The sequence below is a fragment of the Diabrotica virgifera genome, chromosome 7, assembly GCF_917563875.1.
Source record: "Diabrotica virgifera virgifera chromosome 7, PGI_DIABVI_V3a".
Lineage (NCBI taxonomy): Eukaryota > Metazoa > Arthropoda > Insecta > Coleoptera > Chrysomelidae > Diabrotica > Diabrotica virgifera.
The window spans coordinates 175,050,472-175,122,560 of NC_065449.1; the positions used below are offsets into that span (position 1 = coordinate 175,050,472).

The 72,089-nt window shown below is 33.7% G+C and overlaps 1 protein-coding gene across 1 annotated transcript; it reads left to right on the forward strand.

Annotated features, from left to right (window-relative positions):
• Positions 1-774: 774 nt before the first annotated feature.
• Positions 775-49,708, forward strand: LOC126887984 (ficolin-2-like). Its single transcript, XM_050655957.1, has 6 exons — positions 775-936; positions 5,535-5,673; positions 12,917-13,114; positions 31,293-31,514; positions 38,558-38,788; positions 49,418-49,708. Exons 1-6 carry the CDS (start codon positions 868-870, stop codon positions 49,585-49,587), a joined length of 1,029 nt encoding a protein of 342 aa, XP_050511914.1. The 5' UTR covers positions 775-867; the 3' UTR covers positions 49,588-49,708.
• The last annotated feature ends 22,381 nt before the right edge of the window (positions 49,709-72,089 follow it).

A 72,089-nucleotide genomic window follows, 5' to 3' on the forward strand; every position in this document is an offset into this window, starting at 1 on the left:
AGAAAGCACGAACAAATTTCAATAAAATGAAAAAAGTACTTTGTGCAAGAGAACTGAAATTAGACTTGAGACTTAGGCTGGCAAGGTGTTATATTTTCTTGACCCTGCTTTACGGGATAGAAGCATGGACACTTAATGCGTCGACTACAAAAAAGTTGGTAGCATTTGTACTGTGGGTGTATAAAAAAATCCTGAAGATATCATAGACCGAGCATGTAACAAACAACAACAAGCAAGTCATGAGAATAGTCAACAAAAGAATGGAAATATTGTAAACCATCAAGACACGAAACCTGAAATACCTGGGGCATGTTATTATACAAGGAAAAATCTATGGCAAGAAAAGTGAAGGAAGGAGAAGGATCTCATGGTTGCGTAACTTGAGGGAATGGTACGGATGAACATCAACCGAACTATTCAGAACAGCAGCATCTAAGATCAGAATAGCCTTGATGATTACCAACCTCCGTCGCGGAGATGACAAGTAAATAAGAAGAAGATCAGAGTACGCCAATCATCGATAAAAGTTACAATAAAAAATAAAATGTGTTTCGTCATTTTTATCAAAAATTCATGGAGTACCCGTTCTTCGTGCCGGTGAGTGTATATGTCGAGATTGATATATACATATATAATAATATGTTTTTTATTCTGAATTCGTATTATTATTATAACGGATGTGAGATAAATATTCGCAGTGATTAACAAAAATTTTAAAAACGACATGCTGTATTTCCACTTTGATAATGAAAACCTAGAAATTTTTGTTTGTGGGTGTTAAAAGAGATAGTGTTAAATTGTGATTTACTTTATACTGCGAAAGATTATAAATAGTTCATCAAATTGATATTTTTTCATTCAAACACAATGATCTCTGTGGCGATCGTTTTGTTAATTTGTGCGACGTTTGCTGAAAATGCTATTTACCTTGGCAGGGTAAGATTTTGTAAGACCTTATAAAATATTTAACTCTGAATAACGAAATAAGCTGTATGCCAGTAAATTTTAATTTTAATAAAGTAATTATTTCTCTTCTTCTCTTCTTTCTCGAACCTCCTTATGCCCCTCAGGGGCGTCGGAGGTTTTATTCATCTTCTATCCATATTTTCCATTTCTTGCGGTCCTTTGCTAACTCTTTCATTTGTTGAAGTGTTTTTCCCTTTTCCTCTCCAATTTCTATAATCTGATCGATACATCTCTTCCTTGGCCTCCCTTTCCTTCTTTTACCATATCTTTTTGATTTCATCACCTGCTTTGGTAGTCTTCCTTGATCCATTCTCTTAATGTGTCCATACCATTTTAATTTTCTTTTTTGGATCTTGGTTATTATTGATTCCTGTTTCAGTCTTTGTCTAATATCTTTATTTCTTATTCTGTCCAATTTCGTTCTTCCTGCCATTTTTCTCAGCTGCTTCATCTCCGCTGCGTTTATTGTACTGTCTATTTTTGCATTGTTTACCCATGTCTCACTTGCATATAATTAAGTTGGTACATATATTGCATTGTATACCTTCAGTTTTATTTATTTATCTATTTCTTGCTTTCAAAATATTGTTTTATTTAGTGCATAGTAGATCTTATTTGCTTTTTTCGCCCTGTAGGAGATTTCTTGATCTAGCTTTCCATCCTCTGATATTATTACTCCCAGGTATTCAAACGTCGAGACTGTTTCTATTATTTCGTTTTTGCACCTAAATATCGTTTGGTTTATTTCTTCCCTTTTCTTTTGGGCTACTATTATGGCCTTCGTTTTCTTTACATTTACCTCCATTTTCAAATTTTCTATTTCTTCCACCCAGATATCGATTTAATTTTTGACAAGCGACATTTTGCTCCTATGCCCTTAAGAAGTTCTAGGTATTGTATAGAGATATTGGTGATAGAAATGTTATTGGCAGTGGAATTTAAACCTGTTAATATTTTTGAATCTTAAATAATTACTTAAAAAAATGTAAGTTATTATTTAAGATTCAAAAATATTAACAGGTTTAAATTCCACTGCCAATAACATTTCTATCACCAATATCTCTATACAATACCTAGAACTTCTTAAGGGCATATGAGCAAAATGTCGCTTGTCAAAATGTTCAATGTGTTTTAAATGTATTCATTTTTTTTCGAATCCTGAGAAAACTGATAAATATTTTTGAAAAATTTAAACACAGAATAAAATATTAAATTATTACTTAGGGCTGAAAGTCTCTGAATACTTCCATATTTTTTATTTTAATAAGTTACAGGGTGAAAATAAAAGATAAAATTTAGTGTAATTTTTAATTGAAAATATTTTATTCGAAATAAACTGTTTATTTATTCTAAGGAACTTTTGGCCCTCGTTAATAACGTAATCTTTCATTCTGCGTTTATATTTTTCAAAAATAATTATTATTTTCTGACGATTCGAAGAAAAAGGATACCTTTAAAACACATTAAAAATTTTCACAGGCGATATTTTGCGCCTTTCGCCTTAAAAGCATTAAACCGAGAATGCTACTACATAAGTTAATTCTACTACATAACTACTGTAGACGATGTATGTGTCTGAATCCTTACATCTATTTTGTTATGACAATATTATGATATAAGGGGGACTTTACAACTTAATTTATGAAAATATGGGTAAAGAAGGATACATTACAATGGGTAAAGAAGATGTTCAAGAGAAGTATATCTAACATTTGCAGGAAAGAAATTCAGCTTTTCTACCTTTCCATTTTACAACAATCTCCCTTTACAAATAGTTGCAACATATCTTCCAAAGTTCCGTACAATGACAAAAGCCTATCTATCTAAAAGACCGTATTATTCAACAGAATAATTTCTTAATGAATAACGAAGAAAATTGGGTTTCATATGCAGCAGCTTAAAATTATTAGTTTCTAATGTTATATTTATTTATTGTATGTTCGATTTGCACGATTTATCCAATTTTAGTAAATTGTATATTTGTTATTTGTTATTGATATTATTCTTTTGACTGTATGTAAGATTTGTCCATAAAATGGTAAAAATTTTCAGTGACAATATAGCATATTTCTATATACTATTTATTTTTATATACTTTCTATTCTATATTGCGTTGAAAATAAATATGTCTTTTTAGCCAATATTCGTGTTTTACCTTCTCGTTCTACTTTGTTGTCATTGCTGATTGTTGCTCTTAGTTATTAAATTTAATATAATTTTAATTTTAGAATTTAAGTTTAAATAAATTGTTTCACCACCTCGAATTCACCACAACGAACATGTGTTTTGTCTATATTAGGGGTAAATTATGGAATAAAGAATTAATTTAATCTAGAATGGGCAATTTTTGAGTTAAATCCCGAAACAGGCCGTTTTTTATATTTAAATTATAATTTTTTAGCATATTTATATATCACGCTAGTGACGTCATCCATCTGGATATAATGACATAATCGACTATTTTTTTAAATGGGAATAGCGGTCGTGTGGTAGCTCATTTGAGATGTTGTTCAATTATCTATTTAGTAATATAAACAATAACACTATTATTAATACAAGGTGACCAAAAAAATATTTTTTTAATTAAATTAATTGAAGCAAAAAGAAGAATGTGTATAATTTATTTAGCTCAAAATACATTTTACTTTTGTCAGAAAATAAAAAAAAAATGTTTATTTAAAAAATAAACATTGATTTTTTTTCAATTAAATGTCAAACAGCCTCTAACCTGCCTCTTGGAAGTTTTAGCGTTTTATTTAAGCGAAAAGCTATAAGCGAAAAGTAATTTTTATTTGCAAAATACAAATTTTTTTCTATTTTCTGACAGCAAAGGTATTTTGAGTTACCTAAATAAATTACATACATTCGTTTTTTTTTGCGTCAATAAATTTCATTCAAAATTAATTTTTGGCCACCCTGTACAAATAATGATGTTAATATTTATTTCCCGAATAGAGAATTGAACAAACTTTTAACTGAGCTACCACACGACCCCTATTGTCATTAAAAAAATCATCGATTACGTCATAAGGCTCAGATGGATCACGTCACTAGTAAGATATACATATTAATATGCCAAAAAATTGTAATAGAAATAAAAATCGACCTGTTTCGAGATTATATTCCTAATCATTCATTTTAGAGAAAATTAATTTATTCAATAATTTTGTATCCCTCTTTGGTTCCCTCTCTGTATTTGGTACATTCCATGTCAAATCACTCAGGTAAAAAATTTTGGATCTCCGATTTGTCTGAAAACTGGTATATAGCTTCTGCGGGACGTAAAAATAAGATATTTAAGGTCAAACAATCTTCTTCTTCTTTTTTTCGAAAAATTTTTTTTATGCGATTTTACAGTGATTTGGCGTTTATTTAAACAAATTTGCATTTTCTGTCGCAAAGTATCAATGAAAAACATATTATTTTAATAGAAGGGACTCCAAAATGTCATTATGTGGCATTATAATAAGTTATTTCGATTCAAAACAAGGTTTTGATCAAACTTTATAGTGTAGAAAACGTTAAAATGCCGTTTTTTATATTTTTCTCCATTCCCAAAATACATCATCATCCATTTGACTGAAAATTTGCCCACCGATAGCCAAAACATAGGACTTTAAGTGGTTAGAAGGATTTGAATTATATTACAATACCAAAAAAGTTACATGAAGTAATATCAGACTCAAAAGTATTATTAGTCCCGCCGGAATAGCATTTGACCTTGCATGCCGAGCTGCCCAAAATTTTATTTTTCTAATATTTAGGGGAGTCAATAGTAGCCTAAATTTAAAATCACGAATGTATTCCCCTGTTACGTTAGCCGCCATCTTGATTTTAAAGGAGAACCTGTTTTGCTCAATATCTCCGCCATTTTTAACTTTTCGGCAAAAATGGTAGAAAGTGAAATTGTTCCAAATAAATCGTATTTACAATTATTACAATTTCTTTTTCACAATTTTTGTCGTGAGGTCGATATTTTCGTGTTAATTTTACTTACAGTAGGTGCCTATATTTTTGACTATGATACTGCATGTAACTTTTTTGGTATTGTAATATAATTCAAAGCCTTCTCCCCACTTAAAGTCCTATACTTTGGCTATCGGTGGGCAACTTTTTAGCCAAATCAATTATGATGTATTTTGGGAATGGAGAAAAATTTAAAAAACGGTACTTTAACGTTTTCTACACTATAAAATTTGGTCAAAAACTTGTTTTGAATCAAAGTAACTTGTTATAATGCCATATAATGACATTTTGAGTCCATTCTATTAAAATATTATGTTTTCCATTGATATTTTACGATAGAAAATGCAAATTTGTTTAAATAAACACCAAATCACTGTAAAATTGCATAAAATAACATTTTGAGAAAAAAAAAGAAGAAGAATATTTTGTGACCTTAAATATCTTATTTTTACGTCCCGCAGAAGCTATATACCAATTTTCAGACAAATCGGCGATCCAAAATTTTTTTTGTTCCAAAATTGAGTGATTTGAAATGGAATCACCCATTTACATTATACAATGATAATGCAATTGACTTTGTTAACTTTTCATGTCTTCAAAAGGGTTATGATGGAGCTGAAGATCCATTAAACCTTAAAATCACAAAACTGTTGGATGTTAATTTGGAAAGCAAACCAAGTTCTTGGAAAAGTGACCTAAGTAGGTACTATCAACCTCATAGAGAAGAAAATAATGATATTGGTAAGTTGTATTTCTATATTTTTCTTTTATTTTGGTAAGCCTTAAGACTACTGGAAATAAATATTGTTATTTCATTAATAGAAAATTATTTGATAAATTATAGTTATGCAACGCATAGAACTTTGAACATAGACTGCTATTACTTTACATACAGTCTGTCAATTTGAAAAGTTGCCACCCCCTATAATTTGGTTCCTATATAAATCTAAAAATATGCAAAAACACGTCAAATTTATTTGTGAGGGGGACATTATGTAGACTAGTTTTCAACTAAATTACATCAACCCTCTAGCGGAGACGAATACTACCCGCAAAATCCATATTGGAGAGGGGGTTGAGTGATACCTCATTTTAGAGTTCATTCAATTACCTTTTCAAAAATACCACACACCTTATATTTCTTTCCAATACTTTTGGAAAAATCTTGGACTCAATACTCTAAAAAAATTTTGTAGTTCTTAACTCGATACTTAATATCTTTACGGTGATATTTGATTTTTCCAAAAATACTCCAAAAAATACTCTAAGTACTCCAATACCCAAAGAAATTCAATTTGGAGTTCAATTCTCCAAAAAAAGTTTTGGAGTTCTGAACTCGATACTTAATATCAGTATGGTTTCACTTGATTTTTCAAAAGTACTGAAAATAAATATAACGTCTGTGGTATTTTTGAAAAGGTAATCGAACGACCTTTAAAATGAGGTATCACCATTTCATTACCGTTACAGGGTTTATGTAATTTAGTTGAAAAGTTGTCTATAGAATGTCCCCCTCACAAATAAATTTGACGTGTTTTTGCATATTTTTAGATTTTCTACAGGGACCAAATTATAGGGGGGGGGGCAACAATTGACACCCTATATACGTGATTTTAAGCGATTACTATTTCTACCAAACAGATATAGATTATTTTTTTTTTCAAAAGTGTTTTAAAATGGTATCCTAAGAGGAATTAACACATATTTTTTTATGTTAGTTCCATCTAACACATTAAAATTTAAGTTCCTAACATAAAAACAATCAAACCAGAATAATTTCATTATACATACACTCATCGGAGCACACACTCACCGACACAAAATCCCACTACTAAAAATTTTTGATTAAGTTTGACAATTTATAAATTTATTATTAAATAATACATTCGTAAATAGTACAATAGTAAATAATACATAAAATAATAAATAATAAATTATTATTAAATAATAATACAATAATTAAACAATAAATTTTGTACTCCGATATTCAAGGTTCTGAGTTTGTAGGTACATTTATTATTGATATCGTTTGTTATTATTCCGATAACAAGAAAATTTGCTTAGATGACATTATACCGGGGTGAATGGAAGCGTTGTATTTTCTCCTAACTTTAAAAAATTCTGTGGAAAAATTGGATGAGCTGATTTTGTTTCATAGTCCTTTCATATTATCTTGGAAGCGTCACTAAGATTTTGTTTCATAGTCCTTTCATATTATCTTGGAAGCATCACTAAGATTTTGTTTTTATAATTATCCGAATATCTCTTTTCTTGTAAGAGCTGCACAATTTTTTGTAAATAAAAACTGGTCGATTTATAGACATAAATATCTTAAATTAGATATTTATAGAGGTTAGATTGTTAGAGTAGTTGAGGAATATCGGTTTATTCCCCAAGCAAGGATAACACATCTTACACATCATTTGATGCCAAACGGATGGCCAGCAGTCGTTGCTGTCAGAGGTGAACATACTCGCTATTGAATTGTTTTGTTTTGTTATTAATTTTGTTTTGTTGTTAAATTTATTGCGTTTGATATTTTGAATGAAATGAACCTTCAAAGCGGTATTTTTATGTACAGCTTTCACAAGAAAAGAGATATTGGGATAATGCAATAAACAAAACCTAGGGATGTCTCTAAGATAATATAAAAGCAGTATGAAACCAAATCAGATCTTCAATTTTTCCACCGATCTTTTTAAATTAAGAGAAAATACAATGTTTTCACAAAAGTTTTTATTGCTGGAATAATAAGAAACGATATCAATACATGTACCAACCAATTGATGCAAGAATCTTGAAAATCGGAGTACATATAATAAAGTTATAAATTGTCAAACTTAATCAAAAATTTTTATTTGTGGAATTTTGTGCCGGTGAGTGTATTATTACTAAGGCGCAAAGCATTTGTATGATATTATATGATATTCTTTGAAGCATTTATAATTACTAGAGAGCGGAGATACAAATCCCATCCCTATTAAGAGAGGCGTGAGACAAGGAGACGTAATATCGCCAAAGCTTTTCAACCTAGCACTAGAAGACGTCTTCAAAACGACAAATTGGTCAACCTATGGCATTAACGTTAATAGCAAGAAGCTAAACCACCTCAGATTCGCTGACGACATTGTGATTATAGCGAGCTCATTCGAGGAACTGCAAATTATGATGGAGGAACTCGCAGGCAGCTCCCAATACGTCGGCCTGAAAATGAACATGAAGAAAACAAAAATAATGACAAACACAGATGACCCCAGACGCATAACTATAAATGGCAGTGAGATAGAAAAAATCCAGGAATATATCTACCTAGGCCAAATCCTGAAACTAGACAAAGAAAACCAAAGTGCGGAAATTAATAGAAGAGCAAGACTAGCATGGGCAGGATTTGGAAAACTTGGTTGGATACTTAAGAACCGCAAAATACCTCAATATTTGAGAACCAAAGTGTTCAACCAGTGCATCCTTCCTATCATGACATATGGGTGTCAAACCTGGACCCTAACCAAGGCAAATATGAATAAACTAGCCACAACACAAAGAGCTATGGAAAGAGCAATGTTAGGTATACGACTGTCAGATAAAAAGAGGAACGACTGGGTAAGATCAAAAACAAAAGTCGAGGACATAACAACAAAAGTTGCCAAACTTAAATGGAGCTTCGCAGGCCACACTGTTAGACAAAAAGACCAACGTTGGAATGCAACGATACAACATTGGAGACCTTACCAAAGTAAACGACCGAGAGGAAGACCACAGATGAGATGGGTTGATGATATTAAAAGAGTAGCCGGAACGAATTGGAAATATGTTGCTCAGGATAGAGACCGATGGAAGGAGTTGGGAGAGGCCTATGTCCAAACGTGGACGATAGAAGGCTAAGAAGAAGAAGAAGAAGAGAGCGGAATATATGCAACACAACATTACCAAAATATGCGCATATATATGCATTACTTTTACTACAAATATGCAGGTATTTTTTCTAAATTTGTCTAAATATGCAAATGCATATTAAAAATACTCAAAAATAAAACAATATATTAAATATAAATATTTATGTTTAAAAAATTCAACCTACATTTATGTTTAATACATATTTATTTTTCACATAAAAACAAATGAAATGACACACAAAAACTGATATTATAATTCAATTAAGAATCTAAATTATAGTATGAATTTATAATCAAATATTTTTCAAAATTTTCAACTAATATCTTTTGCCTTCTATCACTAAAAACGTGTTTGGACACAGAAAAAGTTCGTTCTACATCTACTGATGTTATAGGACAATATTTTAATTTAGGCAGTAAACTAATTTGCCAAGTCGTAAGATCTTCAGAAAAATTGCCTTCAAAAATACGTACAACTTTCCTTAAACAGTCGAAGCCCTCATTTTTTTCTAAAACATTTTTTAATTTATTTCTAATTGTAATCCCTGTATTTCCGGGAATTTTTTGACAATGAGCAGAAAAAGTGTTAACAAGATTAACCGAATTACTTAATTGTAAATTCCTTTGTTCTAATGACTTTGTCGTATAAAAACACTCTTTCCAGAAAAATTTCTTTTGTGGGACATGATGCTTTTGTTTTACAGTTCCTCATTTAAAAAATAAAATGTGAAAATGAATGTAACTTACGATTTTGGAACAGGCCTTGCAAAATACTTTGTCTCCACTTAGCTTTAACTCGGGAAAACACTTTATTCAAGCACTTTTTTGAATGGTAGACATATTTAAATTTAATATATACCAATCACTTCAAAAACACTAAATTCGATACAACGTTTACTTTAAACAAATGTTGGCCGGAAGCTGACAAAATAAATATTAGACCCTTAAAAGCAGGTAGGTACCTACGACTTGCTACGCTAATAAAATAAAATTTTTCTGGGAACACCCATAATTGTTAAATTCAGGTAGAAATGGGAAAGTCCAGATAGATAATAATGAGCGATAGATAGATAAATAACGAGCTCGTTCATATCGAAGTTATAAAATTCCAACTAAGAGAGGAAAATTTTAAACTTTTATATAATTTATTTTTAAAATATGCAAAATAAATCGTGTTTAGCTTAAATATGCAATGTTGTGTTTGTTGTCTGAAAATATGCAATATATGCATCTATATGCACGTTGCATATATTCCGCTCTCTAATAATTACAAAGAAATTTTTTGTAGAAATCCGGTATAATTAAAATGTACAAGTTAAAATATATTTGACAGGGTCACATTAAAGGACGTCATCCATTTGTTATACTAGAGAGAGGTACCTCTAGGAATAATTAAAACGATCGAAACATCTACCAGAACAACACAATAAAAATAAAAGTGGAAGATGAACTAACTGACCCAATTGAAGCCGGCAGGGGGATAAGACAGGGGGATTCTTTGAGTCCTTTATTGTTCAACCTGATCATGGACGAAATAATAAAAAAAGTAAGAACTAAAAAGGACACCAAATGGGAAAAAATAACTTAAAATAATCTGCTATGCGGACGATGCAATACTAATCTCTCAAAGTAAAGATGATTTACAACTTATGCATGGTCAAAAAAGACAAAATGCATGGTTATAACAGCAGATCCAATACGATGTAAATTGCTTTACACCGTTTTACAGAAGAAATCTGTATAGATTATTAACAATAATTATGCATCCGTGTTGGAGTCAGAAATCAGTCTAACAACGCTGCACACTTCCTGGAGGATGTTGGATCAGCAAAAACACCCAACAAAATCGGTCAGCCTGACTATCAGGATTGCTCATTTTTGTCCTGCGACAAGTTTACACACTCTCCAACAGTCAGACCTAACTTTGTCAGCCCAGACAGTCAGGTACTTTTAGACCGGGAGATATTATACAGAAGTTAAGCCACGATTTTCTCAGTCCTGCCTTTTGCAATACTGGAAGGGTAGACGAATTACTTACAATCTGAGGAAACATCCACAAAGTTTCTGTGACATTTTCCTGTAAAAACTAGATTTTCCCAAAGAATAAAAATAGGGTTTTGCGATGAATTTCTGAGTCCTGCCATATCCGTAGAATGACAGGATACTATCGATTTTATGAAGAACATTTTTTGGGCAGGAGGGTTGCAAACGGGCTAACGGAGTATATATTTATACAAACATGTAAGGAAAATAATGAAATTGTCATGATTTTCTGGGTCCTGCCAACTAAATAAATTAAACCTATTTATTTCAAAATGATCAACAAAAAATATTGGCATTACGTCTCCTAATGTTTAAGTATACTTGTCGCTTGGAAAATTTTGCGGAAAATTTTCACCCTGATTCTGTGATTTCCTGAGTCCTGCCTTTAAAAATTTTTAATACTCAAATGCATTCAATACTTTTTCGGTACTCGGCAGGAAGGTTAAACGGTTCTAGTAAGACGGCAGGAGTCCTAGATTTGTAAGAAAATTCGTGAAAAATTCCACGATGTTCTGAGTCATGCCATTTTGCATATGTTTCAAGAATATTAATATAAGTCTATTTACAAAGAGGCAGGATGATTTTATAGTTATTTCGTATACAGGGTGGGGCATTGGTGTGACAAAGTCCAATTACTCGTTTGTCGTAAGAGATACGAAAAAAAGTTATTTAGGTAAAACGTGGGGCAAAGATAGGATCATAATTTAAAAATATTTTCTAATGTACAGGACTACCCGTATTGACAGGGAGACACAAACTTATGTTTTTTTTTAATGGAACACGCTGTATATAATTTTAAGATTCCTAAGATCATTTTAAGACAATTTAACACAATTCACCTAATCCAAAAATGTTTCCTAAGGGAGCTAGACCTCTTTGAAGTTGGCGCCTTGTAATAAGTTTTTTTTTTATATTGCCAGAACGTTTTCATTTCGATACACAAAAACTGGTCCGCCTTTTATGTTCCAAAGATAAATCGATTCCATCAATTGCGAATCTCTAGTACCGGTCATAGGAGTCCGTTTTGGGTAGGAGAGCGGTGATTTTATCGCATAACTTTTTTGTCTTTAAATTTTAAGCATTTTTGATGCTATATTATTAAATTGTGAGGTATTCTAGTACTAAAAGGTACTCTTGCTTTAAGTCGGTAGAATGCACCGTTTTCTAGAAAAATCGATTTTAAAATTTTTCGTATTTTGAATTTAAGAAAAATTTGAATAAAAAAATAAAAAAAACGGTGTATTTGTCGACTTAAAGCAAGAGTAACTTTAAGTACTAGAATACCTCATAATTTTATACTCTACTGTCACAAATGCTTAAAAATTAAAGCAAGTTATGAGATTTCGTTGATCTACCCAAGATGGACGCCTATGACCGATGTAACTAAACATCCTGCCATTTTAAATGATATCTACTTAGATTATTTATTTTATAATAAAATTTATTTTATGACTCAGAAAATCACGGAACCAGGGTGAAAATTTCCCACAGAATTTTAAAAGGGGCAAGTGCAGTTAAACATTAGGAGACGTCATGCCAACATTTTTTTCGATTATTTTCAAATAATTATGTGTAATTGATTAAGTTGGCAGGACTCAGATAATTATGAAAATTTCTTTATTTTCATTACATGTTTGTATATCTATATACTCCCTTAGTCCTTTTGCAACCATCCTGCCCATAAAATTGATAGTATCCTGTCATTCTATGGATATGGCAGGACTCAGAAATTGATCTCAACTCCCCATTTTTTTCCTCATGAAAAATCTAATTTTTACAGGAAAATGTCACAGAAAACCCGTAGATTTTTCCATAAATTGTAAGTATTTTTTCTAACCTTCCAGTATTGCAAAGGACAGGACTTAGAAAATCGTGGTTGAAGTTCTGTTAATATCTCCCGGTTTATTTTTTCAGAGCGTGTGTAGACTGTTTTATAGAGCATGAAGAGATTTATTTTTGAACACAAATTTTTATTTTTTTAACAGTTCTATAAAATCTTAAAAAATATAATTGCACACAAAAACTAATTTTTTACTTTAATTTTAAAGACAAAAAGGATGGTTATGTCCAGGTTCCCATGAAATTTTCATTCGCAGTCGACGAACAACGCAATCATAATATTTTGGAAGGGTGTAGAAATTTAGTTGGAGTAAGCCAGCCATCTTTATGTTTTCTAAAGTCGTCTTCGGCAGCTGCAGAAAAGTACATCGCATATCCCAGAAGTTGTAGAGAGATTCAAGAAATTGGTAAGTAGATTTATGAGCTATTATAGTAACGAGCGATCCACAATTACTTTCATCAAAGCTATCCATGCAATAATTACGTATTTCTTGTTTTAATTTGATTTTGTTAAGAAAAGCATAGCTTATTTAGATTTAGTCCAGAAAGCCACTGCGCATCCGCTAGGAAAAATATTCTAATTCAGATTTTTTGCACAATCTTACTCAAAAAGGACTCCTTTTAACAAATTTGCATGTTGCCAGGACCAAAAGGTGGTCAAAAAATTTTTAAACGTTTTTTTTTTGTTTTTTTCCTATAATTATTTTTTTGCATCGAAAAAAGTTTTTTTAGGTTTTTTGGATCATTCCAAACAGAAATAGTCTTTAGTGACTTTTCTCTGAAAATGATAGTTTTTGACATATAAGCGATTAAAAATTGAAAAATTGCGAAATCGGCCATTTTTAACCCTCAAAAACTATGTGAAAAAGTGAAAATTTGAATGTTGCCAAGGTAAGTAGATATTCTTTAAACATCGATTGATGAAATCCCGAAGAGTTTTTTGCCATACAATATTCAAAACTCCTATTTTTTTTAATTACTAATCAAGCGTGCTCGACACTATTTTCCACCGACAGTATGGTGCAAATGAAAGGAATAAATTCGTTATTTCGTAAACCGGCGACTTTAAGGAAAAATCCCGAAACAGGTCGATTTTTATTTTTAAGTTATGATATTCATCAAAGTTCAAGCTGATTCATCAAAAACCTACTCAATAATCGTAAAATCTCTATCAGAAAAAAATACTCAGTACCATACATACCAACTAAAACAAAACTGAGGATTCCGAGTTGTTATACGTCATATCCACCCTTCAACAGATCCAGACGACATTAAAAAAGCATTGCTGGATCTCGGGCATACTGCACTGAACATCTCTAATATTAAGCAAAGAGGCACAAAGAAAGATCTGCCGCTATTTAATATAGAACTGGCTATTCACAGCAATAATAAAGATATATATGAGATCACGAAATTACTCAACACTATTGTCACAGTTGAGGCACCGCATCCGAAGAGGGAACTACCTCAATGTCAAAGATGTCAACATTTTGGCCACACACACAATTATTGCCACAGGAGTCCGCGCTGCGTAAAATGCGTAGGAGATCACCTATCGTCTAAATGTCCAAAAGAAAAGAATATAAAAGATGTCCAATGTGTAAATTGTCAAGAAAATCATCCTGCAAGCTACAAGGGATGTTCTGTATACAAAGAACTGCAAAAGAAAACATTTCCATCGCTTCGAGAAAAAAACGCAAGTCAACCACCTCGTGTTGCACATTCGTCAATCACTCAACCAAATATCAATTATGCGAACATTGCTGCAGGAAAAGAAAATAAAAATACAACTAACACAAATGAGACTACTCATGAAATAGAAACAGCAACTCCCCAACATATACAAAACAATTTAGGACTTGTGGTACATAAACTAATGGAAAGAATGGATAAGATGTTTGATCTAATAATGTCTCTGATATCTAAGCTTAACCTTCAACACTAAACTTAAGATGTGCTGTTGGAATGCCAATGGCTTAACTAATCATTTTTATGAAGTAAAAGCTTTTATTTATTCTCAAAATCTAGATGTTATGTTTATTTCCGAAGCACACATGACTATTAAGAGTTATTTTAATATTCCCAAATATTCAACCTATGTAACTCAACATCCATTAGGAAAGGCCCATGGAGGTACGGCAATTATTATAAGAAATAATATTAAGCATCATGAAATAAACAAAATTAGCAGAGTTAACATTCAAGCCACATCAGTGTCGGTAGAAGATTCACAAGGCTCGATTATTTTGTCTGCTGTTTACTGTCCACCGAATAAAATAATTAAAGCTGATCATTTTACTGAATACTTTGAGATACTCGGACACCGTTTCATTGCTGCTGGAGATTACAATGCCAAACATCACAAATGGAGCTCCAGAATCATAACCTCACGAGGGCGAGAATTATTAAAAAGTATTAATGAGAATCATTTAACTTCTCTCTCTACTGGACAGCCTACTTATTGGCCCACTGATAGACAAAAAATTCCTGATCTTATTGATTTCGCTATATTAAAAGGAATAACACACACTCATATCCAAATTTCTCCTTCTTTTGACCTATCATCGGATCATTCCCCTTTCTTCATAGACCTACTAAGCCAAATTCACAATTGTCCTAAACTTCTAACACTGTGTAATAAAAGAACAAACTGGGATAGGTATAGAAACGAAATAAAATCATCCATTAACCTAAACTTGCCTCTTAAAAGTGACAGGGACATAGAAAATGCAGTCACTCACTTAACTACAGTTATTCAGCAAGCTGCTTGGTCGTCCACTCCAGAAATTACCTACACACACAACTCCGAGTCGTATCCTGCACACATAAATACACTTATACTGGAAAAAAGAAAACTAAGAAAGAGGTGGCAGCTCACTAGGCACCCAGAAGATAAAACAAATTTTAATAGAGCTTGCAGATTGCTCAAAATAAACTTGATCCAACATAAAGACAATGGAATCAACAATTATTTAAAGAACCTCTCACCTTCAGATGATACAAATTATTCTCTGTGGAAACTACCAAAAAAACTTAAAGACAACGAACAAATGAATACGCCAATCAGGAAACCAAATGGCACATGGGCTAAAACTGACAAAGATAAAGCTTATACTTTCGCAAATCATTTATGCGAGGTATTTCAACCGCATCAGAGGGAAGTCTCAGCTAAAGAAGAAGAAGATATTCATGAAGTCATAGACGCACCATATCAAATGGCTCTGCCTATTAAAATTTTCAAGAAATCTGAAGTAGAAGAAGTAATTGATAAACTGGAGAATAAGAAGTCACCTGGGTATGATATAATATCTAGTTTGGTACTAAAAAATCTACCCAACGAAGGTGTAAGCTTAATTACTTATATATTTAATTCTATATTAAAAACAGGTTACTTTCCACTCCAATGGAAAGTAGCTCAAATTATTCTAATCCCAAAACCTAATAAGGATCACACGGAAGTATCTTCATATCGCCCAATAAGCTTGTTGCCTATTATATCCAAAGTGTTCGAGCGGCTTTTCCTGAGAAGACTAGAGCCTACATTAGACAGCAACAATGTTTTACCTAATTATCAGTTTGGCTTTAGGAAACAATATGGTACCATCGAGCAAATTCATAGGGTAGTAAAAACTATCAGAAATTCGCTCGAACACAAAAATTACTGTACAGCTGCATTCCTAGATGTCTCACAGGCATTCGACAAAGTTTGGCATGTAGGTCTTATCTCCAAGACTAAATCCATATTTCCTTATCCCGTAAGTTCACTATTAACATCTTATCTGACAGATAGATTTTTTCAAGTCAAAAGAGGAGGGGAAATTACTAACCTGTTTCCAATATGTTCTGGAGTTCCACAAGGAAGCATATTAGGACCAACACTTTACTTAATATACACATCGGATCTTCCAACCACCATTAATACAACAATTGCTACATATGCGGATGACACAGTTATAATGGCTTCAAATCCTATAGCAACAGAAGCATCCGAGGTATTGCAAAATCATCTGACTGAACTAGAGAGCTGGCTTAAATTGTGGAGAGTACAAGTCAACAGTTTAAAATCCACACAAATAACATTTACTTTAAAAAAAGGTGTCGCGGCTCCGGTTTCTATAAATAACACTCCACTACCAGTCAATACCGCCGTAAAATACCTGGGAATTCATTTAGATAGTAAACTTAATTGGGGCACCCACATCTGGAAGAAACGTCTTCAACTCGGCCTAATCTACAGGAAAATGTATTGGTACATGAGTAGGAAATCAAATCTTAGCCTGGAGAACAAAATTATGATTTATAAATGTATTTTAAAACCGGTGTGGCTATATGCAGCACAAATATGGGGAACAGCAAGTAATACCAACATTCAAAAACTTCAACGGTTCCAATCAAAAGTGTTGCGCCAGATCTGCAATGCCCCTTGGTATGTTACGAACCAGAGATTGCACCACGACCTACAGCTACCAACAGTTAGCGAAGCAATATCTGCTGTAAATTCTAGATACAAGACCAGACTATCCTGCCATCCAAATCCACTCGCCACGGACCTGCTCAACATTTCTCATGAAAGACGATCAAAAAGACCTGACCCTTTGGACCTCTAGTACATCTGGACATCAGAGCAACAACAGAGTGCAGTGTCATAGTGCAGTGAAATAATCATGTTTTAGTTTCAGTGATTTTTTAAACTTCTGTCGTATTTTTATTCATGTTCCTTAGACTTTTAATAATCATATTTTTATTGTCTGAACTGTCCACTATACTAAATTTTATCTATGTATGTATTATGTTCCAAGTAATTGTTAGATATGTCTTATTTTAAAATTATAATGTTATATGTCTTACTGGGTGCTCGCCACTGGGCGGCTTCCATCTGTGTTATTTTTCAATAATTATATGTATTGCTTATTGTTTGTGATCAGACAGATTGCAATAAACGTTGGATGTTAAAAAAAAAAAAAAGTTATGATATTGTGGCACATATGGTATACTAGTGACGTCATCCGTCTGGGCGTGATGACGTAATCGATGATTTTTTTAAATGAGAATAGGGATCGTGTGGTAGCTCATTTGAAAGGTTTTTCAATTCTCTATTCAGTAATGTAAACATTTACATAATTATTTATACAGGGTGTCCTTCTACTTCTTTTTTTGTCAAATAATTTAATTTAATAAAATTTTTTTGGACATGTATAAATAATTATGTAATGTTTATATTACTGAATAGAGAATTGAAGAACTTTTCAAATGAGCTAGCACACGACTCCTATTTTCATTTAAAAAAATCATCGATTACGTCATCACGTCCAGATGGATGACGTCACTAGTATATCATATATGCCACAATATCATAACTTAAAAATAAAAATCGACCTGTTTCGGGATTTTTCCTTAAAGTCGCCGGTTTACGAAATAACGAATTTATTCCTTTCATTTGCACCATACTGTCGGTGGAAAATAGTGTCGCGCACGCTTGATTAGCAATTAAAAAACGAAGAAGTTTTGAATATTGTATTGCAAAAAATTCTTAGGGATTTCATCAATCGATGTTTAAAGAATATCTACCTACCTTGGCAACATTCATTTTCAGTTTTTCACATAGTTTTTTAGGACTAAAAATGGCCGATTTCGCAATTTTTCAATTTTTATTCGCTTATATGTCAAAAACTATCATTTTTAGAGAAAAGTCACTAAAGACCTTTTCTGTTTGGAATGATCCAAAAAACCTAAAAAAAATTTTTCCATGCAAAAAAAAATAATTTTAAGAAAAAAACAAAAAAAAAACGTTTAAAAAATTTTTGACCACCTTTTGGTCCTGGAAACATGCAAATTTGTTAAAAGGAGTCCTTTTTGAGTAAGATTGTGCAAAAAATACGAATTAGAATATTTTCTCTAGCGGATGCGCAGTGGCTTTCTGGACTAATTTGAGTTTGACACTCCGTCAATATCAAACTAAATTTTAAATTAGGTATTAATAAAATATAAATGATATTTGGTAGTGAATTTAATTATTATTTAAAATAGATAAGATATTTAAAAATACAATTTAACTATATTTTAAAAGAAATAATTTATTAACAACTTTAAAAAGGCTTGTACGGGCTCCCGTTTAACGGGAGTACGTAATAATAATCTCTTCCATCTAAAATAAACTCTTCCATCTATTGTTGATGCTTCAAAACACATTACTATCATCATCATCATCACACAGCCAAATTTTTCCACTGTCGGACATAGGCCTTCTCAATATGTCTCCACCCTTCTCTGTCCTGGGCAGTTGCAATCCAGTTGGTCGCTATTTTCTTGATATCGTCGGTCCATCTGGTAGGTGGTCTTCCACGACTTCGTTTGTCCGCCCTTGGCCTCCACTCTAAGATCTTCCTAGTCCATCTGTTGTCTCTTTGTCTTGCGACGTGTCCTGACCATTTCCACTTCGACTTCGTAATGCGCTTTATGATGTCTTCCACTCCAGTTCTTAGCCGTAACTCATTATTTCGTATTCTGTCTCTCAAAGTTAGGCCAAGCATGGATCTTTCCATTTTTCGTTGTGCTACTTGTAGTTTTCTTATTGATGTTTTAGTCAATGTCAGTGTTTCAGCTCCATAAGTAAGCACCAGAAGTACGCACTGGTTAAATGCTTTTCTTTTTAGCTTAATTGGGATGTTTTCCTTGAACATGTCTCTTAGTTTACCATGTGCTGCCCATCCTAAAGCTATTCTTTGAGATAATTCGCATGTTTGGTTGTCTCTACTTATTTGTATTTCGTGGCCCAGATAGATGTATTTGTAAACTGTTTCGATATGGCAGTTTTCTAGTGTCAGTGGTCCGCTAGGTACTAAATTGGTCATCATTTTAGTTTTCCCAAAGTTTATTTCCAACCCTACTTTTTGAGAAACTCGTTGTAGTTCTTGCAGCATTTCGTAGGCTTCCTTTAAGTCGTCGGTTATGAAAACTATATCATCTGCATATCGTAGGTGGTTCAGCCTTTCGCCATCGACACTCAAACCTCTGTTTTCCCATTCTAACATCTGGAATTCATGCTGCATTACGGCATTAAATAGTTTTGGTGACATGTTGTCTCCTTGTCTAACTCCCCTTTTTAGTTTTATTTCTTGAGTTTGGGTATAGAGGTTTATTGCTGTTGTGGCATTTGCATATATATGTTGAATAATGTTGGAATATCGGTAGTCGATTCTACAATCTCTCAAAGCTCTTAAGATGGCTACCATTTCGATAGTGTCAATGGCTTTTTTGTAGTCAACAAATACTTGAACTAGCGGCCGGTTGTACTCCACAGTTTTTTCGATTAGGACCTTTACGCAAGTTAGATGGTTATTTGTACCATACCCAGGACGGAAACCTGCCTGTTCTCTAGGTTGGCATGTTTCTAGCTTGTTCTCAATTCTGGCAGTGATTATTCGAGCAAACAATTTATACAGGTGGTTTAGAAGACTAATTGGCCTATAGTTTTCGAGGTCTGTTTCATCTCCTTTCTTATGTATGAGGAGCGTTATAGAATTATTCGATTCAGCTGGTATGGCTTGGTTTTCTAAGCATATATTGAAAAGGTGTTTGATTGCCCTGATGAGAGCAGAGCCTCCGATTTTTAGCGCATCTGCCACTACTCCATCCTCTCCTGGTGCTTTGTTATTTTTCATTTTCTTTAAAGCACGATAGATTTCAGCCGTTTTTATCTCGGGAATATCCTCTGATACTATACTTTACTATACTTTATCAGAAATTAAATTTTTTGCCAAATTGAAAAAAAAAATATTGGTTACTTTATTAAGAGAATAATTAAAAGCTTCATACAACTTTATTTATTGGAAAAGACTGTAAGACTTGTACACACTTCTAAGTAGGTCAAAACAGCAGACGAGTGTATGATCTCAAAAAAAATTGATAGTGTGTAAAAAATGTTTTATTATCAGCTAAGTACTTTCAACACATAACGTGCCATCATAAGAGCTTCCCAAAAGGACATTTAAGATAAGATTTTTTTATATAAAATGAAAGATTGAAAAACTTACGTCCTCTTATAAAACCTTCAGAGAAGAGCAACTGCTAAACTACACAATAATAAACATAGATCCTGGGCAAAAGCCGCAGATATTGGGTATAACAACCCCTTAAATTGAATAAATTACATGTATTTTTTTTTTATTTTAAAAATACAACATGGCTGAGTCAAACCATTTTGAGCCCACGGCCACGTGAACAGCTGAGGAGGACTGTCATTCATTAAAATGATAAAGAAGGAGCCACTATCCTAGGCGACCTCTATATTCGTAAATAAGAATTAAAATTAATTAAAATTGAAAATGACTAAAAAACTAGTATAGGTTATGGGCCGGTTGTTCGAACGCTAATCAACAATGATCACTATCAAATATTTAATTACTGTCACAACTGTCAATGTCAACTTTGGTTGGGTTGCTGAAAACATAATTGATTATAATTATGAGATCAGTTAATCAATTAACACAACAATTATTAACATAATTGACTAAATAATTTCATAATTGTAATAAATAATTATGTTTTCAGCAACCCAATCAAATTTGACATTGACAGTTGTGACAGTAATTAAATATTTGATAATGATCATTTTTGATTAGCGTTCGAACAACCGGCCCTAATGAATTTTAAGTTGAGATATTAAATTTTTAAAGTTAAATTTTTAAAAAATTACTATTATTAATTGAAATGAAATGTTAACGTGTAAATAAGTTATAAAATTATTTTAAAAGAATTCTGAATATAACTTTTTCTTAATTAAAGGAAAATAATACGTACTATACAATAGATTTTGCAAATATGATAGAAAAGACAAATTTAATATTAAATGTATAGGTAGAAAAGTATAAAACTATACACTAAATTAATTCTGTGTCCGAATCTTGAACTTCTTCTTGAAACTCCTCATCTGAGCTCAAATATTAATTCTCTTCTTCTTCGTCAGACTGCCATCGAGACTCAGATTCATCTTCAACATGATCTGTAAATAGTTATAATATGTATTTAGAATTAATTAAAAATTAATTAGTGATTAATTAATTGAGTTGCTACGTATTCTTACTTATATAACCAATAGTTAATACTTTTCATTATATAACCAATCACATCACGTTTTTTACTTCTTAGTATATGACCAAAGTAGCTCATTTTTCTTTCCTTCATAGTGTTGAGTATTTCTTTTGCCTTTTTCATCTTTCTTAATGTTTCCGTGTTTGTTACATGTTGTGTCCATGATATTTTTACATTATTCGATTATCATTATTCGCACATCTCAACAATGGAAAGTCTTTCTTCAGATGCGCCCGTGATTGTCCAGGCTTCGACTCCGTATAAAAGGACAGAGAATACGTAGCAACTCAATTCATTAATCACTAATTAATTTTTATTTAATTCTAAATACTTATTACAACTATTTAGAGATCATGTAGAAGAGGAATCTGAGTCTCGAGCGGAGTCTGACGAAGAAGAAGAGAATGAATATTTAAGCTCAGTTGAGGAGTTTGAAGAATAAGTACAAGATTCGGACACAGAATTAATTTAGTTTATAGTTTTATACTTTTCTACCTTATATTTATAGATAATAATAAATTTGTCTTTTTCTCTCATATTTGCAAAATCTATTTTATAGTACGTATTATTTTCCTTTAATTAAGAAAAAGTGACTTAAAAAACTATAATATATAATTATTACTCTAACGTTTCGAGGCACAAAAAATGGGTATCGTCAGGTCAAGTGATTTTCTCGAGCGAACGGACTCGCTCAGCTACAACAGAGGACGCAAACATCTATCGGTATACGCTCTTTCTCAAACCTCTGCGTACCTATAGCGCTTTTTATTTATGTGCATGCGTAATTTGTTTGATCACCTGGCAGTTGGAAAATTTTACCAAAAAAAGCCTGTCTTTTTTAGAATATTTATTTTTAATATTAAAAAATACTCTGTCAAAATAACAATTGCACCTACCTTTACGGAAGGAATTTACATAGCTATGCATGTATAGTTGTGTATTTTATACTCGTTAATAGTATGTACAGATTCAGATGAAATCTTCTGAAGCTCAGATGCATCCCCTGAAAATAATCCTGGGGCGCCCATGCAAGTATCTTGCAGAGTTAAAATCGCCCTCAAATCGCCTGGCCTGTTTATTTTCTTTTATATTTGAATATTTAAATTTACTTTAAAGTCACGTCAATGATATTTTTTTAATACCATTTTTTACCCTTTTTTTAACTTTGGGTGGGAATTTTGGGGAAAATAACCGCTACCCTCCAGTCAGACCAGCATTTTTGTTTTAGGCTATCATGGAAGAGTCATCTGAAAAATTTTCAGGTTGCCTAAAATACCTACTCAAAAATGTCTCGCAACTCTGGGACCATTATGTTCGTATAAGAATAGGCTAGCAATGCATTGGAATTAATTAATTTATGAAAAGTACGTTGCTATTTATCTTTTCCATCTTCCTAGATTGTCTGTTTGTTAGAATTCATTTTTTCATCATTTCAAACTACAAATTTGACAAGTAGTTTTTACAAATACTAGAAGCTTCCCAAGGACATTTTTTGAATATTTGCTTTTAAATTCCTCATAATTATGAACCTCTGAATATCGGGAATTTTGATAGCTTCCTGAGCTAATATAGCTTATCTTAATGACGTTTCTAGCTAAACCAAAGGTTATTACGTGTACCAACAATCAAACTGACAAAATAGTGGATGACCAATTGACATAGGCAGTCTCCATAGATAGAAGAGTGAGGCAAGGATGCATTCGGTTCCCGTTGTTGTTTAATCTACACTTTGAATATAATCTTCGAGCCGGCGCTGATGGGAGAACTATAAATAGAAAGGCGTATTAGTCAACAAAGTGTATCTCATCATCATCATGACAAAGCCAAATTTGTCCACTGTTGGACATATGCCTCCTCAAGATGTCTCCACCCTTCTATGTCCTGGGCAGCTGCAATCCAGTTTGTCGCTATTCTTTTAATGTCGTCGGTCCATCTGGTGGGTGGTCTTCCACGACTTCACTTGTCTGCCCTTGGCCGCCACTTTAAGTCTTCTTTGTCCGTCTTTTGTCTCTCTGTCTTGCGACGTGTCTTGACCATTTCCACTTTAACTTCGCAATGCGTTTTATGATGTCTTCCACTCCAGTTCTTCGCAGTAACTCATCATTTCGTATTATGTCTCTCAAAGTTAGGCCAAGCATGGATCTTTTCATTTTTCGTTGTCCTGTTTGTAATTTTCATATCGACGTTTCAGTCAGTGTCAATGTTTCAGCTCCGTAAGTAAGCACCGGAAGTACGCACTGGTTAAATGCTTTTCTTTTTAGCTTTATTGGGATGTTTCTCTTGAACACGTCTCTCAGTTTGCCATCCTAGAGCTAGTGCAGTTTTTCTAGAAAAATTGCGTCTAAACAACATTAAATATGCTGACGACGCAGTCGTTTTTTGCAGATAGTCTAGATGGTTTACAAAGTACATATTATGTCGCGCATATCAGATATAAGTAGAGAGAATACACCCGATCTCAATACGAAAAAAAAAACAGTTACACATACCTTGGTACCAACATAAACAGCCAATACAGACAGTGGAGACACTCAAGTGAAATAAAGCAATGCATAGGAAAAGCGAGATCAGGGTTCATAATGATGAAGGATTTTTTTAGAAGTCACGATTTGCCACTGGCTACCAAAATCTCAATCGTCAGACGTTATGTATTTTCTAGGTTATTATACTAAGAACCCTGGCAACCAAGTGACGTCATATAACGTCGAGGAAACGTCAGTTTTGGTCAGATATATACACGTGTTTGAAAATTACGTCATATAGACGTCTTTTGTAATTGATTTTAAATACGTAAGATTACTGACGTTAAAATACGTTTAAAAAACGTTTTCATTTCAGACAGTTTAAGTCTGACGTCACAAAATTGGGAGGAGCTTGCGTTTGTGTTACTCCAAAAAATTTCGTTAAATAATGTTCATAAGAAAATTCTCATTTAGGTATTGCTTACGTGGTTTCTGTTTTGAGTGATAAAATAAGAATTTGCATTAAATATTTAGTTGAAGAAATGTGTTAATTAAGAGATTTGTATTCGTTTTTGCTCACTGAGTTAGTTAAATGCAGTATTCTTCTTGACAACTGTTTGAGGTTATGTTTATTTTCTGTTAATGAACTAATTATGTGTTATCGAGTTTTAAATTAATGTTTAGCTTTTTAAAATTGCTTTAGCAGTCTACAAGATTTAACTATGAGATGGAAAAGTAAAATGACGCTCATGTACTACTGTATACAGGTTTTCCACAATGAGTTGTTCATGATTCTTTTTTATTTAATGGACAGCGTTAAATTAAGACATTAAGTATGCTGGATAATTGGTTCATAAATTATTTATTAGTTTATATGTTGTTTCAGTTTTGACACAGTAAGTAGGTATACTTATATAAAAAGTGAAAATTCTATCTTGCGAGGGCTGGTACAATCATGCAGAATCAATGTTAGATTGCTTCTAATGCACAAGCAATCTTAAACGAATGGTAGTATATCTTCGACACATGGGACATAGACCTATATAGGTTTCATGTTACCTATTTTTTATACTACCTATTTTGAAAAATCAGAAAGAAGGTGACTTTTTGAAAGTATTAAAGACGTGATTTTATCGACGTATAAAAGTCGTCAGCTCTTTGACGTTTTAAAATCGTCACAATTATGACGTCAAATCGATGAGACAAATACATGTGATTTTCAACGTCGGTACTACGTCATAGAAACACGTCAATTGGTCATTTTTATGACGTGTTATCTACGTTATAAAAACGTCGTTTGGTTGCCTGGGAAGTAGGTACAGACCTGGACATTTTCCTAAACGTCTTTAAGAAAACTCGAGGCATTCGAGATATGGTTTTACAGACGCATTTTAAGATTTTTGTGGGTGGATCGTGTGACTAATGTTGAGGTCCTACCTGGAATGGGCAAGGAATGCGAGATTCCACCATTAGTAGTGTTCGCGCTGTACAACATGAACGTATTCAGAGTAAGTTCGGGATTAGTTTCCAAGGCGCAGGCCTCAACGTAAACTTATCCTGGACATGCTCAGGATTTTTCGCTCCGCGAACAATTTTCGGATTCGTAATCTAATGACGGGTTGCATACATTAAGGTTAGAGAAGGAAGCCTTTTGTTGTCCATTTCTTATTTCGAAATCAATGTCAAAAAAAATGCAAATGCAACAAATTTTGTATGTCAACAAAGAGAAAGAGAATAAAATCAACAGGCAAAGGATTAACTTTCTATTCAATAATTCAATGCCTTTCTTAGATATTAGAAATTTGATTAGCGTCTTTCTTTATAATTTCGACAATATAATGTGGAATGTGGTATTTCCACGCCGAAATGGGGCTTACATTTTTGTATAGAGTAAAAGGATTGTTGATATTTACATATAAAAATTACCTTTAACTTCCTGGGGGTTGAACATTATCTGAAGGAAGGAATAATTTAGTAAAGCAATAATTTTCAATTTTGATATGTATGTATTGAATTTGATAGGTTGTGGTTGTGGCATTGTGTTGTGGTTTATTACACCACAAAAATAATAAAATATAACAAGACACAAGAAATAGTTTCAGAATAAGTTTGATGTGTTCTTTATTTCCCGGTTTTTTCATTTTCCGGTAGCAGGTAGGAACTCCTTTTGGATAGTCCTATCAGGGAAATTGAATCAATCCCTGCCTTCTGCAGATTCCAGGTGTTTCCTGACCCGGGAAACTAGTACCTGCTAAGGGTCCCCTGTCCAGGGTCACGGATGAAGCCCACAACGGCATCCAGGGCGGAGAAGAAGGTCTTCACAACGGTCTGGAGGACGGAGGTGGCAGCCCCCTGGTTTTAGGGCTTGTATAAAATCGAACCTGGAAATCGGCAGCTGGTTTTTCAGTATCTGTATTGAGCGGAAGTCATTTAGGCCAGAACGGTCAATACAGAATAGTACTCGGTGCGGTGGCAACCACTTAAACAGCGTGTACACAGCGGTGTAGAAAGCCAAGGGAATGACTACTACACTATTTTTCCCAGGTTAATCAATATGGCTGAGGAAATAAACGATGGCCCCGAGTACGGGCGCTTCTTAAATGGGGCAGGGGTGCGAAGAATCTCCCGCTTGGCCAAATTTGATATACAGAGAAGTTGTAGAATAGGCACATGGAATGTGCGGAGTTTATATGAACCAGGAAAAACACACAATGCCATAAATGAGATGAAAAGGCTGCAAATATCAATTCTGGGTATCAGTGAAATGCGATGGCCCGGATCTGGCCAATGCCATGTGGATGATCATGAAGTATATTATGCAGGAGAAGAGAGTAATTACCATCGTCATGGTGTAGGATTTATAGTCTCAAACGAGGTTAGCAAATGTGTTAGAGCGGTATGCCAGGTATCTGAACGAGTCATAATGATTCAGTTGAACGCGAAACCCAGAAACATAAATTTAATACAAGTGTATGCACCGACAGCGGAAAGTGAACTGGAAGAACTTGACAAGTTCTACGCCGATGTAAAAACTGTTACCGACCAACTCAAGACTAGAGATCTCACCATTCTGATGGGTGACCTTAATGCTAAGATAGGAAAAGGCAGACAAAGTAATATTATTGGCTGTTATGGACTGGGCGATAGAAATGAAAGGGGAGACTATTTCGCAGATTTTTGCAAAGAACATAATCTATGTATAATGAATACCTTTTTCAAATTACCTAAAAGGAGATTATATACGTGGAAATCTCCAGCAGATACCCCCAATAATATCGTAAGAAACCAAATTGACTACATAACCATCAGTGAGCGTTACAGAAATGCAGTAAAGTCTGTAAAAACCTATCCTGGCGCCGATGTGCCATCTGATCACAATCTATTGTTAGCCGAAATAAAATTAAAACTTAAACGGATAAAACAACCACGACCCTCTAACAAACTGGATACCGATTTTATTAGAAACAACAGTCAGGAGATTTCAAACAATTTAGAGAGCAATTTTGAGAATAGCGAACAACAAGAATCCATCGAGGATCATTGGAACCAAATCAAAACGATTATAAGCAACTCAACTCCAAACTTCAAAGAGAAAAATCAAAAGAAGCAACAGTGGATGAACGATGAGATTTTGAATTTGATGGAAAAAAGACGCAAATTTAAGAATCAAAACATCGAAATGTATAAACGCATTAATAAAGAGATAAGGACTAAAATACGAGCGGCAAAAGAAACATACTTTGAAAAAAAATGTTTAGAAATTGAAGAGTTGCAGAGAAAACATGATTCATTTAATATGTATAAAAAAATAAAAGAACTCACCGGTCAGAACAAAAAACATGCAAATAACATCGTTGATAGAGACGGAAAACTGATTATCACAGATTTGGATAAAATAGACAGATGGAAAGAATACATTGAGGAACTGTTTAATGATGAAAGGCCCGAGCTTGAAATTAACGAAGTAGTTACAGGACCTGACATAACTATGGACGAAATTGAACAAGCAATAAGATTAGCAAAGACCAGAAAAGCGACGGGACCAGACGAAATACCGAATGAAATAATAAAGCTCTTCGAAAATTCAGGTAAAAGATCTCTCCTTCATCTTTTTAATAAAGTTTATCAAACTGGCTATATACCAACGGATTGGCTGCTGTCGACTTTTGTGACGATACCTAAAAAAGCAAACGCGAAAAGATGTAGTGACTACCGAACCATTAGCTTGATGAGTCATGTTTTAAAGATATTTCTACGAATTTTGCACTCTAGGATGTACCAAAAAATAGAAGAACAGCTTGGTGATACACAGTTTGGATTCCGCAATAACCTTGGGACCAGAGAAGCACTGTTTAGTATTCAGGTTATGGTACAGAGATGCAGAGATGTCGGACATCCGGTTTATATGTGTTTCATTGACTTTGAGAAGGCCTTTGATCGGGTAAAACATACGGAAATGATTGCTATTCTTCAGAAAGTGGGTATTGATGATAAAGACCTACGCATTATAAAAAATCTTTACTGGCATCAACGTGCAAACATCAGGATTGGCTGGGACACGTCTGAAGAACTTCAAATACGAAGAGGAGTAAGGCAGGGCTGCATTTTGTCCCCACTAATATTTAACATCTATTCTGAGTTTGTTTTCAATAAAGCAGTGGATAATGCTCAATGTGGTATCAAAATGAATGGCGTCAATATTAATAATTTGAGATATGCGGATGACACGGTGTTTATGAAGAACTTCAACATCTGATTAATAGGATTACCACAACGTATGATGAATATGGACTCAAGCTAAACACCGCAAAGACCAAGGTGATGGTTGTCAGTAAGACGCCAATACAACCGGAAATAGTAACAGCTTATGGTGAACAATTAGAAAGAACTAACAGTATCACCTACCTTGGTTGTAATCTAAATGAGAACTGGGACATGAGCAAAGAAATTAGAATACGTATAGAGAAGGCCAGAGCTGCATTCTTTAAGATAAAGAAACTTTTATGTGGAAACAACATTACTTTGAATCTTAAAATTAGATTAGTGAGATGTTATGTGTTCTCTACTCTTTTGTACGGTGTCGAAGGTTGGACTTTAACAGATACTCTTCTCAAGAAATTGGAAGCCTTTGAAATTTGGGTATACCGAAGAATCCTACGAATAAGTTGGGTGGATAGAGTTCGTAACGAAGTTGTTTTGCACCGAATGGGAAAAGTCACAGAAGTCGTCAGAACAGTTAAAAATCGAAAACTTGAATATTTTGCCCATGTTATGCGACACCCAGAGAGATATAATATACTCCATTTAATAATACAAGGCAAGGTAGACGGAAGAAGAGGGCCAGGTCGAAGAAGAACGTCATGGCTTAAAAACCTGAGAGAATGGTATAACAGATCCTCTGCATCCCTTTTCCGAGCTGCCGTTAACAAAATTACTATAGCCAATTTGATAGCCAACGTTCGATAATCGAGCACGGCACATGAAGAAGAAGAAGTTCTTTATTTTTCATTATATTCAATAAGAGACTAATTTAACTCATAAATTAAACTGAAAAATAAACCACAAGGATATGTAGGTACTTATAAGCTCATCTAGATAGAAGAAATTAAGTAAAAACAGAGTATAATTTATTGTAATACTTGTTTGGTGGTAATACATACTACCATAATAGATAATTATCGAATATCGAATGAAAATAATACTAGAAAAGATATCTACTTATTTATAAACATACGAAATGGAAAACATTGACAAAAACAACTAAAAAACCTTTAATATAAAAAATATTAAAATTTGTTTGAAGAATATTATATAAATGATACAACACTTTACATAATTTCAAAACTTTAAAAACCAGAATCTACGTCTACAAGTTGCTTAACAAAACAATCTTTTAGCTTAAGAATTGGAAGGAGTAAGAACAGAAATGTCAAGAAATTCTTCCCAAATATTTTGTGCGCCTGTGCGAACTTAAAATCCGAAACAAAATCCTCGAACGTCGAGAGGGTATTCCGGACACGTTCAATCTCTTTTTTCTGTACTGCGCGAACACCGAATTAAAAATCCGGAGGGTGTTCAGAGGGAAAGATTCAACCTCCGCGAACGCTCGATTTTGTAATGCGCAGGCGTTCTCCCTCTGGGTACCCTCGGGTTGCCCAGCGCGATCAAAGCTATTAAAGAGAGCAAACTAGATTATCTTGACCATGTTAGCGGGAATCAATGGAGATATGGCTTGTTGCAACTCATTCTTTAGGGCAAGGTATTTGAAAATAGATAACATAATAGAAGAAGAATATCTTGGCTTCAAAACCTGAGAAAGTGGTTCAATATATCGGTAACCTGACTATTCCGAATAGCAGCAAGGAAAGTTAGGTTAGCCATGCTGATTGCCAACATCCGGAACGAATTGGAACCGTGAGAAGAAGAAGAACAACCACTAACTACGAAATCCGTTTTAAAGATGCAACAAAACCTGCTTGAGAGTTATTGTGGACTTAGATCGGTTTTTCGTAGGAATCGGAGAGTTCGATCGCTTTTCCATACAGGACTTATTTTATATGTCGGTCTAGATGGTCTACTTAGCTGAGGCGCAGTCGATCGACAAGCTTAGTGGATTTGCAATTTGCGGTCGCTGGTTCGAGCCTCAGCTAGGTCATGAAATTAATAAAAGGCCAACGCCGTAGTACAAAACTCCATAGAGTCTACGACTTGGTCTGGAATAAACTGGCATCTCATCGGCCTATGGAGGAGCGGTACGGCAAGGGATAAGGGCTTGCGGCTTGTTGATACTCCTCCATAGATCCCTACCGAAGGGCGTTGACGCCTAAGAACGGTGTATATATATACTTATTTTATTCGAGGTTTTTAGTGACAGATCGGTTTTTTATTAATTTCAAGTGCCAAGAATAAAATAGCAGACACGAAACTATGTATAAGAAATGATGTATAATTTAAATTCGGGCTTAATGTGACTTACATTGTCTTTCCCATGTACTGTTCTAATACTTTAAGTCAAACTAATTTATTATTTTAGGTAATAATAAATCTGGAATATATGAGATTAAGCCCAGGACTAGCAGTAAACCTTTTGCTGTCCTTTGCGACATGGAAATTCAAGGCGGGGGATGGACACATATTCAGAAAAGGTTCGATGGATCTCAGGATTTTTACCGAGAGTGGAGAGATTACAAGTTTGGCTTTGGAAATCTAGATGGAGAGTTCTGGATTGGATTAGAGAACATTCACCATATGACAGGTAAGGCCGGATGTAATATGGTACATTTTATGGTACGGAATAAAAAAATTCAATTAGTAGATTTTTTGGCGGGCATTTGACGCTGGTTGGAGATCATTATCATTACCATTAATTAGCTAATGGCGACCACTACTGGACAAGGGCCTCCCTTAATTCCTTTCAATATTGTATACACTGGCCCGCTTGTCATCAGTTTCTCGCTACTTTTTTCACGTCATCTGTACATATATTCGTTGGTAGGCCTCGGCTTCTCTTATACTTTCTGGGTCTTTATTCTATGTTTCGTCTTATTAGCCCTCTTGTGCCTTGCCCAATTTCACTTTAACATCGTGATTATTTCGATGATATCCCGAACTTCAGATATTTGCCTTATTTTTTGGTGTACTAGCTGGTCCCGACGACTCTCGTCAAACACTACATATTGCTTTTCTCTTATTATACACATAGTTTTAAGAGTTATGCATTACCTAAAATTATGCCCATTTTTATAGCTGATTTTTTCATGTAAAAAGTAACGAATTTCGCTATTTTTCTCATTATTTTAGTTTTTCTTTGGAATTTAAACAGTTGGGCAAAAGTTTACTCAAACTCCTTATTTGTACTTACTTATACTGGGTATAAAAGGTAATAAGTAAGTCAAGTCATAACTAAGCACAAACTCCAGGGGCGGACAGCTCTGCGAGGGACAAAGGGTGGCAGAGAGGGGTGAATATGCAAATTTAGTCCATTTACTAACAGTTTTACTCCGAGAACAATTTGGATTGCCATGAAATTTGGCAAACGCTTCGCTTAGCTAACATGTCAAAGAATAAAAGTGGTAGGTATTGTAATAATGTGTGCCTTTGCCATGAGGGTGAATACCACACCTTCTCGGGGTTGAAAAAACATACGTTTGGAATAAGTCGGGAAGTGGATAAACCGACTGATTCTAAGTAACTTTTGTTCTATAGTTTTTCTGGTCAATACTTTGCGAGTTATCTCCGAGTGAATATTTCAATTTTTCCACAAAAAACAGACGTTTTTAGACAATAATTCAAAAAGTATCTATTTTGTCGAAAAAAATGTTCTTAGCAAAAATATAGATAATAAAAAAGTGGAAAAAATGATATACGTATGAAGTATGTATATCCAACAGAAGCAGACTTGTAGCTAATGAAAAGTAGGTTCTTATTCGTCATATTTAAAATCTAAGCTGAACTTAAAATTATCCAAAAACTCTTCGGAGGAAACTCACAACAAATTTTTTAAAGTGCTCTTAAAAAAGCTTTTTATTCGCTTTTTAAAAAGTTTCTATCATCAAAAGTAAGCCAGTTACGCTCAAAATCAAAGTACCTCCTTTTTGGTAAAGACTATCGTGAAAATCACTGCCGAATTAGCAACTGAAATGAAATTAATCATTATCACTTCACAAGTTATTTTACTTATGTATTGTTTATATGATTTTTAAGTTTCGTAGGTTCAAAATGCTTATTTTTGAAAAACTTTGGGTTATAATTTTTTTTTTTTTTTTGAAAAAATGTCTTTTTTCAAAATATCCTAAATATATATTTTTTAAATATCTAATTATTAGTGACAACAAAAATTTCAAAGGGTAAAAAGATATAGGTATTGCTTTTCTGAATATTTCACATTTTTTGTTTTTTTTTGTAAGACAAAAATTGATTAAGATATTGCTGCTCAAAATTTGCATATATTCGTGATTAGTTACTCATTCAAGGCATTTCAACTACAGCCCTTTTAAAAATAAGCACTTTGAACCGATGAAACTTAAAGATCTTACAAACAATATATCAGTAAATTAACTTGTGAAGCGATAACGATTAATTTAATTTGGGGTGCTAATTAGGGGGTGATGTTTTTACTGATATTTACGATATTTTTACCAAACACAAAGGGACCAACTTTGTATTGGTCGCAATTTACTTACGTTGGATGCGAGAAACTTTTTTTAAAATCAAAAATAAAGCTTTTTTAAACACTTAAAAAGTTCTCCATAACGAGTTTTCCTCGAAAGATACTTCATTTTTTATTTATTGCCCATGCACTTTGAAATATTCGATTTGGAATTTTAATAATAAAAAGCTAGTTTTCATTAGCTATAACTCGTTTTCTAACGAGTCTACGAACTTCATACATACGCCATTTGCTTAAATTTTTTTCATACTATATTTTTGATGGGAATATTTCTTTCGATAAAATAAATACGTTATGAGTTATTTGCGAAAAACCGTTAAAAAACGTGGTTTTTTGGTAGTGGATTTTTTGTTGAAAAATGAACATATTCGCTTGCAAATAACTCGAAAAATATTGACTTTGTGAAAAACACTATAGAATACCGAGAAGGGGTAGTACTCACCCCCAGGACAAAAGCACACATCGGCACAATATCACTTTTATTCTTTGACATGTTGACTATGCGTATGTAAAATTTTGTGGTAATCCAAGCTGTTCTTTAAAATTCGGAGCACAAAAAGTAAATGGACTAAATTTTCATACTCTCTTGTCCGCCACCCCTTTGGTCCCTGGAGATGTTGGTTAGTTACATGATTTACTTATTTTCAAATTCTGGTGTACCATCTCGATATAGCGTCACAAACAACCGCGAGTTTCACCTTTATAATTTGCATATTCGAATGGACACTAAATAAAATGGACATATAAACGAATGGACACTAAATAGAAAAAAAAAAGAATGGAACAGCCACATAACCAGAATGGGGGAGACACGTGTGGTCAAAATAGCACGAGATAAATCACCAATCGGCAGAAGAAGTATCGGCCGACCGCGCAAAATATGGAGTGACAACCTTCCCTAGAGGTATTAATCCGCCAATGAACAAGCAGAATTGCTTATAAAGAGGAAGAAGAAGAAGAAGAATTTGCATATTCCTCACTGTCCACCACCCCTTTGTCCCTCACGGAGCTGTTCACCCCTGGAGATGTTACGTAGTTACGTGGTACTAGTCATGACCTACTGATTCCCAAAGTTTGGTGTATTTGATCACGAACGTCACAAAAAAAAAACAATGAAAACCGCGACTTTTACCCCTTAAAACTACCCTCGTTGTAACTCGAAAGTCGTGTACACTGTACATAACTAATCCAACATATTATCCTTGTATAGTTTGTCCATACTACCGATCATGAGCAAAATCCGCTTCCATCTATCTGACTACCAGACCTACAAACGAGGAAATAAGGACAGGAATCACAGATGGGCCAGAACGAATGACGGGCGGTGAACTATGTCTCTGAGAGTCGGTCAAATTGACCGTTTCATTCTTCTCTGGGCCACTTTGAGTTTGGCTTGTGAGGCACAGGAAAATGTTTCGACGTCGTCAGGCCCGCCTAGAGGGGGGTACAGCCGGTAAATTTTACCGGGGCCCGGCGTCGACCAGACCAAAAACGTAATTTTTCCCGTTTTTTTGCTCCTCACTTTATGTGCATAATCCATAAATCCAATGGCACTACAGCCGAAATCGAGCCTTGGCCTCCTTCAACAAGCTTCTCCAATAATTTTGATTTATCGCTGTTCTTTTCCATGTACGCGTTCCCAGGAAGTTCCTGGCATCCTCATCGACTTCATCTTCCGATCTCTTTTTAGGTCTTCCAACAGGTCTTCTTCCCTGCATTCTTGCATTTAGCAATTTTCTGGGGATTCTATTCTCATGCATGCGGACCACGTGCCCTACCCACCGTAATCTCTGCAGTTTAGTGTATTTCTCGTATATTTCTTTAATATACCTAATTCGCTAGTTATTACTTGCACTTATTGGTCCCAGTATCCTACGTAATATTTTTCTTTCTAACATATCTAATGCATTGGCAGATTTCTGTGTCACCACCCATGTTTCACAGCCATAACTTACTATGGACCTGATTATTGTTTTGTAGACCCGGAGTTTTGTTTTCCGGTGTACGTCTCGCGATTTGAATATGGCACATCGCGAAATAGGCTTTATTTGCCAGCACAAGCCTTCTATTTATTTCCGGTTCTTCTTCATTGCTTGCGACAAGATCCATTCCTACGTACGTGAATCTATTCCGATGTTCTATATCGTCAATAAAGTGTTGTTGCGCCGGTCTATTTGATCTGGTTTGTATAAATAGTTTTGTTTTATTTGTATTTATTGCTAGCCCTACTGCTTCTGCACTTTGTTTCAACTCAACGTAGGTTTCTTCCGCTGCATTCTTTGTTCTGCTCATTATGTTTATATCATCTGCGTATGCTGCTAACTGGGTAGATTTGTTGGAGCCAGTCCGTCGCCTTGTTTCAGTCCTTGCGTTATCGTAAACGCATCAGTTATCTGTCCTTGAATACATACCTGTGCTTCTGTTTCTGTTTCTGTCATTGTCATTTGCACTAGTCGTATTAATTTTGATGGTATGCCAAATTCTTCCAATATATTAGGTAGAATTGTTCTATCTATTGAATCGTAGGCTTGTTTAAAATCTACAAAGAGATTATAAACGTCCATGTCGTATTCCCATGCTTTCGATAGTATTTGTTTAACTGTAAATAGTTGGTCAATGGTAGATCTATTTTGCCTAATAGGTCTGGATCCCACGTATGAAAAAAAAGTTGATTAATAGCAAGCTGAAAATTTGTTAATAGTTTAATGGTGTCTAGTCGGATAAACTTTGATATATGGGAACACTGGAACAGGGGCAGTTTTAATTGTGGAACAGGTTAAAAATTTGGAACGGTCAGACCACGAAAACGGCACATTTATTTTGTCCGACAGAATAGACTTAAACTCTCCGAACAGAGATTAAACTCTCGTGTAAAAATCAGACCGCTATTTATCACAAAATGGGCGTTTTAATAAGTGGAACATGTAGAATATGTCAAATGACAGGAATTATGACAGGTGCTAAATAGCAGTCTGATTTTTGCAAAACAGTTTAATCCCTGGTCGGAGAGTTCAAGTCTATTCTGTCGGACAAAATAAATGTGCCGTTTTCGTGGTCTGACCGTTCCAAATATTTAAACTGTTCCACAATTAAAACTGCCCCTGTTCCAGTGTTCCTATATATCAAAGTTTATATGACTAACCACCCTTAAAATATTAACAAATTTTCAGCTTGCTATTAATCAACTTTTTTTTTTATACGCGGGATCCAGACATATAAACCCTGCTTGATATTCCCCGATGATTTTTCCGTGAGAGGTTGAAGTCTTCGATTAAAGATCTTTGTGAATATTTTGTATCCCGAACAAAAGTAAAGAGATGCCTCTATAATTCTGACACAACAGTTTGTCTCCTTTTTTATGAATAGGGCAGATTCTACTTTTCCTCCATTGTTGGAGGATTTCTTCTTCTATCCATATCTCTCGTATTAGCTGGTACATCTGTTGTGTCAAATTCCTTCCTCCTTGCTTGAGTCGTTCTGCCGGTATTTTATCTATTCCCGGTGCTTTATGGCTTTTTTGTATACTCCATCTAATTTACTTACCGTTGCACGTCATCCGCGTCATAGCCCGTGACGTCACATGACACTAACACGAAATATTTAGGCGGTAGGTGTGTTCGTTTTTAGAATCACTTTGCCCAGTACACTGACATTACAGCCACTAGACATATTTTAATATATATACGCATAAAAATAATATAATTTAAAGATTTCTCTTAATGTTAACTCAAAGAAATACACAATAATATCATCATTCTCTTTGCCTTATCCCTATGCGGGGTCGGTATCCTTATCCCTACGCGGTATTATGCGTAAATACACAATAATATGTTTCATTTAATTTGTATAAATGGATTATAAAGCGTTTGTATGAAGCACATTTGTTCGGAAGACACTGTAACTATAATCGAACGAAGGTGATATTTTGGCATAAATTGGTAACATTTATTTGACAGTTGCGGTGATGACACTTCATATTTGTTTATATTCTTTACTATAAGTGTTTATTTCATTATATTTACTGTTTTTATTATGTACTTTAATGTAAGATTATAAATTAATTCTTGTTTTCTATTTCTAAAGTTTTTATTTATTTACATTAAATATTAATTTGTTTTGCTGTATAATCCACTTCCGCAAAAATTGTGTGACGTATTTGATTTAAAATGAATTCAAGATTTTTTTGTAATTGGGCAACAATGTCAACTTAGATCTCTAACGTAGATAATGACGTGCAACGGTAAGTAAATTAGACGGACTGTATGTGGATTGCCGTTTGGACCTCCTCTAGCGTTGGGAGTCTAGTTATGTGCATAATGTGTTTAGTTAATACTCAGCTATATTTAATGTGACCTTTACTTCTATTTTGAAATATAGGGCCTAGTATTGAGGTGACTGATAATTTTGAGCCCGACGCAATATTTCTCTATGAAATATTTAATATTGTCATTTATGTCCTTTGTTTTAAGCAACTTGACCAGAAGCAATTGAAATTCATTTGCTATTTAACATTTTATGGACATTCTGAGATGAAGATAATAATATTAAAATTGAGATTTAGATTAATATTCAGAATATTAAGAAAAAAAATTAATATATTGCGCGAGTTTTATAAAGAAGATAAAGCGATATGAAAGGAGAATATTATTTATTTGTGAATTGTGAACCTCAACTTTCTCCAATAGATTTACTCAATAAAATTAAACATCCCAAATTGGAATCATTATTCCTAACGTGGTTATAGCGTCAAGAACATTTTGCACATTAATGGTGGTAGTCGCAAAAGGGAAAAGATCCTTATGTTTTCTTTCTCTTATAAAAATGCTATAAGATCTACAATGAAACAGGATCGGTTAACTGGCCTAGCAACTGTGTGCACTGTGAATTTGCCGAGCGTTTTCTTTTTTAAATAATTTGGCATGTCCAAGATTACTGAAAAATCGGTGACTAATGTTTATTAGATATTGTCAACAAAAAATATTTGTTTTTGATTTTTAATCTGTTGAGTGTGCAGTTTTATTGTTTGTCTCTTTTCTTATAATAGCTATATAATAGTGTTCAATAGTTTAGTCAGAAATACGAGTAATTATATTTTAGACTAAATTCAATTCTACCTTGTAATATTTTAGGTTTTGAAGCCAGTGAACTGTTAATAGAACTTATTGATAAGGAAAAGAAAACAGGACATGCGCATTATACATCGTTTGCTATAGGCCCTGAAAAAGACGGATACAAGCTGACTGTACTTAGTGGATATTCAGGAGATGCTGGCGATGGACTAACGGGACATTTAAATGTAAAATTTTCTACTTCAGATATGGATCTGGATGAAAACTCCGGCAGTTGTGCTAAAAATTATGGTAAATATATCTCTTCTCTTTTATTTTATTGAGTACAGTTCTGTTTTTTTGTATTATTATATATTATTTACTATCTTTACAGGCAATAATTAACCACAATTTGATTTTTAAATACCCATTTAAATAACCTTTTAAATAACCTTTTTGTTTTGCAACAACTGGCAGAAAAGTTTGTGTAGGAAAAGAATTACACTTAGCTTTTGTTGACTTAGAAGAGGCATATGACACGATATCTAGAAGAAAGCTGTGAGAAACCTTGAAAGACCTGAATATTAACAACCACCTCTTGCAGATTATCATAGAAATGTACAGGAATAATACGGTACAAGTTAGAAGGGGATTTGTATTTTCTTTTTTGCTGGTAAAAACCTATTATGTTTCAAGATGAATCTCTTGGGTTGTCTTAATAAAAATCTTCTTTTAGCTTTCTTATCACGTATCTAATATCTTCACCGTTTTCTGCAATGAGTAATAATTGGTTATATAAAACATTTAGTATTGGTAAGTGTTGGTTTAATGGGACTTTTTTTTGTAATGTGGTAATCTACCATAAAATCTTGATTCTTGCACCGTTTCCTACAATGTCAGCTTATCAAGACCGTCCCTACGCACCACATCACTAAAGTAAGTGGTGATTTTTTCGATAACAGTGTTTCGGGGCCTTTTTGTAACATGTATTTGCTCAGGGTCGACTCGTTGGTTTTTCCAAAAATCATTTGAGTGCATCTCTAGAGAATCTATCAGCTTCCTTTAAGTACTAGCATTTCATAATGGAATCCTCCAGAACTGGTTATGAGGAACTCAGACATACAAATTAATTCACCTTCGATATCAGTAACTAACAATTTCTCGCTGGTTGATATTTCTTATTGTATATGGTCATAATTTAGTTTTTAGTTTATCGAATTAAAGTACGTCCAGCCATAGCCATACTAAAAACTTACTCATTCTGCTGGCTTTGTCATCTCCGTCCATTCTTCCAAGGATTCGGTGAATCCTTGGAAGAGTCCATCCTCGAAACCTTAATTTGTTGATAATTTTGCCGCCAATGCCCATTTCTCCTTCCCGTTCGACGATTACTTTGCGCATGTTGGTCTCTACACAGGTATTAAACAGAATTGGGCTTATCACGCAGGCTTACCTTACTTCCTTACTAACCCAAAACGATTTTGACACTTCTCCATGTACCCGTACCCTTACCTTTTCTGAGTTTTCTACCTACCATTTCTCTAGCAATGCAACTAACTGACTAGTTTAGTTGAATATTCAGCATCATAATCATCATCCAGCCTTTTACATCCAAAGTTGAACATAGGCCTCCCCTAATTCCTTCCAGTTTTGTGGATCTTGGGCTTTCTGAGACCAATTCCCAGTAATCATGTTGACGTCGTCTGTTCATCGTGTAGGTGGTCTACCTCTAGTTCTTCTCTCTTCTCTAGGTCTCCACACTGTAATTTTTTGGATCCACCTCCCGTCCTTCATTCTGGCTACATGGCCCACCCAATTCCACTTCAGTCATTCTATTCGCTCTATGACATCTGTGACTCCTGTCCTTCTTCTGATTTCTTCGTTTCTGACCTGTCTCTGAGAGTCAATCTAAGTAGTGACCATTCCATTCTTCTTTGGGCCACAAGTTTCGTTGCTGGCCTGGGTTAACGATAATTTTTCGGCGCCGTAAGTCAAGACTAGAAGCACACATTGGTTGTACGTCTTCCTTTTCAAATAATTTAGCAAGTTGCTCTTGCAGATGTCTGATAGAGCTCCATATGCAGCCTATGCTAAAGTGATCCTTCTCTGTATTTCGGCAATTTGATTGTCCATGGCACTTTCAATTTCATGTACTAAGTATTTATATTCATGAACCAATGCTATTTCGTTGACGTCGACTTTTGGATTTTCGCTTGGTACCAGGTTTGTCATGTATTGTGTCCTTCCAAAATTTACGTTTAAACCAACTTTTTTATAGGCGGCATCTAATTCAGTAAGCACAGTTCTAATCTCTTTTAAGTTGTCTGTTATAAGAACTATGTCGTCTGCGAATCTTAGGTGGGAGAGCCTTTCACCGTCGATATTTTTATTCCTTTGGCGTCCCACTCCAATTGTTTGAAAGAATGTTCAAGTACCGCCGTAAAGAGTTTGGCAGATAAGGTGTCTCCCTGTCTAATTGCTCTTTTCATTTTTATAGATTTGGTATCTTTGTGTAGTCGAACGGTCATGGTTGCATTATTGTATATGTTTGCTATCAGTTTGGAGTACCGACAATCTATACGACTTTCCTCCAATTCTCTCATTATGCTGGTAATTTCTATCGTATCAAATGCTTTACGAAAGTCTACGAAAGCCAGGACCAGTGGTCAGTTGTATTCGATTGATTTTTTATTAATTCCTTTTAAGCAGTGTAGGTGGTCGTTAGTGCCAAAGTTTTTCGTAAAACCCGCCTGTTCTCTAGGTTGGGAAAAATCCAATTTTGTTTCAAGTCTATTTGTTATTATTCTTGTGAATAACTTGTAGAGGTGGTCTAATAGGCTTATGGGCCGGTAATTCTCGAGGTCTGCTGGATCGCCTTTTTTGTATAATAAGATGGTAAGTGCACTGTGCCATCTTGTAGGTGTTTCACTTTGGTGCAGATATAAGTTGAACAATTCCTTTATGTTGTTTAAAAGTTTATCTCCTCCAATCTTTACGGCTTCTATAACGATATTGTCTTCTCCCAAAGCTTTATTTCTTTTCATTTTCTAAATGCGTTCCTGATTTCTTCTGTTGATATATCAGGCATCAATTCCGATCCTTGGTTGACTAACCTTTTTCCTGAATCTTCTAAAGCGGCATCATGGTTTTGTTGGCTGTTGTATAGATCTGTATAGGAGTCTTTTACTACCCTTAATAATTAATTTGAAGAACATATCAACAGCATTCTCGACAGCGATAAGAATACAGACCTAAACGTAAACACCCTTAATGACATTATAATAGTAGCTATAGAAGAGAGCCAGAAGATACACTGCCAAAAGACATCACATAACAAAAGAATAAGCCCCCAAACATGGGCATTAATGGAAGAGCAGAGAAAAATGCAAAGTAATAGAAGTAAAGAACACCATGAAATTAGGGAGATAAGTAAAAGAATACAAAAATCTATTAGAACTGACAACCGAAAATATTAAAACGAACAAATTCAAAAACAATTGAGAAGATCACAAGAGCCTCAAAGTTCTAAGAAGACAATTAACAAATGGCAAAAAAGAAATAACGAAATTAAAGGATAGAGATGGAAATATCATCATCAACAGAGATGAATTATTAAGGGTATTAAGGTTGAATATTATGCTGCAGAATATCTTGTGTGTCTGCAGAATATCATCACACATGTGTTTTATTAATTACAATAAAGCTTTTGGCTCCATCAAACGGGACACAATGTAGAAATATCTGCATATCCAAAACAGCCAGTGACGAGTTGTTTTCTTTCTCCTTTATATTGGATCGCAGTCAGACAAGCTAGACCTAGCCAGTATTGTTGCACTTACCAGTTACACATGATACCGTAGATCTAATTGGAAAATAAATACGTTTTTCTACAACCACTATTCAAAGTGCACTTTTCTGCACGGTTTTATGTTAGCAAACTTGATATTTTCTCACAGTATAAGATATTTGACATTAGTGTGCAGAAAAGTGACGTTTCTGTGCCGCAAAGTGACGTTTCTGTGCCGCAAAGTTCTTTTCTGCACAGTTGACTGCCTCATTCTGAGTAACGTTATATTCTGTTTACATCCGTGGACTACCGCATTCTGAGTAACGTTATATTCTGTTTACATCCGTGGTTAAACTTTAGACAAATATATAACCTATAAGACAATTATTATATTTAACTATAGCATAGAAACTAAATTATGGATGTTACAACTGTTTTATTTTACAATTTTATTCTTATTAAACATTTTATAATTATCAAATAACCAATAAGGATTTAGCAACCTGTGCAAGAGACGTCGAATGAAGTAGGTTTTGTGTAAATCCGTGACTGCATAAATATAATGTCAATAATGTGTAATAATTGTTTAAATTTAAACAAATTAAGGCAGTGCATTAATTTTTTAACTGATTTCTGTGCAATTTATTTAGCTATAAGGAATTTAAATTGATTAGTAGGTATTAATTAAATACAGTTTAAAATTTATCACATAGGTACCTACTATAATTAATCGTAGTTTGGAAATTGTAATTTTTATTTTTAGGAAAAACTGTGCTTGTAGAAAAAGTATAGTGTGAAACACGTGCAGAAAGGTAATTTCTCACTCGTTTGAATTGCGGCACTCGCTTGCGCTCGTACCGCAACTTTTCAAACTCGTGAGAAATTAGTACCTTTCTGCACTTGTTGCACAATATACTATTATTTGTACCTCGTGACTAGCATTACGATTACCTTATAGTGGAGCCGATATGTGAAACAATTGTGAATTTAATGATAGAAGCATATAATTTCGACCACATATTCCACACATATAAATGTTCAAATCTAGATGGGAGGCCATCTCAGATTTTGCCTTTTACAAAAATGGCGGGATTAAAAATGGCGACTATACTTATGTGACTACATCGAGAGAAAAAAATTCTTGACATAAAGAAACTTTATTAATATTTAAGAAAGATCGACTTGGCATATTGCCTAAGAAATATATCTTTGTATGTAAGATATAATTTTCTAAAATATTTCAAATAAATTCTACTACAGCCAAAGAAATATATCTTAAACATGATTGAACTATCACTTTCTGGCAAACTTCAAATCCATTTATCAGAAAGAAATTACACTTGATGTTAATTAATTTTATTACTCATAAAAATATATTTTCTACACATTAGAAAACTATTCTTTCTGAGCAATAATATTTCTTAGTAAGGAATATTATTATTTTACTATTAATAATTAATTTATTTAATGTTAAGAAATATATTTCGCAGAGATAAACGTATATTTAGAGTTTAAGTTTTAAGTATTTCTTGAAAATAAAGTGATATTACATACGGCGAAATAAATCATTGTGTTAAGGTAAAATCATTATTTATTAATAAAACAAGATATAAAACGTTATTATTACATACAAATATTTTCTCCACTCTTAAACCACTGACTTCTACACAACAATAAAGGGATGGAGAGGCAAATCCAACTTCCTCAAATTTTCCTTCTTTTGTTAATAGCACTTTGTACACCAGCAATTCACTAAAACAAAATCATTATGTAGAAAGAGTAAACTTACTTTAATAAAATTTTTTTATAAAGATATAGATATTTATTTTGACAAATTTAGGAAATGCAAAAAAAACAAATACACGGCCCCACATAAGAACTATTAATACTAATAATAATCAATCATATTTAGTTCAAACATGGCATTATTTAACCTATACATCTTTGTTTATTTTTTTTTTGTTATTGAAATATTAATTATTTATCTGTATAATATTAAGTCACACAATAAACATTGTTTAGCTAAAACAAGAGGGAAAATACAGCCAATGTAAAACATTGAAGCAGACATAATAATATGTAATTTTCTTAATTTTTATAATCTAAAAGAGACAGCATACCTAATCATTAAGACATTTTATTACGGGAAAGTATTATTAGTTTACATCTAAATCATTTAATACATATTAACTAATTCACGGTTTTCGGCAATAACATTTCTTAACCATAAACATATATTTCTTTTAGACTAACTGATTTCTTTATCTCAAATAAATTAACAGAAAAAATCCTCAGCGTTGCACCCGCCATGTTTGATATAGCGTTGTATTGTATATTTTTATAGAAGACGATACATTCAAGAAACCTATTATAGTTGATGCATAAGTATACACATTTTTAAAAAGGTACTTACATGTATGAAGTTCTACCATTTCTGGAAGGCCCCGCAGTTGGTTAATAACTCCTTTCTTAATATTTTTCGGAAGCTATATATTATATCATTCTGTCCCAGCTTTAAATTGTGGCATATTTCCCAGTTAGAATAATAAGCTCCTTTATTTCAGAGTCGTCCATCATTATACCTAAAAAGCATATAAAGATACTATTATGTTTCTATTTTAACCATTCGGATACGCAACAATATTATTATTACATCTTAAATTACTCAATTTACTTTTATTTAATACCTATATATGTACGTACCTTCAAAATATCCGTTAATTTTTAAAGTACACCAATAAATCCAACATCCATCTTTATTAACATGAACATATCACGCCATCTTGACAAACACTGACGACTAAATCATAAATAGTTAATCTGCGCAATTCTTTTGCGGAAGAAAATCTCTTTCCAAGTAACATTTCGACATTAACGACAAAGTTTTTATTTTATAACCACAGTTACTACAGAGGGTATTTCTGAAGAATTATTTCTTGTGGTTTAAAATATTTATTTGATTGCAAGAAAATTTCTTGTTCACAAATATAAATATGGATTAACTTAACACTATATTTCTTATACTGCAAAATATTTGTAGTTTTCAATTTAAGAAATAAAAACTTTAGGATAAGAAAATTAAATGTAACCATTAATGCATTTCTTAGTATTGAAGAAATTATCTGTAAGAAATTATTGAGGTGTGTTTAAAAAACTCGTTTCTTTATATGTGAACCGGTGTGTTTAAGTTATAGGATATGTTAACTTTTAAGAAATATTGCTCAAAGAAATCGGTGTTTTAGGAGAAAAGAAATTGTTCTCTCGGTGTAATAGCACGATAACTTTTGAACGAGACTTTAGATTTTAACCAAATTTGGTATATAGGTTCTTTTTTTTATGTACAAGATCGACGTCTTGAACCAGAAAAATCGGTTTACCAGAAGTTGTGTTTTTACTGGTTTATATCTAAAAATATGCTGTTTCTTTTTCAATTCGTTCACCCTGTATGTATTAATTTTTCAAAAAGTTAATACCGCCATTGAAAAGAGCGTAAAAATATTTTTTAAGAAATATTTTTAACCTTTTAGTTTTGTTAATTACCATTTAATAAATGCAAAACGTATCTTCGCATGTACCTATATGTGGCAGATTCGTGCAAATATTATAAGAATTATTGTGCATTTAATGGTAGGAGCGTATAATTTGGACCACATATACTACACATATAAAGGTTCAAATTTAGATACGATGCCATCTCAGTTTTGTTCCTTTTACAAAAATGGCGGGCATTCAAATTGGCAAATGTACATATGTGACTAATAGCACGATAACTTTTGAACTAGACGTCAGATTTGAACCAAATTTGGTATATAGGTTGTTTTTTTTTTATGAAAATATCGAGGTCTTAAACCGGAAGAATCGGTCCAAAAGAATTTGTCTCTTTACTGTTTTATTATATAAATATATGTTGTTCTTATTCAATTCTTTCACCCTGTATATATAAATTTTTAAAAAGTTAATGCAGCCATTGAAAAGAGTGTAAATATAGTTTTTAGTAAATATTTTCAACTTTTTAGTTGTGTTAATTACCATTTAATAAATGCATAACGTATGTTCACATGTACCTATGTGGGCGGCAGATTCATTTTGAATGCCCGCCATTTTTGTAAAAGACTAAATCTGAGATGCCCTCATATCTAAATTTGAATGTTTGTATGTGTAGTTCGTGTGGTCCAAATTATATGCTTCGACCATTAATTGCATTTATTAAATTGTAATTAATATAACTATAGAGTTCAAAATATTTCCTAAAAAATATTTTTACGCTCTTTTCAACGCCGGTATTACCTTTTTGAAAAATTAGCGAATGGTGAACGAATTGAACGAGACACAACATATTTTTACATAAAATAAAATAATACAAACACAAATTCTGGTATACCGATTCTTCCGGTTTGACTCCTCCATATTTTTCATCAAAAAAACAACCTATATACCAAATTTGGTTGAAATCTGTTATCTCGTTCAAAAGTTATCGTGCTATTAGTCACATATGTATAGTCGCCATTTTGAATGCCTGCCATTTTTGTGAAAGGAACAAAAACTGAGATGGCCTCGTATCTAAATTTGAACCTCTATAGGGGAAGGGAGGGCAAGACGGAAGGCTTAACTTTATAATATGTAAAAAAATAATACAACGTAATACAAAACTTTCATTTTAGTCATTCTTGAAAGAGCCCTTATACAGTTACAAAAGTCAGCCATTAAATATTATTCATAATAAATAGAATTTTTTCTATGAGTAATTAAAAAATAATGTCAAAAATTCCATCTTGCCCTTACCCTGAGGGCAGGATGGAAAGCTTGTTCGGGCAAGATGGAATGTAGAGGAAAGCACTACATTTTACAGTTTACACACATAAAACTGCTATCTTCTGTGTCGGTGCACAATTCATGTGCCCAACCATTACATACAGGATATTGTACCCAGTCCTCTGTGGGCGGTTCCACATAACGTTCACCACATACACAGAACACCATCATTTTGTGAAGACTGTTCTAAATGTTGTACAATATTTTTAACTTTTTCTGTTTTTGTCCCTTTTCATTTACCCTTTCTTTTATTCTCGCAGGTTCCTATTTCCTTGCTTTTATTTTTGCCCAACTATTATCTTCCAACTTGCCCTAAGTTGCAATTTTCCATCTTGCCCATATGCCCCTTTCCAATAATAATATCAATATTTTAAAAATGCTTTATTATTTCCCTTATTTAAATATCAATTCAGATAACCTGTACCTAACAGATACTTTGTATAAATGCATAATAATAATATTATACACCTTGTTTAAATAATCGTATCACAAAAATTCAATAATTGCGTAATATTTAACTGCGAAAATAAGAAGGAAGCGTGTACACTCATTAGCTGACCTGAACTGACTGAGCCGTTGTTTGTAAATGGAAGAGGTTCGCCTGCATCTGTGTGAGTGTGGATCCGGGCTCTTCATTGCGCAGTTCGGGTTTTATAGGTAATTTCCATCTTGCCCTATCCTTCCATCTTGCCCTCCTTTCCCCTAATATGTGTAGTATATGTGGTCCAAATTATACAGTGTTAGTCAAAAGTCCGTACCCCCCTCGTATCTTTTGAACGGTTATACCTATAATAGTGAAATTTGGAGGGAGGAAATAAACGGACGTAAGCTTCTTAACTAGTCATGACAGGTGACGTAATAGTGACAGATGACTTTACAGCGCCACTGTGACAGATAATTTTAAATGAGACCTTATGGCAAGTGATACCTGGTTTGAAAGGTATTGAAAATACCTATTCAGTCATACTAATTTTGTTTGAATTTAAGCTAATTTTGATATAAATAAATAAATAAATAAATATAAAATTGTAGTTTCGCATTTAATTAATAAAAATTAAAAATACCGCCCATGATTACTTGTCAAAAAGGTTGACGTTGACATAAAAACTACTAGAGAATTGAAAAACGTCAACTTTTTTGACAAAAAAAAACAGGCGGACATTTGAATTTTTATTAATTAAATGCGAAACTACAATATTATATTTATTTAATATATTCACCAAAATCAAAATCAACTTAAACCCAAAAAAATTAGTATGACTGAATAGGTATTTTGAAGACCTTTCAAACGAGGTATCACTTGCCATAAGGTCCCATTTAAAATTATCGGTCACAGTGGCTCTGTAACGTCATCTGTCACTATTACGTCACCTCTCATGACTAGTTAAGGAGCTTACGTCCGTTTATTTCCTTCGTCCAAATTTCACTACTATAGGTATAGCCGTTCAAAAGATAAGAGGGGGGTACGGACTTTTGACTAGCACTGTATGCTTCTACCATTAAATGCACAATAATTCTTATATTATTTATAGGTGCATGTGCGTTTTGCATTTATTAAATGGTAATTAACATCACTAAAAAGTTTAAAATATTTTTACGCTCTTTTAATGGCCGTCTTAACTTTTTGAAAAATTAATACATACAGGGTGAAAGAATTGAATTAAAATACAACTTATTTTTACATAAAACCAGGAAAACACAATTTCTGGTAAACCTATTCTTTCGGTTCAAGACCTTGATCTTACATATCAAAAAAAGAACCTATATACCAAATTTGGTTAAAATCTGAAGTCTCGTTCAAAAGTTATCGTTCTATTAGCCCAGCCGCACATCAAAGAAACATGAAACGTAAATTACGTTTCATGGAAATAAACCACTGCTAAACAAATATACGTCCGGCCATTTATGAAACTCTCCTAAAATAAAAATGTGTCATGAGCATGAATCACACTCGTTTCATTGGTAGGCGGACTTTGAGATTTGTTTAGCAGTGTTTTCTTTTCATGAAACATGTTTTTCGTTTCATGTTTCATGTTTTTCGTTTCATGTTTCTTTGGTGTAGCCAACATATGTATAGTTTCTTAGCCACATATGTATAGTCGCCGTTTTGAATCTCCGCTATTTTTGTAAAAGGCAAAATCTGAGATGGCCTACCTTCTAAATTTGAACGTTTATATGAAATGTGTAGAATATGTGGTCCAAATTATATGCTTCTATCGTTATATGCACAATTCTTATAATATTTGCACGAATCTGCCGCACTATTATGACTATGACATTTTTGGATAAGATTATGTGGTGAGTTTTGAACAACCATTATTTATATTTTGCTTGTTTTTTAGAGGGAGGATGGTGGTATAAAAGTTGCTTCACAAGTTGTCTGAACGGAAAGTATTCAACTGTTATTGTCCCTGATGCGATAAAATATCACGGAATTAACTGGCAAGGATTCCGAACAAAAGAATACAACTTATCCGGATCAAGGATAATGATCCGTCCAATAGGAAGTTAAGCTAAATAATACCAACACAGTTTACCATCTTTGAAACAAAATTAAATAAAAGTGTACTAGGAATAAATGGCATAATATATTATAAATGTATATTTAAATATATCTAAATTAGTTACTATTACCTATTTTGTATTATTAAAAAAATATCACATCACATCACCCCACCCATATAACCTGCATCCCGTATAAAGTCCTCAATTGAAGACACGAGTGAATGCAGGTGCAGGTGCTCTGTTACAAAACTCAAATTTTGAGAAAATTAAGGTTAAAGTTTTTTATGGTAAAATTTTCTCACATGTAATTTTATTAGATAAGATCTTCTCTTTGTCGTTACTAATATATGAAATATGTTATTTATGGAAAAAATTATCAACAAAAAAAATTATGTCTAAACAAAATTTGAGAAAAACAGTACATAACACCTTCATCCACTGTAAAATTCTAGATAAATTAAAACAACTACTGTCTTATAGAAGTAATGTATTAAAAAAAAACTTATCTAACCAGGTAACCTGATATTGTTGCTTAATATAAGATGATAATAGTTTAATGATACATTTTTCTTAAGACTGGTTCATAAAAATATCCATATTCTGGTTTTACAAACTTAAGCTCTTCTTTGGAGATATTTTTTCTTTTTTCTCCAGAGATAGTTCCATATTATCTGGTGCTGCTGTTCTATTCTTATTTTGAAGAATATTTACTTTTCTAAACGGGATTGTTCAGTCAGGACATGTTATGATAACCGCGTTTAGGCTTTTTCGCCTCTTCACGGAACGGGGATATTCTTTTTTGCAAGCAAGCAAGCATTATGATTAAACCCGACCCGTGAGACTTGTTCACCCTTTATTAATTACGTTCGGGTGTAACAATTCATTGGAGCGAGTTGTTTTAACTCGTGTCACTGACAGGAGTCACTCCACCTCGCTCCAATGCTCCAGGCCATCCCTTTCCCCCCCATAGCACGCTGATGCGCGATGGGGGCACAACTATCAGCCAAATGCTCTTCACATTAAAATCCTGGGTAATAAGATTCTAATGTGGTGTCCTATTCGGTTTGAAAAACTAGGCCAGCGTGATGCGCTTTAAGCCTTTATCTACTAGTGATTTGTCCGCGGTACTGTTTTTGCTTGCTTGGGTCCCAGACTTAAGGTCTGGTCCCATTACTATTATTTAATTTAATAAATATGTCTAAAATTGTTACCTTTGTTTTGTCTCTTGTGTTTTGTTGAGCTACGAACCGTCTGTTTTGTCGTTTTTGTACCTATTCAGCTATCTGTTGTTTCGGTCTTCTGTGTTTCCATCGGTGGAAAGCGTCGTACCTTAGCATCTCTCGCAGTATTGGACTTGGATGGTTCTCTAGTTCCGGGAATATTGTCCTTGCTCTTTCTTTGATGGTGTCGATCACTCTGATTTGTTGTAGTTCTCTGTATAGGAACCTTTCTGCTACGTATCTGGGTACGTCTACTGCTTCCCTTAGGCTTCTGTTGTGTGCCGCTTGGATTTTCTTTTTCGTTGTTGTGCATACTTGCCCCCATGCGAGAGATGCGTAAGTTATTATCGGAATAATTAGGCTGTTTATTAGTCGTATCTTCGTTTTTACTTTTAGTTTACTTTTTCTACCTATGAGTCCTCTTACCGATGCTCTTGCAGCGTTGACTTTGTTTATTGTTTTTTCGGCATGTTTGTTGAAGGTAAGGCCTTTGTCTAATGTGACTCCTAGGTATTTTGCCTCATCTTTCCACTCGATTGGATTGTCTAGTAGTCTTAGCTGTTCACCTGGCTGTTGTCTTCTCTTTTTAAACATTACCGCTTGTGTTTTGTCCGCATTTATGGCTATCTTCCATTTTGTACACCATTCTTCTACGTCTTCTAGTGCGGATTGTAGGTTCTCTACTGTTGTTTCGATGTTTCTGTGTTTGGCCGCTATTGCTGTATCGTCAGCATAAAGGCCTAGCATAGTACCGTGTGACCTAGGTACGTCTGCAGTGAATATTGTATACAACAAGGGTGACAGTACTGCTCCCTGTGGAACCCCCGCTTCTGGAGTTCCGAGTTCTGACAGGTTTTGTCCTATCCGAACCCTGAATCTCCTGCCGCTCAGGTACGAAGAGATCAGCTGTGTCATTGCCTCACCGTATCCATATTCACGCATTTTGTATATTAGTCCTTTATGCCAGACTCTGTCGAATGCTTTACTTACATCCAGGAATGCTGTCCCTACGTATTGCTTATCATTTAGTCCAGCTGCTATGTACTCTGTTACTCTGAGTACTTGTAGCTCGCTGGAGTGTTCTGCTCTGAAACCGAACTGAGCTTCAGGGATGATTTCTAGCCTGTTCGTTTCGGCTTGTAAGCGGCTTAGGATAATTCTTTCTGTTATCTTACTGATTGCTGGAAGTAAGCTTATCGGCCTGTAGTTTTGCGGAAATGTGCTGTCTTTGCCAGGTTTAGGTATCATTATGACATGGGCTTCTTTCCATTGATTCGGGAATTTTTTGAATCTTAGTATGCCGTTTATTATATTTGTTAGGTATACTATAGCCCTCGCAGGTAGATATTTTAAAGCTCTGTTCGTGATGTTATCTGGGCCTGGAGCTTTTTTTGGTGAACATTTTTTAATGTGTACATTTATCTCTGCTGGTGATGTTGGAGGGATGTCTTCTTCTGGCTCATCTGGCCTATTTCTTTGGTTTTCTACCTCTTCTAAGAAGTCCACGTCCTCTTCTTGTCTGTAGTTTAGCATACATTCTCTTTCTAGGGTGGACTTCATTACTTCTAATTTTTCTTCTATAGTATACACTATACCGTTTTGTCCGTGTAGTGGTGGGATGGGTTTTCTGTCATTTCTTAGTATTCTCTGTAGTTTCCAAATGTTTTGCATATTTGGTGCACCTTCATCCATCTCTCGTATATAATTGTTCCACGTTTCACTTCGGTGTTCATTTAGTGCGGTTTTGACTTCTCTTATTAATATGTTTGCTCTTTCTTTATCGGCTTGTCGTCCTGTTCTTCTGGCTCTTTGTCTGGCTCTATTCTTTTCCCGAATCATGTCTTTTATTTCTTGGGTGATATTTTTGAACCTTCCTGTCTGTATTTCGGTTTCTTCTTCTGTTGTGCTGTTTCTTAGCGCTTCTTGAATTATCCTTTCCAACTCTAGGACTTTTTCGTCGATGTCTCTCGGACTATTTATTACAGGAACGGTGTTTATCCCTTGGCTAACTAGTCTTTTGAAGTTTGTCCATTTTGTCCTCTTTTTTGTTCTTTTTGTGACGGTTTCTTCTTCCCACGTTCCTATTTCTAGTAGTATCGGGTTGTGGCCTACTGTACCTTCATTTATTGTTTGTAGTTCTGTTTGCATATCGATGTTTCTTGCAACTACTATGTCTATGTGTGTAGGAAGTCCGTTAGGTGGATAATTGGTTGGTTCAATTGGTCCCATTGCCTCTATGTCATCTCTATTTTCTGTGTATTGATTCAGAATTCTTCCGTTTCTGTTCGTAGCTCTGTCGTTCCAATTTGGGGATCTTGCGTTTAGGTCTCCTATTATTATAGCAGGTTCGTCAATGTCGAGAAACGCGTTCAGATCGTCATTTGACAGTGGGTCTAGTGGTCTAACGTATGCAGAGGTAATTCTGATTTCTCCTTGTTCCATTTGTATCCTCACTGTAGTGGCTTCCATGTTAACTAGTTGTGGTGTTGGTATCCTAGTATGTTTTATACCTCTTTTTACTAGGATAGCTGTGCCACCCGATCTGCCTATATTGTCGTTTCTGTAAACGTCGTAGCCTGGAAACTTCAAGTTGATGTTGTTTGTAATTTTTGTTTCTTGTAGGGCTACTACGTCCATTTCATACCTGTTGACCAGTTCGTCCAAGATGTTTTGGTTGGTCCTTATTCCTCCTGAATTCCAGGAGCCTATCCTCAAGAATCCCAAATTGGTTCTTCTTAGTTCAGTGCTAACCTCATTTCACTGATCGCGTTGTATACTAATGACGTTACTACGTCTTTCAGCATTTCTTTTAGATCTGTTTGTTGAAGTATGGATGTCATCATTGGGTTTTCTGTGCTTTTTTTCATCGCTTGTGCGTATGTGGTACCTGTTGTTCTCTCGTTCCTTTGTGGTGCATTCGTGTTCTGCTGTCTCTGTTGTGGCCTTTGTTGCCAAGTTGGGAATCGTGGACATCCTCTGAAGTTGGCTGGATGCTCTCCTTGGCAGTTAGCGCATGTTGCCTTCTCTTTTCTTGGTCGTTTGCACAGTTTGCTTGTGTGGTCGTCTCCACATTTCACGCATTTGGGGTCCTTATGGCATGCTGACTGCGCGTGGTGGTACCCTTGGCAGTTGTAGCACTGAGTAGGACCTGTGGGTTTCCTCAATTCTTCTACTGTCACTTTCATATGTCCTATGTTTGTGATTTTCAGTGCTTTCTTCAGGTCTTCTCTGTTTATTGTGATTATGAACATTGGCAGGCTTCTTTTGTCCTTTTTCCTCGATGTCATGTTCTTTACATCCTTTCCTACTATCTCGTAGTCGTCGTTCAGATCTTTAAGTATCTCTTCTTCTTTTGTGTTAGTCGGTAGCCCTCTTACTACTATTTTTTGTTCTTTTACGTCTTCGTCTAAGGCAAATGCTATCCACTGTATTGGTTTTCTTGCATTGTAGTCCTCTATTATGTGGATCATTTTCCTATAGTCTTCTGGATTTTTTGCCTGTATTAGCGTTTCTCTTCCGCTTCTTGGGTTCTATTCTTTTTTGGGTTTAGGCATTGATTAATAACTACAAAGATACCTCACCTTTAGGTAAAACCGAATTCAGTGTTAAACTCCGCCCACTTACACCTCTTTGCCCCTCAAGTCTAAGTACTAACTGGCTGGACGGTGGCGACATTTATTGAAATTTTTGCCAAGATTGAAAAATAAATTTGAGTCGCTTGGCTGGCGTAATAGACAACGATTTAAGGGTAGTATTCAGCATTTTAACAAATAATTTTAACGCGATTGTAATGTCTATTTTGGAATTATGATTTTACTTCGGATAAAACGCTAAAAATTGATTAATAAAAATAGTGAAGAGGTTTCTTAAAAATTATTTAATTATTAATACACTACAAAAAAAAACAACAAAATAGAAAATACATAATAAAATTAGCAGTGATAATTCACATGTAAATTATTTTTTGCAATTTGTAAAAGAATGATATTTTCAGAACTAATGCGAAATAAACTATTTGAAGTTGATATACAGAATTTCTTTCCAGATCTAACCCATTCACCCCAGGTAAAATATTGCAAAACCTCCGAATTTTAAAGAATCCATTGGATTGGCATGGAATTTGGTATACATATATCTTAATAAAATGATAGGGAATTTCCAACATATAAATAGTTGAGGGCCATCTGCCTAGGAACAATAGGTAAAAGCTGATAAACGGACAGGATTAGAAAGTTTAAAACATCACTAATTAGATCATATTTCAAAACAAAGTAAATAAGTATATTTGAATGTTAATTGTTTTCAAACTATGATAGTAAAATTAAAATTTTAGGAAAAAAAGATATTTATTATTTCTTGTTCTCAAGAAGTACTTTCATTATTGACAATATCGAAACATTTTATTATTAAAAGTCGAGAAAAATTAAAAACCACGTTCATGTTTATATGAAAGTACTTTAAAAATGAAGGTATATAACTCTTGAGAAGAATTAATATTTTTTAACATACTTGGTATACGACTCATAATATTTGACATCTGATTCTTTCATTTTGAGTTTTAGGACGTGCAAGTTTTTATCAATAATACATTTTTCCCTAAACTGAATAAAAAAGTTTCCATATGATTCCAAGGTTTTAAGACATACTGATATTGTTTTCCTGATATTATAAAATACTTGTTAATATCTACTGTATATATAAACTAAAGCTAATAGTGTAGTTTAACATTCAGTTGAGTCCACGATTATTTACCCTTGCGTCATTGATACCTGACGAGATAAAACACATACTTTTGATCTAGCATCATTCTCTTCCACGCATGAAACTAAAGACAAACCAGCTACCGCCTGTTATTAAGTAAAAACACATGTTTTTTTATGAACGCACTAGACTAACTCTATTGCGCACAATAGAGAAAAAATTTTCTAGAGGATTTTGGTTCAGAAAAGATGTTAAAAGATATGACACATTATATTATTTTTGAAGTTCCTCCCACAAACATAAAACTGACAAAATGGTCCACTGAAAGCCGTGTAGACAGTGAATATTATTTCTCTCTTTTTGATTTTCAAAAACTTTAATCTTTTTAAAATATTCTAAACCTGCTTTTAAGTTTTCAGTTGACTTGCTTAAAGTTGACATTGGCTTTCTGTTTGGATTACTATCACTACAATATTTGCTGTTAAGACCATCAAAATATTATTTATAATTTTCAAAAATTCGGCAGTAAGAGAAGCCGTTTTGGTGTGTAACTGCCCTACAGACATTGCTGTTGATATTGCTGAGGCAATTGAGTTGGAAAACATTTGTGCTGCTAATTTTACACGCATTTTTTGAAAATTATTAGGGTTTATATGAACGTTTGTCATTTTTACCATGCATCGTGCTCTCACACTGGTTCTATCGATGTTGTATGTGTATTCAATGTCTTGCCACGATATTTTTGTTTAGAATCGGCAAAAAACGTCAACTTTTTGTTAAGAAAATTATTTCTTAGACTTTTTAATAAGTGGGGTGTATCGAACACAGTGAAAATCCTCTGATTTCCTATTTCTCTTGCAGGCTGATCCTTACATGCGCCTAACAGCTTAAATAAAGCTCTATTATTAGATGCTTGATCACACAACACTTTTGGTATATACCCAATATTTAGTAATTTTGAAACAACTTCAACTACAATGTTTTTTAAGTTGTCGCTATGTATTGGACCACCTGTAGCAAGCCGCGTAGCCTTATGTAGCAAGCTGCGCATCATGAAAACCAGACCTGTGTTGGCAAGTTTGTTTGTTATGTCCTTCCTAAAGCACCTAAATCTTGAAACCCTTCTATAATGTCATCTAATTTATTGTACTCCAATTGTTTTTTCAAAGAAATTTCATCAAACATTAACACACAAATTTTTTCCCACTCATCCATTGTCTCTACTTTTTTCTTCAACTTGTCAATTAAGGAAATGTTTAAACCAGTTCTTAATTTTATGACACGCAACCAAGTTTGAATTGCTTTTAGTGAAGGTAAGATAAAGTTAAGAGATCTAATTAAAAATTTTTAACAACTAGGAGACTTATAATAAATGGCGAGAGCTAAATCCTTTTCATTGTGACTGGATTGTGAACGAGTTTTGTGTGAAAACTGCATATTAACAAAAGTGTGCACGTATATGCTTTTATTTTCTAACAGTACCTCTATCATGAATTTGGTTGCCGATTTTCTGTTTTTTGTTGTTCTTCTACAACGCTGACTGTTCTTCTGACGGCACTTCTTCTTTAAAGCATTTACTTGATACTCCAATTTTTTTACCTTCTCCGTCAATTCAGTTTCAAGTTTTGTGGGCAAATTAATATCAAAATTGGAAATATCACTGAGACTACTACTTGATCTCTTAGGCGATGGAGTTGACCTAACCATACAATCGCCACTTGTAGATTTTTTACGTTTCGTACCGCAAAAAACGTATGTAGAGCATAATACTGGTGGGGTATCACCTAAAATAGGTAATCAGTGAAATGTATGTATAATAATTTTAATTAAAGCAAAACAAGCATCTCCGTTATTTCTGGAGAGATACCTACTAACAACGCATTCATATTTAAAAAAAATCTCTTGATTTAATTGTATAAAAAATATATAAATCACTCAATATCAACTGATTTTATATAAAGTATATTTTAATAGTATTATTCTCATTGACAAAGCGCATTAGGCAAACATAAAAATATTTCCAAAGTTGAGTACTCACCTAAATCAGTTGCTAACTGTGCAAATTTTAGAGGAACAGCATTTTTCCTTAATAACTTTGCTTGGCCACTTTGGTAAATATGTTCCACTGCATAATGATGCTGGCAAATTACCCTCTGTTTCAGGTCACTGATATCCATCAATATAATATCAATATTTCCGCAGTTTTTTTGCCAAATTTTTGTGCGCTCTACTAGTCCGTTCTTTAACGGTAAAATATTGCAAAACCTCTAAATTTTAAAGAACCGCTTGGATTGACATGAAATTTGGCATACACATAGCTAACAAGTCAAAGAAAAAAGTGATATTGTGCCGATATGTGCTTTTGCCCTGGGGGTGGTTTTCACCCCCTCTTATGGGTGAAAAAATATTCGTGTAAAGAAAGTCAGGAAATGGATAAACTGGCTAATTTTAAGTAACTGTTGTTCTATAGAGTTTTTTCACTAAGTCAATACTTTTCGAGTTATTTGGCAGTGACTATGTTCATTTTTTCAACAAAATAACCACGCTTCTAGACGGTTTTTCTCAAATAACTCTAGTCCCTTTTGGTTTTGGTAAAAAAATCGAGAAAATCACCCCCTAATTAGCATCTTAAATGAACTTAATCGTTACGACTTCACAAGTTTCTTGACTCGTGTAAGTCGTGTATATATTGTTTATATGATCTGTAAGTTTCATCGGTTCAAAGTCCTTATTATTGAAAGGGCTGTAGTTAAAAGGGGTTGAACGAGTCACTGATCCCGAATGTATGCAAATTTAGAAACACCAAATCTTAATCAATTTTTGTCTAACAGAAAAACAAAAAAATACATGATATTCAGAAAAGCAAATCTGACTATTTTTGTTTTTCGAGATTTTTGGTATCTCTAACAATTTTTAAGTTATTTTGAAAAAAAGCATATTTTTCAAAATTTAAATTTTTTAAAATTTTATTTACAGATCATATAAACACAACATAAGTAAAATAATTTTTGGAGCGGTGACGATTAATTTCATTTAAGTTGCTAATTAGGGGGTGGCCCCTCCCGATTTTTTTTTTGCAAAAACACAAGGGACCAACTTTATTTTGAGCGTAACTTGCTTAAATTTAATGTTAGAAACTTTTTGAAAAAACAAAAATAAAGCTTTTTTTAAACACTTTAAAAAAGTTATAATGGGTTTTCCCCAAAAAGTGCTCAATTATTTGGATATTTCTCGTCGAAATATTCTATTTGAAATTTGGTGAAAATGAATCTATTTTTCATTGGCTATAACTCTGTTTCTACGAGATCCAGAGACCTAACGCGTACAACATTTTTTTTTACTTTTTTATAGGCTATATTTTTGCTAAGAACGTTTTTTTCTACAAAATACTTATAGGTCTGGATCCCGCGTATGAAAAAAAAGTTGATTAATAGCAAGTTGAAAATTTGTTAATAGCTTAAGGGTGTCTAGTCGGACAAACTTTGATATATGGGAACACTGGAACAGGGGCAGTTTTAATTGTGGAACAGCTTAAAAATTTGGAACGGTCAGACCACGAAAACGGCACATTTATTTTGTCCGACAGAACAGACTTAAACTCTCCGAACAGAGATTAAACTCTCATGCAAAAATCAGACTGCTATTTATCACCTGTCATAATTCTCTAATAGAACTAATAGAATAATAAAGCTCTATAGAACAAAAGTTACTTAAAATTAGTCAGTTTACCCATTTCCGGACTTATTTTGGACATATATTTTTTCACCAAAAAGAGGGGGTGAAAGTCACCCCCAGGGAAAAAGCACACATCGGCACAATATCACTTTTTCTCTTTGACATGTAAGCTATACGTATGCCAAATTTCATGTCAATCCAAGCGGTTCTTTAAAATTTAGACCAAAAACCGTGAAAGAATGGACTATACGTCTTTCAGGGGAAATTTAAAGAAAGACATATTATTATTTGTTCCATCGTTTCTTTCAAAACATCCCGCGTAAACACACTTATGCGTTACAGAGGCCATTTTATCTAAAATGTGAGTCCTTTTTTTAATTTTGCTATAACTTGTCACAACAGTTGTCACAGATAATACACCTATAGGGTAAGTTCGGCCCTGACACTACTCCTACCTCCTCGCAAGTCAGAGAGGGAATGAGAAATCTCGATACGGTTTTCGAGTAGCGCCATCTAGTTGTTGATACGTCTTTCGGTTACCAAGAGGTGAGCCAGGGGCGTCATTTGATAGGGAGCAGGGGGGGCATTTGCCCCCCCCTGACCCTGAAAATTACTGAAATTTACAAAAAATAGATCAATTTTGTATTATGTTTGCATATAAATGTATTGTATATATAATGCTTGCCCCCCCCTATTAAAATTTCAAATGACGCTCCTGAGGTGAGCTATCTAGAGGAATATTTATAATCAATGGTTTAGGTATATCATAGGAATCATTTCACTCTGACATCCAAAGGGCAGGCCCAGCCGTGCAGAGCTCCGCCCCCACCGACAAGCTCCTCCTTCTCGTCTTGCTGCTGTTTGTTCGGTTGTTCTTTCTTTTCGCTCTCCGGAAGGTACCAAGCCCGAAACGAAACTCCAAGCTCGGTGTGGACAAACGGCTCTTTTCAGAATTTTTGGCTTTTTGTTTTTTTTTTTGGTAACGCGTGGAGGTTAGCTGTGGCTAGATCCCAGGGCCCCCGCTACCATATGTGCAAAGTGTGAAATGCACACGGGCGCCATCCTTTGGGGGCGCAAAAATCCAAGATCAAAAATTGCAAAAAATTTGTAAAAAAACAACAAAAACCAAAAATTAATTTTAAAATAAAAGCTGAGAAATTAAATAGTTCAGTTTTGTATGGATGACATTATTAATCTTTAAATTCTTGTTAGATATAAAATAAAAAATCCCATAAAAATAACCAACACCCACTCCCTACACCGTAGACAAAACTGTAGATAAGAAAAATACCTAATGCAAAATAAATTGTACTATGTGCTGATCTGCTGATTTCATGTGAAAAATCCAAACATACTACATTGGATGAGCAATAAAATAGTGTGTAGGCGCCAGGCGGTAATTTTATTGTCTCAGATTGTGTTGCGCTAAAATGACAAATCGACAAAATTTGATAATCGCCTTGAATCAACAAGATTTGAGAAATCTCTGGTTTCACTTAAGTCAGGGTAGCTAACAAGTTATTACTGTAATGCCATTAATTTTTACATCTAAAGTTATTTGTATTTTGTCAAGTGTTGTATCGTTTAATATTTTGTTTACTACTTTTTTTTTTTAAATAAGTGTTGAATACCTGCTGACTGCAATTTCAAGGGTTTGATTTTTTATAAAATGATAAGTGTTCCCTACTTTATACTATCAACATTTACCCTTTATTTATAGGATGGTACTATTATAAATATTTTTTACCCAAATATCTCTTCATTGATTATGGGGGAGTCAATAGAGGACAAAAACTTGCATTGTTTCAGAAAAATTCAAACAAGCTTATATTTTTTAAAACTCTTTAACTTTAAAACATTAACCCTTTATTTATAGGATAGTGCTTATAATTATGGTTTTTACCCAAATATCTCTTCAATTATAGAGGAGTCAATATAGGATGAAAATTGGCATTGTTTCGAAAAAATTCAAACAAGCTTATATATTTTTCTAAAACTCTTTTTGTTGGTTCATAATATACAGTGTAGAAGGCACTCATGGAATAACATTATGTATGCCCCTGTTTCAAAAAATTATAAAAAAACTCTGAGACACGTCGATTTCTAAATAAAAATGTACACTTTTTAAACATAGATTTAAGTGTACAGGGTGATTCATGCAAGTCCGGCAGAGTCCATAAGCTTTATTTTTAATGGAGCACGCTATATATTTTTATATTTTTAAAAGCTGCTTTCAACGAACTATCATGTAGGGTGTATGGGCCATTCCACGAACATACGCCTGTTTTGGATTACTTCGACAACGAATAGTTTACTGTGCAAAATAAGAAGAACGAAAGTAGATTCCAAATTACATTGTTGTTTATTGGAATAATTATTAGCGCCATTTAATTTCGTTCTTCTTATGTTACACAGTAAAATATTCGTTGTCGAAGTAATCCAAAACAGGCGTATGTTCGTGGAATGGCCCATATTATGCATAATACAGGGTGAAATTTTGAAATTTTAAAGTAACGAAATCGCTTATGGAATAAAATTGTTTGAGTCCTTATTTTAGAAAATTATAAAAAATACTGGGGCACGTCAACTTTTAAATTCAAGTGGGCACTTACTTTACAAACATAAATCTAAATATACAGGGTGATTCACGCAAGTACGGCATAGTCCATGATCTTTCGATCCCTTCAATCGCTTAATCCTTTTCAACTACAGCCCTTTCAAAAATAAGCACTTTCACGACAAATCTTACAGATCATAATATAGAAACAATACATAAGTATAATAACTTGTGAAGCGGTAACTGTTAATTTCATTTGGGATGCTAATTAGGAGGAGATTTTCACGATACTTTTTTACCAAAAAAAAGGGAACCAACTTTATTTTGAGCGTAATAACTTACTGATTTTGGATGCTAGAAACTTTTTTAAAAAACAAGAATAAAGCTTTTTTGAACACTTTAAAAAGGTTGTGATGAGTTTTCCCCGAAAAGTGCTAAATTTTTTGGTTATTTCACGTTGAAATATTCGATTTGGAATTTGACGAATATAACCTATTATTCATTTGCTACAATAATTGTGCATCTATTGGGTCCACACTGTCCACAGAGCTCATATTTTATGTAGGTACACCATTTTTTTTCACTTTTTTATAAGCTGTATTATTATCTAAGAATAGTTTCTTCGATAAAATACGTATAGTTTAAGTTATTTGCAAAAAATCGTATAAAAATATTTTTTGTTTTTGTTAAAAAATGAACATATTCACTCGCAAATAACTCTAAAAGTTTTTATTGACTATGTGAAAAATCTCTATAGAACAAAAGTTGCTTAGAATTAGTCGGTTTATTCACTTCCGGACTTATTTTGAACAAATATTTCTTCATATTCGCTGAAACTCGTCCCCAGGCAGGACAAATGCACGCATCCGTAAATATCACTTTTTTTCTTTGACATGTTAGCTATGTGTACCTATGTGTATGCCAAATTTAAATTTTACAATCAATTTTCGTGCTCAATAAAAAAATAAATATAAACTTTTTTTATAAAAATAAATATAAACCACATTTGTGTATTATAGGTAAAAGTTCTGGATTTGGATTTATAATAGTCTTTATTATTATTTGTTAAGAAGTAACCTCGACACCGACCGTAAGGTACAAGAGGACGGCTTAAGTAAGTAAGTTGTTAACAACTTCATTGTTAATTTTACTTACACATGTTTTATCCAAAAATTTTTTCTTGTCACCTTACGGCTACCTAAAATGCAAGATTACCCAAATTAGTTTAGTAGTTTTTCTGCCTTCGTTTTTCAAAGGGTTTAAAGCTGAAAGGGCTCGAATAAATTGCTTTCTACTCAAATATGCAAACTTGGTGCTTATATTGTGCTAATTTAGAAATTAATTCCTAATTCCCATAAGTACCTCAGAGTTTTTTTTTTCTCAGAATGACAGAAAAAGACCTTCAGGCGCGACGTTTCGCAAGCAAAAGAAACTGAGACTACAAGAAAGGGAAAAAATGGCTGGATCTTTAAAGCACTTCTTGCAAAACAATTAAGATTCCACGGAGGGCACGAAGACTCTCGATGTGGCCGAATCTCAAGATTTTGAATCCCTAACATCAGCAACTGTGAGTGGACCATCTGAAATTTCTATAGAGACGACCACAGTAACATCAGGTCCTGCAATAAGTGGCGGCGGTTGTAGCAGCAAAACAGCTTCTAGTGATGCAGAGCCCGAAGAAGCGATGACACCATCCTCGTCTACACAACTTAAACAATCCACTTCAGGTACCGAAATAGAAATACCTGCTACAAGTGACACTTTTGATGAAAACTTAATGAGACTAGTGTCGATATAATTCCGTCCGACCCTGGTTTGTGGCCCGAAAGAATCACCAATGAGATAGCAAGAATATTAGTTAAACGTGGTCCGCCCTTGATTGACACTAATTTTAGCTTTCCTAATAATAAAGACAAGAGAAAGTTTTCATGCAATTACTTTGTAAGAAGTCTAGCAAATGGAGAAAAAGTCGATAGGCCTTGGCTTATTTACTCTATTTCTAAAGATTCTGTATTTTGTTTCTGGTGTAAGTTGTTTTCTAAAACTCATAACACTTTTTGTGATGCAAATGGATTATCGGATTGGCAACACTTGTCTTTGCTAATGAAGAGACACGAAACGTCAATTTTACACAACAGTTACATGCACACTTGGGTAAATTTAAAAAAAAATGATGGAGACATTTATGACTGTTAATGCTCATCACCTGCGGATTTTAGAAACAAAAAAAATATTGGCCCGACTTGGAAAGAATTATTGCGATTGTTAAGTATTTATCTACACAATGCCTAGCATTTCAAGGTTCTTCTAAATTACTTTTTGAACATGACAATGGAAATTTTCTAAAAGCTGTTGAGATGATTGCCTCTTTTGATTCAGTTATGAGACAGCGCGGTAGCCGTGTGTGTAACTCCCAAAAAAATCTGTTAAAATGACTCATTATTTAGGCATGCAAATAAAGAATGAAATAATTGAATTATTGTCGTCTAAAGTAAGAAATAATATTTTAGAAATGGTTCGAAGTTTAAAATATTTTTCAATAATATTAGATTGTACACCAGACACTAGTCATACTGAGCAAATTAGTCTAGTTCTGAGGTATGTGGTCCTTAACACCACTTCAAAAAAGGTTGAAGTTAAGGAAAGCTTTATTGCGTTTAATCCAATACTAGACTCTACCGGGGAAGGGATATATATATTTGTGACTGAAATTTTGAAAAAAGTAAATTTAGATATAAAAAATATTAGGGGACAAGGTTGTGATAATGGGGCAAACATGAAAGGAAAGCATGTTGGGCTTCAAAAACGCATTCTTGATGAGAATCCGAGAGCACTTTTTGTACCTTGTGCTGCTCATACTTTGAACCTAACAGTAAACGACGCTTCTAAGGTGTCAGATGCTACAATACATTTTTTTAATCTTGTGCAAGAGCTATATAATTTTTTTTCGTCATCCACAAAAAGGTGGGATGTTCTGAGAAAAAATGTTCCTGGGTTAAGTTTAATGATGATCCTTCAGGTTGTGACCTGAAGTTGTATACCTATATAAAAATTGAAATTTAAATGTACAATTACAATTTATTTGCTTAAATTCAACCTTTCTGTTACTAATTAGTACAACTATAATCATATATTTATGTTTTTATAATTTTTATAATTAGTTGTTCCCAATATATAGGGCGGATCGCGTCGCCCCCGTGATTTGCCGCCGAGTGCTTCGCACCCCTTGTACCCCCTGGTCGGAACGGAACGGGCCTGCCTATACATCGCACTATGGATTTAACAACTTCATATCAAGAACTTCATATCAATATGATAACATAAATTTCTTTGCAACCTTCGACTCATTCCTACCTCAGGTTTTGTCTACTCTTGTTTTGAGTAATATTATATTATGTCGATATTGTAACCAGAGATATAGATACGTACTGTTATGAATTTATAGTTTAACATTAATTGTAAATGGACTTGCCCAATGATAAATAAATAAATAAATAAATAAATAAATATAAACATATTTATAAAATATGTAAACTTTTTAGTTTTGGGATATTATTTAATATTTTATAAACAACGTGTCTCTACCCCATTGGATAAGTAAATGCATTAAAATGGGTGTGAAACAGAATTTATTTGAATTGACTTTGTTATGATTTTATTCTATTTGCTTCATTTTGTTGATATTTTAGTTTAGTCTACAAATAAAAAATATTATCACTTCTAAAGTTCAGTTTTTTGTTTTATTTCAAGCACCTACCTACCTACCTTCAATAAAATAAATAAAAAAACATGATCCAAAATGCCTGTAGGGGCGCCAAAATCCTTTTTTGCACACAGGCGCCAATAGCCCTTACGGGGGCCCTGCTAGATCCTCTCCTAGGTATAGGTATCATTGTGCAATGAAGGTAGGAAACCACAGAAAACTACCTTCCCCCTATCCTGTATTGTGTGATTCGACTCTGAAGGAGTGTACGTGAACGCTCATTTCAGGGGCGTCATTTGAAATTTTGTTTGGGGGGGGGCAAGCACTATATATACAATACATTATATATGATGTTATGTTATGACGAATATTGATGTATTTTCTGTAAATTTCAGTCATTTTCAGGGCCAGGGGGGGCAAATGCCCCCCCTGGACGCCCAAATGACGCCCCTGGCTCATTTCTTCTTAGTATGTATGTACTTATGATGTTGTTGTGTGTTGGTAAAATGTTGATTTTTGGTTTTTATTTGGTTATTGTTATGTATTAGTGGTGCGTTCTAGGAGTGGGTATTGTGGTATATGTATGCTTGTGTGTGTTCTGTGTGTGAATTAATGCTTTTTTTTTGTATTTTTGTGAGTTTTTTTTGTATTTTTTTTCTATTTTTTTTTTAATAATAATGGTGTTAGGTGTAATGTGTTAGTGTAATTTAGTTGTGTAGTGATGTGAATGATTGGGTTATTGTGTTGTTGTTTGCTGTGGTGATTACTGTAGATATGTCCGTAGATTTGATTTGTTATTGTTACACTTAGGCAAATATGCAAATTTCATATTTTGCATATAATGCATAAAAAATGCAAAAATGTCAAATTTTGCATATCTTTATAAAAATGAGCATAAAGTGCATATAATTTGAAAATTTGGTGTTAACTATATATTTTTATATTCAAACTTACAGATAGCATGTAAATGCCAATATTTAATTTTGTTTTATAACCACTTGGTATTCAAATTCTTGGTATAGTAACTAATAAAAGACAGCGGCTTATAGTTTTGTCACGTTTTGTCCTGGAATTAAGGGTTTGTGTTTGCCAGTTTAAGTCTCTAGGTAAAAATTTTTATTTTGACGATCAGTTTCACTTAGTTTCACTTTTGTTGTAAAATTGGAGGCGTAAACAACGTGTATTTCTAATTGTGAATAATTATTGTGCTTTGAAAATGCCGAAAATAAGCAATGTTTCAACTTGGATAAAACCTTACAAAGAGCTGTCTATGGATATGGATAAAGTTTATTGCTCATGTTTTGGCAAAACCGTAAGTACATACGTATTATGTTTTATTTTATTTTAAAAATTTACACGGTGGTACAAACAAAGATTTTAAAATTGGAGATTATGTTTAAGAAAAGTACCGACACAAGGCTAGTTAATACATGTCACTTGTTTAGCGCATGGAATAAACAGAGTTGCGGAGGGAGTAAAAAATTTCCACTAGTTAACAGTTTCCACTGTAAGAATACAATGTTACAGAGATATGATTCCTGCTGTTCCACTGCCACCGCAACCCATTTTAACATGTTGGGGAACATGGTTGGAAGCAGCTAAAAAAATAATTAACCTTTAGTGCGGCCGATATGTGAAACAATTGCACATTTAATGATACAAGCATATAATTTGCACCACATATACTACACATATAAAGGTTCAAATTTAGATATGAGGCCATCTCAGATTTTGTCTTTTACAAAAATGGCGGGCGTTCAAAGTGGCGGCTATACTTATGTGTTTAATAGTACCATAACTTTTGAACGAAAAGTCCGATTTCAACCAAATTTGGTATATAGGTTTTCTTTTTGATTTACAAGAGGGATATGGTGAACCGGAAGAATCGGTTTACCAGAAGTTGTGTTTTTACTGGTTGTTTATGTAAAAATATGTTTTTCTTTCAATTTTTTCCCTCTGTATATATTAATTTTTCAAAAAGGTAATACCGCAATTGAAAAGAGCATAAAAATATTTTGTAGAAAATATTTTGAACTTTTTAGTTATGTTAATTATCATTTAATAAATGCATAACGTATCATCACAAGTCCTATGTGTGGCAAATTCGTGAAAACATTATAAGAATTATTGTGCATTTAATGGTAGAAGCATATAATTTGGAACACATATACTACACACGTCAAGGTTCAAATTTAGATATAAGGCCATCTCAGATTTTACCTTTTACAAAAATGGCGGGCATACAAAATGGCGACTATACATATGTGACTTATAGCACGATAACTTTTGAACGAAAAGTCCGATTTCAACCAAATTTGTTATATAGATTCTTATTTTGATGTGTTAGACCAAGGTCTTGAACCGGAAGAAATCGATTTACCAGAAGTTGTGTTTTTCCTGATTTTTATGTAAAAACATGTTGTTTTTTTACCAATTCTTATATCACCCTGTATATATTAATTTTTCAAAAAGTTAATACCGACGTTGAAAATAGCGTAAAAATATTTTCTAGGAAATATTTTGAACTCTTTGGTTATATTAATTACCAATTAATAAATGCATAACGTATCTTAACATGTACCTATGAACCTATGTGCGGCGCATTCGTGCAAATAATATAAGAATTATTGTACATTTAATGGTAAAAGCATATAATTTGGACCACACACACTACACATACAAAGATTCAAATTTAGATATGAGGCCATCTCAGATTTCGTCTTTTACAAAAATGGTAGGCATTCAAAATGAATCTACCGCACATAGGTACATGTGAAGATACGTTATGCATTTATTAAATGGTAATTAACATAACAAAAAAGTTCAAAATCTTTCCTAAAAAGGATTTTTACACTATTTTCAATGGCGGTATTACCTTTTTGAAAAATTAATATATACAGGGTGAAAGAATTGAAAAAAACAACAACATATTTTTATATAAAAAACAGTAAAAACACAACTTCTGGTAAACCGATTCTTCCGGTTCAAGACCTCGATCTTATTCATCAAAAAAGAAACTTAATACCAAATTTGGCTAAAATCGGACTTTTCGTTCAAAAGTTATCGTGCTATTAGTCACATATGTATAGCCGCCATTTTGAATGCTCGCCATTTTTGTAAAAGGCAAAATTTGAGATGGCCTCATATCTAAATTTGAACTTTTGTATGTGTAGTATATGTTGTACAAATTATATGACTCTACCATTAAATGTACAGTAATTCTTATAATATTTGCACGAATCTGCCACATATAGGTACATGTGAAGATACGTTATGCATTTAGTAAATGGTAATTATAATTAACATAACTACAAAGTTCAAAATATTTCCTAAAACATATTCTTACGCTCTTTTCAATAGTGGTATTACCATTTTGAAAAATTAATATATACAGGGTGAAAAAATTGAAAATAATTTATTTACATAATATAAAATAATTTTACATAAAAGACCAGGAAAAACAAAACTTCTGGTAAAACGATTCTTCCAGTTTATGGCATCGATCTTGTAAATCACAAAACGAACCTAAGTACCAAATTTGGTTGAAATCGGACTTTTCATTCAAAAGATATCGTGCTATTAGTCATATATGTATAGTCGCCCATTTTGAATGACCTCCATTTTTGTAAAAGGCAAAATCTGAGATGGCCTCATATCTAAATTTGAACCTTTATTTGTGCAGTATATGTGGACCAAATTATACGCTTGTATCATTAAATGTGCAATTCTTATAATATATTGCACGAATCTGCCGCACTACTTTTAACGGATGATAGTTGCCAATCTTTATTGGAAGCTAAGCAAGCCTCCCAAAATAACATCCTCCAACAGCAACTGTCATTCATAAAATCAAATTATAGTTTTGTCCAGAAAACTATAACTCAATTAGAATCAAATAGAAAATTTAATTAGAATCCTCCAAATTATCATTGTTACAGAGTACAGTTTTAATAAAAGAATTTGAGCCATTGTGTCAAAACGTTAAAGGTACTATTGGAAAGGAAATTTTTCAAAGATTTAAAGTAACCATGGAAAAAAATAGTGGTTACCAGGTTCTTTCTGAAGTGGTTCAAGTACTAGCTGGGACATTTTCCGAACCACTTAATTTAGAACCATATATTATAGTAAATTTGAAAAAATGCCCCAGTTACATTAGTTGATGTCGAAAGAAGTTTTTCTATTTACAAATATATGTATTCAGATAGAAGCCATAAGTTTTTATTAGAAAATTTTAAACATCAATTTGTTATCTAACAATAAAACACTGAAAACGTTTGTTTTCTATACTTCCACAGAATTTATTATAACTAAGTGACTATACAGCTGTTTCGGCAGAGTGCCTTTTTCAAGTGATATAGTTTACAATGTGTTTGCCTTTTTAAGTCTTCAACTGAAGAGGTTGAGGAGTGGGGAGCTGTTTGTCTCGAGTTGGTCATTCAGAATTATATCTATATTTTTCAGTTTATTAATTTCCATAGATTCTAAAAAAGATAGCTTAAGGCCTTTATTTTGAATATGCAGAATTTGAAACTCTTCATTGAAAGAATGATTATGATCTAGAAGGTGAAGTGCGTATGTAGAAGTGTCTGTTTTTCTATTGTTGAATGCCCTTTTGTGTTCTGCTATCCGTTTGTCAAAAGTTCTGCCAGTTTGACCGATGTGCCAGTTTGTACACACCACTCTGTAGTTGCTTTCTCTTTCGGCTTTTATTGTTCTTAATATATTTGCTTAAGTTGTTGTTAGTTCTGAAAGCTGGTGTTATTCCTTTCTTTTTTATGTATCTGGCTATTTTTGTTGTTATCTTGCCAGTATATGTGAGAGAGCAGAAGGTACTGGGTTCTTTCTGTGGCGGTGGATACAAACAGTTAACAAAATTTTAAACCAAAAACTCCATAAGAAAGCCCTGAAATTAGTGTATCCACCGCCACAGAAAGAACCCATACACTAATTTCAGGGCTTTCTTATGGAGTTTTTGGTTTAAAATTTTGTTACCTGTTTGTATCCACCGCCACAGAAAGAACCCAGTACCTTCTGCTCTCTCACATATACTGGCAAGATAACAACAAAAATAGCCAGATACATAAAAAAGAAAGGAATAACACCAGCTTTCAGAACTAACAACAACTTAAGCAAATATATTAAGAACAATAAAAGCCGAAAGAGAAAGCAACTACAGAGTGGTGTGTACAAACTAACTTGTGGTGACTGTCCGGAAACGTACATCGGTCAAACTGGCAGAACTTTTGACAAACGGAGAGCAGAACACAAAAGGGCATTCGACAATAGAAAAACAGACACTTCTACATACGCACTTCACCTTCTAGATCATAATCATTCTTTCAATGAAGAGTTTCAAATTCTGCATATTCAAAATAAAGGCCTTAAGCTATCTTTTTTAGAATCTATGGAAATTAATAAACTGAAAAATACAGATATAATTCTGAATGACCAACTCGAGACAAACAGCTCTCCACTCCTCAACATCTTCAATTGAAGACTTAAAAAGGCAAACACATTGTAAACTATATCACTTGAGAAAGGCACTCTGCCGAAACAGCTGTAGTCACTTAGTTATAATAAATTCTGTAGAAGTATAGAAAACAAACGTTTTCAGTGTTTTATTGTTAGATAAAATGAACTTCCATCAAGTAACGGTCGAATCCATCAATTATCAGTTTGTTAATCTATTGTTACCACAATTGAAAATAATATTTATATGTTTATATGTATATGTATATTGAAAATACTGCATATTTATGCGCATATTTCATACTTTTTTATTTGCATATTTGCCTAAGTCTAGTTATTGTGTTTATGTAATGTGCTGTTTCGTTTCGTTTATCTGGGAATATGTTGAGGAGGATCATAGATGTAAAGTATATTGCTTGTTTTATATCGTTGGTAAGGTTTTGTTTTGCTGTGTTATTGCTTTGTAGTGGTTCTGCGTTGTGTACGTTATTTGGCGTAACTTTTCGGTTTGGGCATTTTGGTGAGAAAGCTGGGTGCTTTCCCCCGCAGTTAGGGCATTTGGGGTTATCTGTCGTAGGGCATGCAGTCGATCGGTGCTGTTGTCCGCAGAAGGGACAGATAATGGCTGGTTGGCGGCACTCTGTGCGGAGGTGATCGTTTCTGTAGCATCTTGTGCAGTACTTAGGAAGCTAGGAACAGTGTTGCTTGCCCTTGGAAGCTCGCAACGTAGCCGTTCCCCATCCATTCTAATACCACACCGAAGCGCATCTGCGAACTTGGTTTCTGAGTCTGTGAAGACCCTGATGAAGGAGGTAGGTTTGTTATTGGATCGGGCGGTTATTCGTACGACTTTGCTGAATGGAAAATTTATGGAGGTTAGAAATTCCTCGATATATTTTTGAGTTAGACTTTTGTCTACTCCGGCAATAACCAATTGATATGTTTGGGATGGTGCAGCTGGGCTTGGCTGCGGTGGAATTGGCTTTGTTCTTTTGGAATACGGACTAAATGTGATGTTAATTGACTTATCGTTGGTTATTTTGTGGATCTTTGCCCGGAATTTGATGAGATTTAATTTTTCGGTCGTACGAATTGAGGCTGTCTTATGGGCGGGGAAGACTTTTATTGAGTCAAAATCTTGTGTTAGGAAGTTGTTGTTTATGATAAATTCATGGAATGATCGC

What these genes read in the sequence shown, in the direction of transcription:
- LOC126887984 (XM_050655957.1), top strand. Translation starts at nt 868, where the DNA reads ATGATCTCTGTGGCGATCGTTTTGTTAATTTGTGCGACGTTTGCTGAA. An exon ending in AGAAGAAAATAATGATATTG is followed by an intron (nt 5,674 to 12,916) that starts GTAAGTTGTATT and finishes TTAATTTTAAAG; the next exon opens with ACAAAAAGGATGGTTATGTC. An exon ending in CAGTTGTGCTAAAAATTATG is followed by an intron (nt 38,789 to 49,417) that starts GTAAATATATCT and finishes CTTGTTTTTTAG; the next exon opens with AGGGAGGATGGTGGTATAAA.